Raw genomic sequence first — 72089 nt, forward strand, 5'->3', positions numbered from 1 at the left:
TCCATGGTTAACAGAGGACGGAATTAAAATTAGACTTGAGAAACTTAACATTAATAAATCACCGGGACCAGATGGCTTGCATCCGAGGGTACTTAGGGAACTCAGTCAAGTGATTTCCAGACCGTTGTTCCTAATTTTTACAGATAGTCTACTGACTGGAATGGTACCAGCTGATTGGAGAAAAGCCAATGTAACACCAATATTTAAAAAGGGCCCAAAATACATCCCTGGGAATTACAGACCAGTTAGCCTAACATCAATAGTATGTAAACTCTTGGAGGGGATGATAAGGGACTATATACAAGATTTTAGTAATAAGAACGGTATCATTAGCAGTAATCAGCATGGATTCATGAAGAATCGTTCTTGCCAAACCAATCTATTAACCTTCTATGAGGAGGTGAGTTGCCATCTAGATAAAGGAAGGCCCGTAGACGTGGTGTATCTGGATTTTACAAAAGCATTTGACACAGTTCCCAATAAACGTTTACTGTACAAGATAAGGTCCGTTGGCATGGACCATAGGGTGAGTACATGGATTGAAAACTGGCTACAAGGGCGAGTTCAGAGGGTGGTGATAAATGGGGAGTACTCGGAATGGTCAGGGGTGGGTAGTGGGGTTCCCCAGGGTTCTGTGCTGGGACCAATCCTATTTAATTTGTTCATAAACGATCTGGAGGATGGGATAAACAGTTCAATCTCTGTATTTGCAAACGATACTAAGCTAAGCAGGGCAATAACTTCTCCGCAGGACGTGGATTCCTTGCAGAAAGACCCGAACAAATTAATGGGGTGGGCGACTACATGGCAAATGAGGTTCAATGTAGAAAAATGTAAAATAGTGCATTTGGGTGGCAAAAATATGAATGCAATCTATACACTGGGGGGAGAACCTCTGGGGGAATCTAGGATGGAAGAGGACCTGGGGGTCCTAGTAGATGATCGGCTCAGCAATGGCATGCAATGCCAAGCTGCTGCTAACAAAGCAAACAGAATATTGGCATGCATTAAAAGGGGGATCAACTCCAGAGATAAAACGATAATTCTCCCGCTCTACAAGACTCTGGTCCGGCCGCACCTAGAGTATGCGGTCCAGTTCTGGGCAACAGTCCTCAGGAAGAATGTACTGGAAATGGAGCGAGTACAAAGAAGGGCAACAAAGCTAATAAAGGGTCTGTAGGATCTTAGTTATGAGGAAAGGTTGCGAGCACTGAACTTATTCTCTCTGGAGAAGAGACGCTTGAGAGGGGATATGATTTCAATTTACAAATACCGGACTGGTGACCCCACAATAGGGATAAAACTTTTTCGCAGAGTCTTTTTTAACAAGACTCGTGGCCACTCATTAAAATTAGAAGAAAAGAGGTTTAACTTTAAACTACGTAGAGGGTTCTTTACTGTAAGAGCGGCAAGGATGTGGAATTCCCTTCCACAGGCGGTGGTCTCAGCGGGGAGCATTGATAGCTTCAAGAAACTATTAGATAAGCACCTGAATGACCACAACATACAGGGATATACAATGCAATCCTGACACATAATCACACACATAGGTTGGACTTGATGGACTTGTGTCTTTTTTCAACCTCACCTACTATGTAACTATGTAACTATGTAAGATATCCATCTTCAAATTGCCGACGTATATCTACATGAGCCAGGCAGTGCCACTAAGCGCACTGCACAGTTATATGTAATTAAATGAAAAGGATCTAAAGGATAGTCCAATTTTATGTTACTGTTGCAAAAAAAAAAAAAAATATATATATATATATATATATATATATATATATATATATATATATATATATATATATATATATATACACAGTATATATGGATAATTTATATGAACTCCAAAGAGCAAAGTTAGGTTTGTATGTTAGTACTTGTCTAATGAGAAAAAGGTTATCTGAAGCTGTTTCCATGGGTCTTATTTAAATATTTTTTGTCTATATTGTGGCAGCAGTTAGATTTTATTTGTGTTTTGGTCAATTTCTATTGGATCCACCCCATCTACTTTGTTACACATGGCTCTGCCCTAGTTATATCATACCCCAGTCCATAATTCTGCCCATTTAGGTTAGTTTTAGTCACCACTGGATGATAGCGCTATAAAGATGTTTGATGTTTTGACCTTTTGTATGTCTGAAACCTTCAATAACCTGATCTCCAGAAAAGGTTTACCCCCCTTTTTGACCAGGCCATTTTTTGCGATACAGCACGTAATTATTTTACCTGACAAGTTCGCGGTTGTGTGCCCAAATGAAATTTATGTCATTTTTTTTTCCACAAATAGAGCTTTCTTTTGGTAGTATTTGATCACCTCTGCGGTTTTTATTTTTTGTGCTGACAATAAATAAATATATATATATATATATATATATATATATATTTTTTTTTTTTTTTTTTTTTTTCTTTACTTTCTGCTATAAAACACATCCAATTAAAAAATGTAAAAAATCAAATTTCTTCATAAATTTAGGCCAATATATATTCTGCTACATATCTTTTGGTAAGAAAAATCTCAAAAAGCGTATATTGATTGGTTTGTGCAAAAGTTACAGTGTCTACAAACTATGGGATATATACTGGAATTTTTATTTATTTATTTTACATATACAGAGCTCCGCCTAGCCTCTATCCGCAAAGATCAATGGGTGTGAGCGGACATCCATTGGCCGGCACCCGCTGACCGGCTTCTACTGTGACTAATCACAGCAAAAGTGGCGCGCGCGTCCCCTACCTGGAAGTGTAGAAATACAAATATATTATACATATATGTAGCGCTGGTAGATTTGCGATCTACCATATGTTAGGTAAATTTAGTAACTTGTTCGTTAAATAGGTTAAGTTTGCCTCTGTTCCAGTTTGGCTGACGTTGTGTGTGTTTCCAGACTGACCGGAGGGTGTCGCTGTTTTCACTGGTCAGTGTTGGAAGGGCAACGTGTTGAAGCGTATGGATGCTCTTGGTGTGTGTATCGTCCAGAGGTAAACTCAACGGAACCCTAGACCTGGTGCCGGTAAAACAGAGGGAAGGAGAGTGAAGGTAACAAGCCCGCTTAAACCAGCAGCTCCACCGAGAGTTAGTGCTACATGTGGGGCGTCGTCCGGGATTTGTTGACTGTCAGTTCTCGCAACCCAGAGAGGTGTTTTACCGGGAGTTTACGGAGAGAGCTGGACTTTAAAAAAATCCTTCAGGAAGAGAAAAGGTTAAACTGCAGGACTTTAATTCTAAATGCGTAGACGGCGGGCACCAGTGAAGGCCCGGGAGCTACGTGACCAGAAGAACAAGTGGGAGGAGCCTACCCTACTTGTTACCGCGTGGGACGCGTGTATGTGTTTGGCGACAGAGGAGAGGAAAGGCCTTGTGATCGTGCTGAGAAGATCAGAGTGTGGCCATGTCTTTTCCGGCAATGCAGCCAATTATGGGACCGAGAATGTTCCCTACAAGCACCGTGATGAATGCTGTGCTATCTGGAACTCTGCTTACCGATACTGGAGTTCGTTTGAAGCCGCAGGGGAGGTTTGTCCTGTACACCTCAGGAGATATTGAGGGACTGGGTATGATCTGCCACCGATGTGAAGGATTGGCCGTACATCTCCGTCCGTTTGGCCGATGTCCGCAATGTGGAGAGTACTTGTTGTGGTGGAGCAACCTACCATGTCGCCCCGTGCTTATCGGATAGATTGGGCAACAGGTATCGCCACAGTAGAAGCTGCTACCGCTACGGAGAGAGAACGACAGGCCACCACTTTGCCTGTTGTTGCTGATAATGTTCCGGAAAGAGACACTGCTGCTGTCGTCTCGTCAGGGGACATTACTTTGATTTCTGTGTCCACTACACCTACTCCTGTTGTACCCACTCAAAGGAAGGTGGGATATGTGAAGGCTTCCCGCGGCCGTGGTCGAGGCCTACCACAGAGGTTACCTGAACCGGAGCTACCAGAGTCCACGTCAGGAACGGGTAAGCCACTGATGGGGAATGTATCTGGGACTGTGAGTAAATATCTACCAGCAGAAGAGTTTGAAAACTCGGTATTAGAATCCATGTCGGATCTTTCCGGGGATGATGACTTATTTGAGACTATGTCACAAGAGCTGTTGTGGTCACAAGGTGAAGATGTTGCTTCTGCTATGACTTTCCCTGAATGGACAGCTCTGAGTTCTGGGAAGATGTCACCCTGTGTGGAGCCACACAGTACTGTTACCGGGACTTTGCCAAAAGTTGCTAGTTCACTACAGACACCGGCTGGGTCTATGGTGAGCAAATCATTGAATTCCTGTGTACCGTCTGGTATGGGGAGAGACAGATCTTTGCCCAAACTTGCACGTTTGCAGAGGATGTTAAACAAGCGTGTTGCTGCAGAGTATGGTTTGTAGTTCCCCTATGTGCCCCAGGATGTAATGCAAGTGATTGAAACTAATCGGGAACTTTGGTACGGTGAAGCTGTTTGGGACTATTTGTCTGTGCCTAAGCCTTTCCGAAAGACTGGATGTTCTGTTAAGATGGATGAACGTTTTAGTGGATGTTTTATGCACTGGAACTTCGGTCGGCACATCTATGCTGACAAAGTGCTTATCTGCAGGCCTGGAAAAGATGATGTTGTTTATTTCATTACCACTGTGGATAAATCGGGAAAAACACTGACATTGCCAGATCCCCGGTTTTATTGGTGACTCTGGACAAAAGAACTCTGGGTTAGTTAGTATCAGTGTATAGAGATCTTCGTGATCAAAATATAATGTTCATCTTGACATCTTCAAATTCAAAGACTCTTCGCTAGCTGGACTTTTCCATTTAAAGAGATCATAGTACAGGGATGGACTCCTTAAGTTTACTCCGATATGGATAAAAGGAAGAGAGGCTCATTTTCTCTAAAAATGAGGCTTTGCTCCTAATATTGTACAGTATATGTGTGTGTTTAATAAGTTTTCCTTTTCAGGAATTATTGGATCTCCTATCAATCTGGGAGGCTTTTCAGCTAAGATAGATAGTGAGGTTATGCAAATCGTAGGATGGTTTTGTTTGCGGATGTGAACATAATGTTTTATAGATGTAAGACTTATAGTATCTTTCCACTGTCTTTCCCTCTCTCTTTGCCTATCCAAGTTATAAGAAACTCAAATACTTACTCCCAGGCTTGGGAGTTACTGTTAATGTTTTTGGACAGACGTTGGGGACAACGTCTACTGTAGTGGGGGGAGTATGTAGCGCTGGTAGATTTGCGATCTACCCTATGTTAGGTAAATTTAGTAACTTGTTCATTAAATAGGTTAAGTTTGCCTCTGTTCCAGCTTGGCTGACGTTGTGTGTATTTCCAGACTGACCAGAGGGTGTCGCTGTTATCACTGGTCAGTGTTGGAAGGGCAACGCGTTGAAGCGTATGGATGCTCTTCTGTCCCGGAGACAACTCGGTGGAGGTGGTCCTCCGAGTTGCATTCTGGGCGAGGGTATTTATGGGACAGACGTCATATTGTGGGGTCGTTTTACAGCCACCTGCTGGCCCTCCTGGCCGACAGGTATGCGTTAGAGAGCAATCTCGTGGTCCTCCGTTCCAGAGGCCCACGCCGCTACGGCACAGGGGTGGGCCCAGAAGCTTTCTGGGGCCTACCACAGCAGCCAAGGAATGGTCCTGAGCTGTCTATCCAGAAGGGAAGAAGCTGGAAAACCGAGGAGATCCCAGGGGAGGACCCGTCGTGGAGGGATCGCGCGGCGTGCTGGTCTGGAGAGGGGCCTGGTGACTCGGTTGGAGGATGTATCCTAAAAGTAACTATACAGCATAGTGTTGCCGGGTTGGCTTAAAGGTTCAAGCACTGTGACTGACCAGGACATTTGTTAAAAACCTTACAAGAGGATATTTGGGTTTCTTCTGCAGTTTCCCTTCTGCCTCTTTCCTGCTACTTCCTTAGTAAATCGTTTAATAAAGCATTGAAAACATATTCAAGTGTTGGTGCGTGTATCGTCCAGAGGTAAACTCAATGGAACCCTAGACCCGGTGCCGGTAAAACAGAGGGAAGGAGAGTGAAGGTAACAAGCCCGCTTAAACCAGCAGCTCCACCGAGAGTTAGTGCTATATATATATATATATATATATATATATATATATATATATATATATATATAAAGAGAGAGAAATCTGATCATCATACATATGCATTGTCATGGGCAATACTGGATAGTGGACCCTCTGTGCTATCTGCCCTACAAAGGACCTGAGGTGCAGAATCGTACCACCAGATCTTCACCAGAGCACCCTGCGAGGGATGATGGACTGTAATGGAGGATGAACCAGGTTGCAGGCCTCAGGCACACCTGTGCAGATGAAGCTTACCTGAGTGTAGAACTAGAGCATGGTACAAAGTAAACAGACAGATAAACATACAGAGGTGAGCCAAGTGTCAGAGTGGCCAGCAAAAAAGTGTAGTCAATAAAAGCCGAAGCTTGTAACCAGAGAAATAGAAAAGCTGGAGTTAACACAGACTTAAGCCTTGGGCTACACTGTGAACCTATTGCTAAGGCAATGGGTGCTGGCCTTAGCAGGGAAGTGCAGTCAGAGGAGACAGGTGAGGCAGAGCCTAACCTGCCATGAACATAAAAAAATAGAATACCAAAAAAACAAAAACAAAAAACAATCAAGCTTTGAGGGTCGTAGCTTGGCGACCTGGGGTCACAGAGTGTGTGTGTGTGGTTTAGGTAGCTGAAGTCCTGATAAAAAAATATGGGGCTCCTACAACCTATAGTTCTGGAGATATGGGGCTTCTTGTGCAGCCTGTCAGAAGCTACATACAGAGCAGCTAGTTTAAATACAAGCTGGCACACTATTTTTGCAGCAGACTGAGAGGATGAGCTCACAGTGCCTCTCATTTCTTGTCAGAAGCACTGAACTTAATGGACAGCTTGGAGCCTTGGACCAATAGTAAAGCACCATTGGAACAAGCTGTCCAATAGAAACGCTGCAGTGGAGGCTGTCCTCTCACTGCAGTGTCATAGAAGGGGGCATGTGTCTAAAAGACAAATACTTCCTTCCAGCCCAGCCCTCTTACCTAGAAGGAAAAAGCATGGGTTTATGGGTGTAAGATTTACCCATAATCCCATGTTTTTCCCACACAGTTAAGAGGGAGAACGAGAATCTACTGCCTGCTGTAAAGGTACTGTCAAGCTAAATCATATATTATTATGCTATATGTTATAACATAATAATTTATTCTTTATCTATTTACTGTGAAATTACTTGTTTGAAGTTATAACTTCAAACTTCAGTAATTTGTCTGTTAAGCCACCTGCTTGAGTACAGTTTTTGAAAATATATTGAATTACCTTAAAAACAATATATAAGAATTATTTGTATATTACTTACTTATGGCAATTAACCACTTGCCACCAAGGCCAATTCTGACACTTCTCTCCTACATGTAATAATCATCATTTTTTTTGCTAGAAAATTACTTAGAACCAGCAAACATTATATATAATATAATAGTATTTGCGCAGCAATTTTTCAAGCACTTTTTTTTTTCGTAAAAAACTTTTATGAATATATAAAAAAAACCCCACTAAAGTTAACCCGATTTTTTTTTATAATGTGAAAGATGATTTTACGCCAAGTAAATAGATACTTAACATGTCACGCTTTAGAATTGCGCACACTCGTGGAATGGTACCAAACTTCGGTACTTAAAAATCTCCACAGGCAACGTTTTAAAATTTTTTACAGGTTACAAGTTTAGAGTTACAGAGGAGGTCTAGTGCTAGAATTATTGCTCTCGCTCTAACGTTCGCAGTGTATGTAACCTGTGTGTGTGTGTGTATCTGGCTCTGATACTAGCCGGTGCCTCACCAGTCACTGACCTCACCGCACATCCCTGGGCCTTAGCACATATAAATAGTGAAGTTGATTGCCAGACTGGGCAAAAACTGATTGTGTAGCTGCTATATCAATCAGCAGGTGGGTCCATCCATAACTATATCTCCCAATCCTATGGCTCTAAGTATACACAGTAAACACTGCATAACATTCTACATTCATTCATTGCTATTATGTATTCTGTTGTCTGGACATAGGTGTTTTTTTAGAGTCATATAGCAAGTTTTGTTACCATTCATTTAAGACTTTTTGAGCAAGGATGTGTCAGCCCCAGATGCCTTCAGATGCCTTTTATCTTCTATGTGTCTCATTTTTATCAACTACAAATTATAGACTCTAATGGGGCGTACACACGGACGGACTTTTCGACCGGACTGGTCTGACGGACGCCGACGGACCAAATCCGGCGGACAATCCGATCGTGTGTGGGCTTCACCGGACCTTCAGCTGACTTTTTCAGTCGCAAATCTGACGGACTTTAGATTTGGAACAGGCTTCAAATCTTTACGTCGTAACTCTGTCGGACCCAGAAATCCACTCGTCTGTATGCTAGTCCGACGGACAAAAACCGACGCTAGGGCAGCTATTGGCTACTGGTTATCAACTTCCTTATTTTAGTCCGGGGTACGTCATCACGTACTAATCCGTCGGACTTTGGTGTGATCGTGTGTAGGCAAGTCCGCTCATTAGAAAGTCCGTCGGAAGTCTGTCAAAAGTCAGTTGAAAGTCCGCTGGAAAGTCTGTCGGACCAGTCCGGTCGAAGAGTCCGCCCGGGTATACGCGGCATTAGACCGACTGTTTGCTGATATTTTTGTCACAGCAGGATGTGGTTTGGAACATCCTACTGTGTTAGGTAAGACCGATACATTGTGGTTGAAATAAATATACAATATCAGCTGTGTTGCTGGCCAAAGGTATGTAAACACCTATCCAAATTATTGAGTTCAGGTGTTTCTAGTGACAGCTACTGTTAAAACTACAGCATTAAAATTAATTTTATACAATTGTTTGCTTTCAACCTTGTGGCAACAGTTTGAGGGAGGATCCTTTCTGTTTCAGTATGCTTGAGCCACTGTGCACAAAGCCAGGTTCATCAGGACATGGTTTTACAAGTATAGTTTTGAGGAATTTGAATGGCCTGCACAGTGCCCTGATCTCAACCCTACTAAACACCTTTGTACACGGATCGTGAGCCAAGTCTTCTTGGCTGAATGGACACCTTTCAAAATCTTTAGGAAAGTCTTCATATAAGAAACAAGGCTGTTAAAGCCACTAAGTGGGGGCCAACTTCATATTAATGTGCATAATTTTGGAATAAGCTGTCCAACAAACTCATATGTGTGTGATGGCCATTGGTCATGTATTCCGAAACCTTTAGCTAAATAGTGTAATTCTGAGTCCTCTTGGTAAGGTCAGGGATCTGTGGATCTTGTCAATTCAGTAAGCTACCATGTTCTCCTTACATAGAGATGGGAGGTGTCACCCCAGTATGAGTTATAGGTTAGCAGTGGACCCACATCCCTAACATAATACGAAACAGAAACACACTCACAAGGAGTGTAGCAAGTAGTAGTAAATTTGTATAATATTTATTAGAAAGAAAGTTTAAAAAAGGATCATCATGACCTAACAGTAATGTATAATTAAAAATGGATGCATACAAATGAGAGGAAATTAATAAACATAGGACAATGAACAATTGTAATGATAAGGTTGATTGAACAACAATAAACATATGACCCGACGTTTCGAGGTAAAAAGGGGATTGACCTCTTCTTCAGGGGTAACGACAATTGGTCACGATGAATTTTTACATCTAAAAAGTTATAGAACAAAAGTGGAATGAGTAAACAAAAATGGGGCATCTTCATAAATATAAACAGTAGGTATAGAATTTACATCACATGCATCACCCAAAGTGATATAAATACAGCATTTATTAGGTAGGCATATATATTCAAATAAACAAGAATAGGTTCTGGACAGCCGCACTCTTGAAAAAATAACCTTGTTTATTCGGAAAAGTTCACATCAAAATCAAAGGTAACAGCAGACAAAGGAGAGCTGACGTTTCTCTCTTATGTTAGTGCTTACTCATGACCACTTATGTTCACAGAAAGATTTCCAGGGAATTCTCAGCATCCAGTGAGAGAAATTCGACCCGTCACAGCTCCACAGAGGCCCAAGACCAGAAAGCAGGAGGAAATGCAAAAGAAGGAGGAAGATGCTAGCGTAGGGCACAGAGGCTGAATCCCAGAATGTTCAGAAGACACCAGAGGCTGCAGTAGCTCCACAAAAGGCATCCCCGAAGAGGAACACAACCACCCCTCAAGGATGGGACATGCCAGAACCCATTGAAGGGAACTAAATAGTCATAGGCCCAAAGTCACTGAAATATAAATAATATGACATTTAGTGATTGATTTCTAAAATAGGAGCCTGATATTGCTGGGTCACTTTAAAAGGCTCTATAGCAAGTTATAGCAAACATAATTGAGTGTAAGCTCCAAAAAACATACCTAAAAGCTTAGCTTTGTGGTATGTGGGATCACAGACTCCAAGACCATAAAGCCAAGGAAGAGAGGACAAACCAATGATGTCAGTCCCAAAATTACTTGTAAGAAACGTAATATTCCCACAAACTGTATCACCAGAGGGTCATCTGGAGGTATGGAGCACAAAAAGAAAAAGGCAAGCTATATAAAAATGTGAGCAAAAAGTGCACCTTGTGACTTAATTAATGCGGCATCCTAACAGCCAAAATAAAGAGATTTACCTTACAGTCTGTCATTCCTCAGCATGAGTCTGTGGAGCGTCATAGACAGCTGTGAGTATTAGGGGTCAGATGGTTAAATACAGCTGGTAGTAATAAAGGCGAATATGTGATTGGTTCGCCTAAACAGTGGGTGGTAGAAGGAGGGGAGGACGTTCAGCATCCGGATGGATGCCCCCTGAGTGCAGCTGCGCCACCTCCCAGGCACGCCCCTTGGTGGAAAGGCGTCCAATCGGGATGTTCATGGACGTGTCTCAGTCATGCAGCTCCGTACTAGACGGAGTTGTCGTGACGTAGGCAATGCTGTCCCGCGCCGGAGTCTCGCGGCACAGAACTGGCGTGTCCGTCGGCATGACAACCATGCCAACAGACTGCCAGAGGAAAGGGGGGCCGAATGCATCCAATAGGGTGCAAAGCGCCCCCCGCGCACCGAGTGGAGGATAATACAGCACTGGAGAGAGATAGGGGGAGGAGAGAAAGGAAAAAAGAAATAAGGAAAAGGAAGAAAAAAGATAAGAAAGGAAAAAAGAAAAGATAGGAAAGAGGAAAAGGAAAGAAAGAAGAGGAACAGGAGAAGGGTTGGAAGGAAAGGACGAGCACACAAACCCAAGGACAAGAGGCCTGAGCAGCTGGGAGGATCTCCTTACATAGTAACATTACAGTAGTTACATAGTTGGTAAAGTTGAACAAAGACACCAGTCCATCCAGTTTAACGTGTGTGTATCTATGTCTCTACCATTTCCCATATCCATGTTTTTGTTAGGATGCCCTAAATTGTTAACACTCCCTACTGATACCACTGATTGTGGAAGGGAGGTCCACATCCTTACTGCTCTAATAGTAAAGAACCCTTTATGCGGTTTAAGGTTAAACTACCCCTCGTCCAACTTCATTGAGTGTCAACGTATCTTGTTAAGTGACCCGAAACTGAATAAATTACTCCCTATTAGGGATGAGCTGAACACCCCCCGGTTCGGTTCGCACCAGAACCTGCGAACGGACCGAAAATTTGCACGAACGTTAGAACCCCATTGACATCTATGGGACTCGAATGTTCAAAATCAAAAGTGCTAATTTTAAAGGCTAATTTGCATGGTATTGTCCTAAAAAGGGTTTGGGGACCCGGGTCCTGCCCCAGGGGACATATATCAATGCAAAAAAAAGTTTTAAAAATGGCCATTTTTTCGGGAGCAGTGATTTTAATGATGCTTAAAGTAAAAAAAAAAAAAAGTGAAATATTCCTTTAAATATCGTACCTGGGGGGGATGTCTATAGTATGCCTGTAAAGTGGCGTGTGTTTCCCGTGCTTAGAACAGTCCCTGCACAAAATGACATTTTTAAAGGAATAAAAGTCATTTAAAACCGCTTGCGGCTTTAATGTAATGTCGGGTCCTGGCAATATGAATGAAAATCAGTGAGACAAACGGCATGGGTACCCCCCATTCCATTACCAGGCCCTTTGGGTCTTGTATGGATGTATGAACCCCGCACCTAAATTAAAAAAAGGAAAGGCGTGGGGCCACCAGGCCCTATATACTCTGAACAGTAGTATACAGGCGGTGCAAACAAGACAGGGACTGTAGGTTTGTTGTTAAGTAGAATCTGTTTGTAATTTTGAACTGGTACATTTTTAACGTGTTTAGCACCAGGCAAAAAAATCAATTTTAAGCTTTTTGGAAAACATAGGGAAGGGTTATCACCCCTGTGACATTTGTTTTGCTGTCTGTGCTCCTCTTCAGAAGATTTCACCTCACTTTCTGTCCCAATGACAAATGTTTTTTGAAAATTTGGGGTTTTTAGTGAAACAAGGATTGGTGATAAAGCATCAGTGGAAAGGAGACACGTTTTTTCCCATATTAACTCTTACAGGAGAGAATTTCCCTTCCTAGGGGTAGATTTCTTTTTCATATTTAATATTTTTATTACTGATTTAAGAGGAAGAAAGGCATACACTTTACCAACATCAAATATAGCATATTATGCATGTCTATATGCTAATCTAATATACAAATAAATTAATTTTCTTCTAAAGCCAAGACCATGCTCTCTAATTACAACAAAGTCAAAACCTCATTACAATCCTCCAAACGCATTAAGGCAGAGATCCTCTCCCGTCCCTAATCAAAATATATCTCCAACTCCGTCCTGGGGGGTTCTATCTATATTTTCCTTAAGCGTCTAACTCTCTCTTACCTCTATATTTATAACTAAAAAAAACAACAAAGACATAAAATAAAAAAGACAACAACAAAGACATAAACAAAAAATTAAAAAAAATTAAAAAACAAATAAATAAAACCCTAAGGGGAGGGAGGGACAGAGCCCATCTCCCGCCTCCCCATCCCCTCCTCCTCCCCCTCTCCCCCACATCCCCCTCCCCTGCCAAGAATCCAATGGCCATATCTTCTGTTTTCAGTCATTAGAACTTACATCTATAAGGTTTTTTTCCCTCTTCTGTATTAATGAAAAGATTCCATGGAGACCATGTTTTCAGATATAGCCCTCTTTTGCCGGGATGTCCAAACCAAATCTTCCATAAGGTTCAATTGTTCTACCCTTTTAAGCCACAATCCTACCGTTGGTGGTTGTGCCTGCTTCCAAGTGAGTGGAATACATGCTCTAGCTGCATTCATAGAATAGATTTCTTATATGATTTAACTGGGATTTTAGTATCTTGTAATAGGAAGAAAGATGGATCCTCCGGAATCTCCTGATCACTAAATTTTTGAGCAATTCTCCGGACTTCTGTTTAGGAATGCTGGGGTGCGGTACCACCGGGACAGAATCTTAAAATTTGTCTCCTGCATTCTTATGCAGATTTACGACTCAAATATATTGTGTATCATATTAGTACACTGCTCTTCCGTAAAGGTTCGACCCAGATCTCTCTCCCACCCCCTAAAAAAGGGCAACCTAAAGTCCTCCGAGGGTGCTACAAGCAGCACATACGTTTTAGAAAGGGTTTGGTGGAATACACCACTTCCGTTACAATATTCCTCAAAGATTGTTAGAGTGTGCCCATAACTACTTGGCAGGATTAAAGTGTTCAAAAAATGTCTCAGCTGTACCGCATGCCAAAAATCCAAACAGTGTGGTAAAGATCCTGTTGTCAATGAAAATATTGTGGGCCATGCTTCCCCTGTTAAAAAATGAGAGGCCCGGAAGATCCCCTGTTCCATCAATGCCGTAAAATTTCCGTTCCTCAGACCTGGCTCAAACTGGGGATTCCCCAGTATTGGAAACAACGGTGAGATTATTGCCGAAAGTTTACCCTTAGAAAAAAGCTCAAAGCCTATCTTTAGGGTGGGTCCTATCACAGGGTGTGCCCTCGTAATAGTCGGAAGGTCTTTATAACACCAAGCGGCTCGTTGCAGTAAAGCACTGCTCTGAGCCTGCTCCAGGCCCGGCCATAACTTCCCATCTCCATGTCTACTCCAATCAATCAAGCGGCTTAATAAAGCCGCCTGATAGTATTTGTACATGTCTGGTACAGCTAGTCCACCCTTTTGTTTGGGTATAGTCAACAGGGATCTGCTAATCCTTGGGTGTTTATTTGCCCAGATAAATCTGACAAGAAGGGAATGTATCTGTTTGAAATAATATTTAGGTATAGCGATAGGTAATGCTTGGAATAAATACAAAAACTTCGGCAGGATATTCATTGTAATAATATTACACCTCCCAAACCAGGAGTGGAGCCCTCTCTGCCACCTTTCCAAGAGGACTCGCACTCTATGTAATATTGGTGGGAAATTAAGATTGTATGTATGGCAAAGATTTGCTGGGATAAAAGTTCCCAGGTATTTCAAGGCTTGATCTGACCATTTAAATTTGTAACTTGCCTTCAGTGTTCCTAATATGTTGCTAGATATCCCAACTCCAATTGCCTCGGATTTTGATACGTTGATCTTAATGTCTGATAAGGAGCTATATATCTCTATTTCTTGAAGAAGGTTAGGTAATGATACAATCGGATTAGTCAATGAAAACAACATATCATCTGCATATGCCGAAGCTTTATACTGCATACCTCCTATTGATATACCCCCTATATCTGGATTTGACCGGATCCTACACATTAAGGGCTCCAACGACAAAACAAATAATATTGGGGACAGTGGGCATCCCTGCCTCGTTCGATTCGTGACACTAAAAGGCTGAGATAGCACCCCGTTCACCTTAACCTGAGCTGATGGTTGTGTATAGATACTCGAAATCCATCTAATCATATTGTTACCCATCCCTACTTGTCTTAACACCGCAAACATAAACTGCCAATTAATGCGATCGAAAGCTTTCTCTGCATCTGTTCCCAGAAATAAGGATGGGATTTTGGAAGTATTAGCTATATGAATTAAATTCAAAGTCCTAATCGTATTATCTCGTGCTTCCCGTGTCTGGACAAACCCTACCTGGTCCAAATGGACCAGGGAGGGTAGATACTGTTGGAGCCGCATCGCCAAGATCTTAGAGAAAAGCTTCAGATCCGCATTTAAAAGGGATATCGGTCTATAACTCCCGCATTGTGATGGGTCTTTACCTTCCTTAGGTAAGATCGTGATTAACGCTTTCAGGGATTCCATCTGGAACGAACCTGAATCTCCCAATCCATTATTCATTTTAACCAAATAAGGTCCTAAAATAGGAAAGAGCAGCTTATAATATTGGGCGGTAAAACCGCCTGGGCCCGGGGCCTTCCCCATCTTTGCCAAATTCACCGCTTCATGAACTTCCTCCAATGTGATTGGTTTTTCCAATTCCTGCCGTGCAATAGATACCAGGCTAGGCAAACCAGAAGTTGACACATATTCCTCTACCGCAGTCTGATTTTGGGGGTTTTAGTGTAAATTGTACAAAGCTGAATAAAAGTCCCCGAACCTCTACCACATTTATTCCCATACTCATAGCTCTGCTTTTTTCCTACTTGTATTGCTCGTTTAGCTTTATACCGAAATAAATCTATGATCTGTCTGCATGTCGTCAAAAGATCCCGTACCACGGTTAACGTAGGGGTTCATTTATGCAGCATCTCCAGACGATGTATATCTGCCATTAGCGATGTTATCTTGGCTTCTCTCTCTTTTTTAATCCTAGCCCCATGCTTGATCAAAACTCCCGGCATCACAGCTTTGTGGGCTTCCCAAATCACTCCCGAATTACATTCGGGAGTGTCGTTAGTCTGAAAATACCACCTTGCCTCTTTACGTACCTCCTCTATCACAGAGGGGTCTTGTAGGAGGCTTTCATTCAGTTTCCACATCGCATGACCGGGTAGTTGAATATCTGAGAGATTATACTTCAAAAAAATTGGTGCATGGTCTGACCAGGTTATCTTCCCAATATTTACTTCCTCTATTGCATGCAATTGACTGTGCGGAGTAAAAAAATAATCTATACGAGAGTATGTCTTGTGTGGGGCTGAGAAAAAAGAGTAATCTCTTTCTCCAGAATGGAAGAGGCGCCATGTATCCACTAATCTTGCTCCGTAGAGTGACCTAACAATTCGCTTCCGAACACCCAAGGATACAGCTGAGACCCCTGAAGAAGTATCCTCACCTGGAACTAGAGCTGCATTCAAATCTCCCCCCATAATCAATTGACCCTCCGTAAATCTCATAGTTTTATCCAAAAATTTCTTAAAAAATTTGTCTTGTTGTATATTAGGGGCATAAAAAGCAGCCAAGGTTACTCTTGTCCCCCCAATCTTACCCTTCAGGAGCAGGTATTGACCCCCGGCATCCAACAAGGTTTCTGTACATGACCATGGAATCTTGTTGGAAATCAATATAGACACCCCCCTTGTCTTAGCAAAAGGATTAGTAGCGTGGTAACCTATTGGAAAAGATCTGTTCCTAAGAAAAGGGAGGCTGTTCTCTTTAAAATGCGTTTCCTGGACAAATGCTATGTCAATCCTTGATCTTTTCAAATCCTGAAGAAGTATACATTGCTTTTCGGGGATGTTTAGTCCCTTAGCATTAATTTACATTATTGAAATGGTACCCATTTCTTTTACCTCTCACCCCAACTAGGGGGAAAATCTCTAAACTCAGGAGGAACCCAGGCAAAAGAGAGGGGGAGAGAGGAGATGGGGAGAGAGAGGAGGAAAAAAAAAAACCCACAGAGGGCCTAACACAAAAAGAAAAAATACCACCCCTACAGAGGGCCCAACACGGAGAAAAGAAAAAAAAACCCTCAGAGGGCCTAACACGGAAAAAACCCACAGAGGGCCTAACACACAAAACATTTTTTTTAAAAATTAAAAAAAAAAATGTACCACCCCTACAGTGGGCCTAACACGGAAAAAAAAAAAACCCTTAGAGGGCCTAACACGAAAAAAAAAACAAAAAAAACAAAACACCACAAAAATCCCCAAAGAGATCTAAACAGGAGGTAAAAAAGCCCCCTGTCAACTAAGTCCTCCTAGAGAGGGCACCTCTCCCCAGGGGGATCTAAAGCAAATCAGCTTTATGCACTCGACCTAAATTCCTTATACTTTGAGTGCTAACCTACTGGGGGGATGTGGTTGAGCATGTCCTAGAGGAGGGAGTCCCCGGCTTACCTCCGCCAGCTCCTCTAGTCTACCTACGATTCTTATGATGTTATATAGCTACTATATATCTAATGCCTTCTAAGTAGCCATACTTCATATACATTTGTATACCTACATATACATATACATTTTTATTACTTTAACCTGAAAAAACCCAATCTGTGAATCATAAAAATCTTAACACCACAAACCAAAACAGAAAAAAGAAAACCAACCGTTAAAGGCAAAAGGGGAAGAAAAAAAAGAAAAAACAAAAGGATTTCTTTCCTTCCCTTCCCCTCCCTCCCCCTTTCCCCTCTTTTTACATCTCCGGAGAGTATAACTTAGGGAGGAGGAGAGAAACAAAACAAAAAATGCCCCACCGGGGGAATCTCCCCCCTTCTCCTCCCACCCTCCACCCGCCCCCCCCCCCCAAACCTCCCCAGTGCTTCAACTCCCAGCCCTCCATTGATTCTTCTATTTACATTTTCCTGCCCCTCTTATCTCCCCCCTCCTACTTCCCCAACAGTCTCACCTTATATTATATATTAGTGTATTAGTGTATTAATTTGTACTACTATCTTAGTGTAATTTATCGTACTTTGTGTATGTGTTATATCCTATACTCATCCTTTTACTTATATCATAGTGTCCCCTTCCAATCCCACATCTCATGAGTAACCACTTCCCACTCCCCACATTCACCCCCCACCCATCCCCTGTATTAAAACCAACCCAGTTGTGCCTATGTCCATCCGTGAATCTGTACATACCACAAGACCTCCACCTTGTTCAAAAAATCGAATAACCCAAATAACAAAAAAAAAAAAAAAAAGATAATAATTTAGTGCATCTATTGCTATCCAAAAAGGAGAGGGGATACGGGGGCATCCCACTACATATCTTTATATTTAGGGCTATCTACTGTGTATAAAAAAAAAAACAAAAAAAAAACACTCGCAAGAGGGCCTAACATGAGAAAAAAAAAAATCCTAAAAGTGCCAAAAAAAATAAAATAAATAAAAGCGGGAAAAGTTATATATATTTGCCCTCCCCCCATCTCCCTAGAGACAAAGTTATTGTCCTTCTATTACCCATAATTTCTCCTCCGGAGTTTAATTATCTTGTCAGAATGCATATAGGCTCTTTATAGCTTTATCTTATCTCCGTGTAAATAACTGTAACCAGTCAGGAACCGGAAATGGTTCAATACCTAGAAACAAAAAAAAGTCTGGTAGGTCTGTTTTAGATCGCAGCCAAAATGAAGAACCCCCCCTTCCGTATAAGAACTGAGATTGGGAATCTCCAACAGTATGTACCGCCGCATTCTCGTATCCGCTCCAACACCGGACGAAGCAATGCTCTGCGTTGTTCAGGGGTGTAGCATCTTCAAGCTATTGTTTTAAAATAGACTTTACCGTGTCCTGAAGATTTTCCTGATCCGTAGTTTCTGGGATCCCCCTGAGCCGAATATTGTTTCGAGGTCCTCCAACTGTAGCTGTAACTGTAGTGTCACTGCATTATCTGCCTGGGTGAGCTTTTCTTTCTCCAGACCAGCCACTCTTTGCTCCAGGGTCTGCAATCCCGCCTCACCATCTGTTACATCTGTTACAGGCTCTGCTAGTAGCTCTGTATGCACCTGTTGAAGTTCTTTACGATGTGTTTCCTCTGCCTTTAAAATTATAGCTTCTATATCCGCTCTAGTAGGGAGAGCCAGTATGAGCATTCTCAAATCCTCCATTGCCAGATTACCTGGCTCCATATCCCCACACTGCAAAGGTAATCTTCCAGCTACCACAGCATGCATCTGAGGGCTCTGTGGGATAGTCTGAAGGGCTTCCAGACTCATCCTCACCTCCCTCTGTGTTTGTGTAATTAGCGTGGCAGGTCTCTCACTGGTACCACACAGCCCGTCTATCCATTCACTTCCAGGATCAGGTCTCTGCTCCACCCGGAAGAACTGCTGTATCTCCGGCTGCTGCCCCCCTTCCTTGGCTATGTTCACCCCTTTAGCTGCGCCGGCCGCCTTGCGGGAGGTTTTAGTCTCCTGCTGTCTCCCCGCTTGCATACCGCTGAGCCTCTGGGGTACTGCTTCGGCCGATTCCAGGCTCTGGGCTCTCTCTCAATCTGCCTCGTCTGGAGCTAGCATGGACTGGGAGCTCTCACAGCATGAGTCCCCACTCAGACATGCTCAGACCACACCCGCCCCTCCCTGATTCCCCAGGGGTAGATTTCATCTCACTTCGTGTTGTCTCCTTCTGTTGCAAGTAGGAGCCGTTTGTAAGTTGGATGTTTGAAAGTAGAGTCCTGCCCTCAGCAGAAATTTGGGCCTTAGGTGTTGGTGTTGCCACAACACTGTAAGCCCTCACAGGGTCCTGCTGTCAAATATTAGATCAAGAATTGTAATTACATGCCCTTGTTGATCAGGGGCAGAAAAATTGGGCCTTTGGTGATGGTGGTGGTGCTGGTGCCACAACACTGTAAGTCTTCTCAGTTACCCTTGGTGAGCACTGGAACAGGCCCTGCTGTGAAATATTAGATCAAGAATTGTAATTACATGTCCCTGTTGAACAGGGGCTGAAAAATTGGGCCTTAGGCACTGGTGCCACAACACTGCAACCCCTCACAGATACTCTAGTTGGAGCGCAGGAACGAGCCCTGCTGCAAAGTATTGCATAAAAAATTGTAATTACACGCCCCTGTTAAACAGGGGCTGAAAAATTGGGCCTTAGGCACTGGTGCTGGTGCCACAACACTGCAACCCCTCACAGATACTCTAATTGGAGCGCAGGAACGAGCCCTGCTGCAAAGTATTGCATCAAAAATTGTAATTACACGCCCCTGTTAAACAGGGGCTAAAAAATTGGCCTTAGCCACTGGTGGCGGCGCCTAGAACCAAAAATGTTCTTACAAGCTATCAGCATGATCATTGAGGAGAAAGAGGATAATCACTCAGCATAACAGGATAGTCACTCAGCATCAGCATAGGTAGTCTTGAAGGGATCTGACATTAATGACAAAAATTATTTGGTTAAATCAGCATTAGGTGCTTGGTAGCTGGTGGTGATCCAAGACCGATTCATTTTTATGAAGGTTAGTCGATCGACCGAGTCAGTGGACAAACACACCCTGTGATCGGTTACAAAGCCTCCAGCAGCACTGAATGTGCGTTCCGAAAGAACGATGGATGCAGGACAGGCCAGTAGCTCAGTTGCATACTGTGCAAGCTCTGGCCAGTGATCCATCCTCAAGACCCAGTAACCCAGAAGATTTTCGGTGGGAAAGGTGTCCAAGTCAGATCTTGCCCCTAGGTATTCCTGCACCATGTAAAACAGACGCTGGCGATGGTTGCTGGAAACGATCATACCTTGGGGCTGCGGACTAAAAAATTGTCTGAACGCAGCGGTCAGTCGGCCACCTTCTCCACTGCTCCTTCTTTGACTGACCGAAGCCTCAGCAACATGTTGTCCAGGAACAGGTCCCAGTCTCTGGGAACGCGTTGCACAGACCTTTCTGCAAGGCCTCCCGAAGATGTTTCATCCTCTGCTCCCTCTGCAACGGCAAGATAAGGTCCGCAACCTTACCCTTGTATCGTGGATCAAGGAGGGTTGCCAGCCAGTATTGATCCCTCTCCTTGATACCACGAATACGAGGATCCTTCCGCAGGCTTTGCAGGATCAGGGAGGCCATGCAGCGTAGGCTTGCTGAGGCATTCGGTCTGGAGTCCTCTGGGTCACTAAGGACGACATGATCCACAGCCACCTCCTCCCAGCCACGTACAAGTCCATGGGTTTCTTGGGACTGTAAATGATCCCTCTGCTGCTGATGATGAGTGCCAGGCTCCACCTCCATGCTGACACAATCCTCCTCTTCCTGTGTGATCGGCGGGCACGCAGGAACATTGTCTGGATAAAGGGGGCCTTGAGAGCTAAGGAAGTCCTCCTCTTCCTGCCTCTGTTCTGCCTCAAGTGCCCTGTCCATTATTCCACGCAACATTTGCTCCAACAGGTGGACAAGGGGGACAGTGTCACTGATGCATGCACTGTCACTGCTCACCATCCTCATGGCCTCCTCAAATGGTGACAGGACAGTACATGCATCCCTGATCATGGCCCACAGGCATGGGGAAAAAAAACAAACTCCCCTGACCCTGTCCTGGTGCCATAGTCGCACAGGTACTCAGCCACTGCAGCATGGCCAACGTTGAGTTCCACCTGGTGGGCATGTCACAGATTAGGTGGTTCTTGGGCAGGTTAAATTCCTTTTGTAGGTCATATAATGCCAGCCGAGCACTGGCATTATATGACCGGCGGAAATGCACACAGACTTTCCTGGCCTGCCTCAGGACATCCTGTAAGCCCGGGTACCTGCCCAAGAACCGCTGCACCACCAAGTTAAGGATGTGAGCCAAACAGGGCACATGGGTCAGTTGTCCCTGTCTGATGGCAGAGAGGAGGTTGGTGCCATTGTCGCAAACCACCATTCCTGCCTTAAGTTGGCATGGCGTCAACCACCTCTGAACCTGCCCCTGCAGAGCTGACAGAATCTCTGCCCCAGTTTGGACGCCTATGGAGCACTGCTGGTTCCGAGGACAAAGCACAGGAAGAGGCCATGGAGGAAGAAGAAGGGGAGGGGGTGGAGGAGAGAGGTGTGTCAGAATCACAAGTAGTGGCATTTTGGAGGCGTGGTGGCGGAACAACTTCCAACACTACTGCACCTTGTCCTGCATCCTTCCCAGCTGCCAGCAGAGTCACCCAATGCGCAGTGAAACTTAGGTAACGTCCCTGTCCATGCCTGCTGGACCATGAGTCAGCAGTAATATGCACCTTACCGCTGACCGCCCTGTCCAACGAGGCCCAGAACCTGCCACTGAGGAACCGCACATTCCACAAACTCACAGAAGGTGGCAGAGTCTACCAACTGAAAAGGTAGCAGTTGAAGTGCTAGCAATTTTGCTAAGCTAGCATTCAACAGGTGCATTCAACAGGTGCAACTGTGTGGGGTACACAGTACAGTAACTGGAAATACTTCAAAGAGCCTACACAAGCACCTGGCTGCAGGTAGCTATACTGTAGGTGAGACTGTGTGGGGTACAAAGTACAGTAACTGGAAATACTTCAAAGAGTCTACACAAGCACCTGGCTGCAGGTAGCTATACTGTAGGTGAGACTGCAGGGTACACAGTACAGTAACTGGAAATACTTCAAAGAGCCTACACAAGCACTGGGCTGCAGGTAGCTATACTGTAGGTGAGACTGTGCAGGGTACACAGTACAGTAACTGGAAATACTTCAAGAGCCTACACAAGCACCTGGCTGCAGGTAGCTATACTGTAGGTGCAACTGTACGGGGTACACAGTAGAGTAACTGGAATTACTTCAAAGAGCCTACACAAGCACCTGGCTGCAGGTAGCTGTACTGTAGGTGCAACTGTGCAGGGTACACAGTACAGTAACTGGAAATATGTCAAGAGTCTACACAAGCACCTGGCTGCAGGTAGCTATACTGTAGTTGAGACTGTGCAGGGTACACAGTACAGTAACTGGAAATACTTCAAAGAGCCTAAACAAGCACCTGGCTGCAGGTAGCTATACTGTAGGCGAGACTGTGCAGGGTACACAGTACAGTAACTGAAAATACTTCAAGAGCCTACACAAGCACCTGGCTGCAGGTAGCTATACTGTAGGTGAGACTGTGCAGGGTACACAGTACAGTAACTGGAAATACTTCAAGAGCCTACACAAGCACCTGGCTGCAGGTAGCTATACTGTAGGTGAGACTGTGCGGGGTACACAGTACAGTAACTGGAAATACTTCAAAGAGCCTACACAAGCACCTGGCTGCAGGTAGCTATACTGTAGGTGCAACTGTGCGGGGTACACAGTACAGTAACTGTAAATACTTCAAAGAGCCTACACAACCACCTGGCTGCAGGTAGCTATACTGTAGGTGAGACTGTGCGGGGTACACAGTACAGTAACTGGAAATACTTCAAGAGCCTACACAAGCACCTGGCTGCAGGTAGCTATACTGTAGGTGCAACTGTGCGGGGTACACAGTACAGTAACTGGAAATATGTCAAGAGCCTACACAAGCCCCTGGCTGCAGATAGCTATACTGTAGGTGCAACTGTGTGGGGTACACAGTAGAGTAACTGGAAATACTTCAAAGAGCCTACACAAGCACCTGGCTGCAGGTAGCTATACTGTAGGTGCAACTGTGTGGGGTACACAGTAGAGTAACTGGAAATACTTCAAAGAGCCTACACAAGCACCTGGCTGCAGGTAGCTATACTGTAGGTGAGACTGTGCAGGGTACACAGTACAATAACTGGAAATACTTCAAGAGCCTACACAAGCACCTGGCTGCAGGTAGCTATACTGTAGGTGAGGCTGTGCGGGTTACACAGTACAGTAACTGGAAATACTTCAAAGAGCCTACACAAGCATCTGACTGCAGGTAGCTATACTGTAGGTGCAACTGTGCGGGGTACACAGTAGAGTAACTGGAAATACTTCAAAGAGCCTACACAAGCACCTAGCTACAGGTAGCTATACTGTAAGTGAGACTGTGCGGGGTACACAGTACAGTAACTGGAAATACTTCAAAGAGCCTACACAAGCACCTGGCTGCAGGTAGCTATATTGTAGGTGAGACTGTGCGGGGTACACAGTACAGTAACTGGAAATACTTCAAAGAGCCTACACAAGCACCTGGCTGCAGGTAGCTATACTGTAGGTGCAACTGTGCAGGGTACACAGTACAGTAACTGAAAATATGTCAAGAGTCTACACAAGCACCTGGCTGCAGGTAGCTATACTGTAGTTGAGACTGTGCAGGGTACACAGTACAGTAACTGGAAATACTTCAAAGAGCCTAAACAAGCACCTGGCTGCAGGTAGCTATACTGTAGGCGAGACTGTGCAGGGTACACAGTACAGTAACTGAAAATACTTCAAGAGCCTACACAAGCACCTGGCTGCAGGTAGCTATACTGTAGGTGAGACTGTGCAGGGTACACAGTACAGTAACTGGAAATACTTCAAGAGCCTACAAAAGCACCTGGCTGCAGGTAGCTATACTGTAGGTGAGACTGTGTGGGGTACACAGTAGAGTAACTGGAAATACTTCAAAGAGCCTACACAAGCACCTAGCTGCAGGTAGCTATACTGTAGGTGAGACTGTGCGGGGTACACAGTACAGTAACTGGAAATACTTCAAAGAGCCTACACAAGCACCTGGCTGCAGGTAGCTATACTGTAGGTGCAACTGTGCGGGGTACACAGTACAGTAACTGGAAATACTTCAAAGAGCCTACACAACCACCTGGCTGCAGGTAGCTATACTGTAGGTGAGACTGTGCGGGGTACACAGTACAGTAACTGGAAATACTTCAAGAGCCTACACAAGCACCTGGCTGCAGGTAGCTATACTGTAGGTGCAACTGTGCGGGGTACACAGTACAGTAACTGGAAATATGTCAAGAGCCTACACAAGCCCCTGGCTGCAGATAGCTATACTGTAGGTGCAACTGTGTGGGGTACACAGTACAGTAACTGGAAATACTTCAAAGAGCCTACACAAGCACCTGGCTGCAGGTAGCTATACTGTAGGTGCAACTGTGTGGGGTACACAGTAGAGTAACTGGAAATACTTCAAAGAGCCTACACAAGCACCTGGCTGCAGGTAGCTATACTGTAGGTGAGACTGTGCAGGGTACACAGTACAATAACTGGAAATACTTCAAGAGCCTACACAAGCACCTGGCTGCAGGTAGCTATACTGTAGGTGAGGCTGTGCGGGATACACAGTACAGTAACTGGAAATACTTCAAAGAGCCTACACAAGCACCTGACTGCAGGTAGCTATACTGCAGGTGCAACTGTGCGGGGTACACAGTAGAGTAACTGGAAATACTTCAAAGAGCCTACACAAGCACCTAGCTACAGGTAGCTATACTGTAAGTGAGACTGTGCGGGGTACACAGTACAGTAACTGGAAATACTTCAAAGAGCCTACACAAGCACCTGGCTGCAGGTAGCTATATTGTAGGTGAGACTGTGCGGGGTACACAGTACAGTAACTGGAAATACTTCAAAGAGCCTACCCAAGCACCTGGCTGCAGGTAGCTATACTGTAGGTGAGACTGTGCGGGGTACACAGTACAGTAACTGGAAATACTTCAAAGAGCCTACACAAGCACCTGGCTGCAGGTAGCTATACTGTAGGTGAGACTGTGCAGGGTACACAGTACAGTAACTGGAAATACTGTAAAAATACCTGCATGCCTGTCAGTATATTAGGAAGAGAAGAACAGGATCTAGCTAAACACCTGGGATGCATATATATATACATAATACACTGTAACTGCAGCTAACTGACTCGACCTGCCTACTCTATCTAAGTTAAATCAAATGACACTGTCTCTCTCTCGCTATCTCTGTCTCAACGCCGGAAAACACTACACAGGGCCGACGTGCAGGCAGCCTTATATAGTGTGGGGCGTGTACTAAACCCCCTAAACCATAATTAGCCAAAGCCTCCTTGGCTTTGGCCAATTACGGCTCTCTGTACACACAGCGCTGTGATTGGCCAAGCATGCGGGTCATAGTGCATGCTTGGCCAATCATCGGCCAGCAATGCACTGCGATACCGCAGTGAATTATGGGCCGTGAAGCGCCACTCAAATTTGGTGCGAACGGCACATATCGTTCGTAATTCGGCGAACGACCGAACACACGATGTTCGAGTCGAACATGGGTTCGACTCGAACATGAAGCTTATCCCTACTCCCTATGTTAGAATCACAATTAAGATATTTGTAGATTGTGATCATATCCCCTCTTAAGCATTCCTTCTCCAGGGAGAATAAGTTTAATGTTTGTAGTCAATCCTCATATATGAGGTCCTCCAGTCTCCTTATTGGCTTTATTACCCTTCTCTGGACTCTCCCCAGTTGCAGCACATCCTTCTTGAGGATTCCTGGCAGAACTGGACAGCATACTTTTGTAATGTGGTAGAATTATAGAGGTTGATTTACTAAAAACAAATTAACTGTGCACTTTGCAATGAGAAGTTGCACTCTGCAAGAGCAGTTGTGCCAGCACTTAGTAAATGAGGGGAAGCTCTGCTGACTTACATTATCCAATCACGTGCAAACAAAAATGCTGTTTTTTTTAATTTTCTTGCATGTGATTGGGTATTCCTTGCAAAGTGAAGCTTTTCCTCATTTACTAAGCTTTGGAGCAACTGCACTTGCAAAGTGCACAGCCTATTTGCCTTTAGTAAATCAACCCCCTCGTTTAATCCCTTGAGTAGATACCCTTTTAAATCTATGCTAATAGTCTGCTATTGTTGAGCCTGTGATCTAATAGGATCCCCCAGATCATTTTCCATCCTTGATTCCCCTAGAGCAGGGATATTCAATTAGCGGACCTCCAGCTGTTGCAAAACTACAAATCCCATCATGCCGCTGCCTCTGGGTGTCATGCTTGTGGCTGTCAGAGTCTTGCTATGCCTCATGGGACTTGTAGTTCTGCAACAGCTGGAGGTCTGCTAATTGCATATCCCTGTCCTAGAGGTTCTGCCCCTTGCAAGTAACTTGCATTCATATCTTTAGACCGCAAGTGCATTACTTTACATTTATCAATAAACCTCCTTTGCTAGTAGTAGTTGCCCACCCCTCTAATTTATCGAGGTCTTAATAAAAACTTGCTATATCGTGAGGTTATAACACTGGGATTGAACTATTTATACCCATCTCTATATCATTTATGAACAGGTTAAAAAGAAGTTGGGTCTCAAGAGATATGTTCATTGAAGAGAGCCAAAATTGAAAAAGATTAGTTCTGCTGTTTAGAAAAAGAATAAGTCTACAGGAATTGTCTGGATGTGATTGTGAAACACCCAGGGGCCAATGGGAAAGTTTTGTGCCCAAGACATCCCCAGTATTGCGATAGATGTGGTTTTCAGCTAATCTTCTTCATCCTACCTGTTGAAAAGAATTAGAGTTTTCCCTCACCGTATTGTGGTTGTTTTGTTGGATACATAGCACAAACGTGTTCCTCAGCACTACATAGAATACAAATTTAGAGTAAATGTAATTCTAGCATTACAACATAGACAAATGCAATATTTTGATTGGAATAGGAATCCCGACCAAAGGACATTTTTATCTCCTGGAATGCACAGAATGTTCCAGTTTAAACAATCAAAAGGTTCATAAGAAAAACAATTTATAGTTTCAAAGGATTTTATTAAAAGAATTTCCAAAAAGAGATAAGCCTGTAACTGTTCAATTTGTCACGCTGTGGATGTGATAGGATGTATATTTGAGTGCTGGTAATACAGTATATGCGGAAGAGGGGAAATAGGAATAACATAAAGGATTAATTGTAGTGCAACCACATTACTGCAATACTGTATTGGACTGTGCTGTAATAAGGATTGCACAACTTGGATCTCCGACGTATAAAGCAGCTGAACATTGTAGACTAGATAGGTGTGAAAACAAAGCCTTGAAATGCATAGAGGTAGCAAAGCCTACCTGTTCAGGGATTTTGTTTTTTCGTTCAACTATTATCTTTATACCCCAATCCAGTTCATGGCATAAATTGATTAATGGTAATATGGTGTTGAGAATAAAATTGCTTCTGCAAGTTAATTGTTTATACCCTGTTTCCCCTAAAATAAGACCTAGCGTGATTGTCGGTGATGGCTGCAATATAAGCCCTACCCTCCAAATAAGCCCTACCCTGTTTCCCCTAAAATAAGCCCTACCCTGAATATAAGACCTACAAAGACTTTAACTAGGGCTTATTTGGGGGGGTAGGGCTTATATTGAAGCCATCGCCGACAGTCACGCTAGGTCTTATTTTAGGGGAAACAGGGTAGCAGGGTATGCCTTACTCTGACCACATAGACAAGTATAGTGCCCTTTCATGAGTTCCTGGCTTCTTCCTGCAGCACCACTACTTGAGCCTAAAGCAGAGGCGTAACTACAACCTTCAGGGCCCCGGTGCAAGAAACAATGATGGGCCCCCCCGCCCCTTCCATCCGAGCTCCAGGCTTCCAATTTTGGGAGGGCATCCATGGACATCCTCCCAAAACCGTGCTTCCCGCATGCCCCCTGGGACGTGCATCCAGCGCAATCACAGTGGCCCTTTACCATGTGATGTCAGCTGATCACATGTAAACAGACTTGCCGGTTATCCGCAGCCCTTCCCTCCCACTAGGGGTGTGGAATTTAATCGCTGCATCGATGCATCGCGATTCGGGGGTCCCCGATGCGGCATCGATGCAAGCACCCCTAAACATCGATGTCGGGTGTGACGTCATCCCGACTTGCCCCGCCCCTCCCGGAAGTGTACTCCAAGCGTTTTTTGTCAAAATGGCTTTTGCTATTAAATTCAATAGTAATCCATTCAGTGGTGATCGCTGTATGTGTTTTTTTTTTAAATATATGTAGCTTCATACCTCGTTTTTAGTTGTGTATATAACTGTATATCCGGCGTACATGTGACTGCTCGGTCCGGCCCGCCCCTCTCCTCTCTGTCCCTCCTGACCGCAGCCCCGCCTGCCTCTCTTCTGATCTGATAGCTACAGTTGGTGGGCGGGGCTGAGAACTCCCACTGACATCAGGAGAATCACAGAGACATGAGACAGAGGAGAGAGATGCGGACCGGACTGAGCAGTCACATGACCGGCTTATACAGTTTTACACACAGACTAAAAAAACGAGGTATGATGCATATATTTAAAAAAAAAAACACACACAGCGATCACCACTTAATGGATTACAATTGTATTTATTAACAAAAGCCATTATGACAAAGACACAGTTATTTATATTTACACAGACAAAAATAAGATATGCAGCTGCATAAATTTTAAAATGCAGATACAGCATGGATTTTAACTGCATTTTTTTTACCACACAGGTATTTTATCAGCTGTATGTAGAGTACAAGTGTGTTTGTATTCTACTTACACTGTCTCCTACATGTGCTGTGTGACATTATTTCTCTGCCCCCCTCCCAGTTTGCACATTCCACTGTGTTAACTCCTAGTGTGCTGGAAGGTGCAAACAGGGGAGCCCAGAGAAATGTCACAGAGACAGTAGAGGAACTTCACGGGGCTGTTTGTCAGTTGTGGATTGTAATCCCTCCTGACCTTCCAGCAGCCGTGTGTGAATTCCTGTACCTTGTTGTGCACCAGATTAGTGCACTACGTAAAGTGGAGTTCCACCCGTTTTTTTAGTTTATTAAAAGTCAGCAGCTACAAAAAGTGTAGCTGCTGACTTTTAATAATCAGACATTCACCTGTCCCACGGTCCATCGATGCGGCCGCACGGAGCCTCGCTCCTCTCCCTCTCCTCGGCGCCGTCATATCTACTGTGGGCAGTGACACCCGCCTGTGACAGCTTATGGCTTCACAGCCGGGCGCAGACTGCACAAGCCGCACTGCGCTCTGCCATTGGCCAGCCCATCTTCTGGGACCCAGAAGATCGCTGGCAGGGAGGGGCCGCCTAGTAAATTTATTGTTTATTAAAAGTCAGCAGCTACAAAAAAAGTGTATCTTCTGACTTTTAATAAAAAGACACTCACCTGTCCCACAATCCAGCGACGTGGCCACCCAAACCCTCCATTCTCTCCCCTGCCTGTCCACGGCGCTGGCAATACTACTGTGGGCATCCGGCTGTGACAGCTTGCAGCTTCACAGCCGGGTGCGCATGTCGCACTGCACTGTCCTGCACAGCCGGGCAATCTTCTGGGAACTGTGATGTGTCCCAGAAGATTGCAGGGAAGAAGGGCCGCCTAGGCAGCCCAAGCGGAAGTGGGAGCTCGTCGGTAATCGTGATGCATCGTGATGCATCGCGGAATCGAATCGAATCGAATCGTTGACCAGATAATCGTAATCGAATCGAATCGTGAGACCAGTGAAGATGCGCAGCCCTACCTCCCACGCTGTGTCTGTGTGAGGAAAGGACTGCCATTAACTGTCAAGAATGTCAGTAAATTGTTTACACTGATAATCAGTACCACAATCATCAGTGACATGTATCAGTGCCCATCAATGCCACCTATCAGTGCCCATCAATGCCGCCTACAAGTGTTACCTATCAGTGCTCATTAATGCTGCCTTTTAGTGCTCATCAAATCCGCCTATCAGCACCACCTATCAGTGCTCATTATTGCAGCGTCCATCCATGCCACCTATCGGTACTCTTAAATACTGCCCATCAGTGAACATCAATACTGCCTTAGTTCTGCCTATCAGTGTTCCTCAGTGCCCATCTGTGCAGCCTATGAGTTCTGCCTATCAGTGCTTATCAATGCCCATCAATGCCTCCTATCAGTGCCCCCTTTCAGTGCCCCCTTTCAGTGCCTCCTATCAGTGCCCCTATCAGTGCCTTCTTAGTGCCCCCTATTAGTGCCTCCCTTCAGTGCTCATCAGTAAATCCCATTGGTGCCTCCCATCGGTGCCCCCATCAATGCTCATCAGTAAATCCTATCAGTGCCTCCCATCGGTGCCCCCTATCAGTGCCCCCTAGTGCCTTCTCAGTGCCCCCCATCATTGCCCAACAGTGCCTCCCATCAGTGCCCCCTATCAGTGCCTCCCTTCAGTGCCCATCAGTGTCCCCTATCAGTGCCTCCCATTGGTGTTCCCTATCAGTGCCTCCCATCGTTGTCCCCTATCAGTGCTTCCCCTTCAGTGCTCATCAGTAAATCTTATCAGTGCCCCCTATCAGTGCCCATCAGAGTCCTCTATCAGAGTCCTCTGTCTCCTCAGGACAGCATGGCTCTGAGCGTCTCTCCAGTGGCATCACTAGGGTTGGTGTCACCCGGTGAGGAAAAAATTGGTGTCACCCCCCTCCACCAACTATAGCCCCCCTCAGTACAGACCCCCCTCCACTAACTGCAGACCTCCCTCTCAGTATAGACCCCCCACTAAGTACAGACCCCCGTCTTGCAGTATAGATCCTCCTTACTAAGTACAGACCCCATCCATCAGTATAGCCCCCCTCATTGCAGACCCCCCATCTATCAGTATAGCCCCCCTCTATCAGCATAGACTCCCATCTATCAGTGTAGACCCCCTTAGTGCAGACCCCCATCCATCATTGCAGACCCCCCTCCATAAGTGCAGACCTCCCCTCCATCAGTGCAGACCCCCCCTCCATCAGTTCACATCCCCCCTCAGTACAGACCCCCCCTCCATCATTGCAGACCCCCCTCCATCAGTTTACCCCCCCGTCAGTACACACCCCCCTCCTTCAGTGCAGGCCCCCCACAATGCAGACCACTCCCCTCCATCAGCACACCCCCCCTCATTACAGACCCCCTCCATCAGTGCAGGCCCCCCACAATGCAGACCACCCCCCTCCATCAGCACACACCCCCCCCTCAGTGCAGACCCCCCATCAATGCAGACCCCACTCAGTGCAGACCCCCCTCCCTCCATCAATGCAGACCCCCCTCAGTGCAGACCCCCACCTCATCAATGCAGACCCCCCTCAGTGCAGACCCCTACCTCATCAATGCAGACCCCCCTCAGTGCACACCCCTACCTCATCAATGCAGACCCCCCTCAGTGCAGACCCCCACCTCATCAATGCAGAACCCCCTCAGTGCAGGCCCCCACCTCATCAATGCAGACCCCCCCTCAGTGCAGGCCCCCACCTCATCAATGCAGACCCCCCCTCAGTGCAGACCCCCACCTCATCAATGCAGACCCCCCTCAGTGCAGACCCCCACCTCATCAATGCAGACCCCCCTCAGTGCAGGCCCCCACCTCATCAATGCAGACCCCCCCTCAGTGCAGACCCCCACCTCATCAATGCAGACCCCCCTCAGTGCAGGCCCCAACCTCATCAATGCAGACCCCCCTCAGTGCAGACCCCCACCTCATCAATGCAGACCCCCCTCAGTGCAGACCCCCACCTCATCAATGCAGACCCCTCCTCAGTGCAGACCCCCACCCCATAGTGTTCCCCCAGCACATGTCTATTTGAATACAAACTTTACAGACCTCAGAACAACGTTCTCCCTCTGACTCCTCCTCCTCCCCCTCCGTAACCAGAGAGGAGGGGGAGGCGGCTTCGATCCGCTCCACTGTACGCCTGTGTGTCTCTCATCTAACAGCAGAGAGACACCGGCATTGTTTGTTTTATTTCCCTGCTCTCCATGTGTCCTCTCTCTCACACGGCATGACAGGACACACAGCTGATCTCCCCCCTCCCCTCTCTGTGTGCTCCGCGGGAAATGTGATCTCCTTAGCTTCACACTTGACTGCCCGCGGAGCACACAGAGAGGGGAGGGGGGAGATCAGCTGTGTGTCCTGTCATGCCGTGTGAGAGGACACACGGAGAGCAGGGAAATAAAACAAACTAACAATGCCGGTGTCTCTGTGCTGTTAAATGAGAGACACGCTCAGCCTCAGCGATGTGAAGAGCAACCCCGCTGGGCCCCCCCCCCCCACAGTGGTGGAATGCCAGCCCCGTCGCAACTGCAACTGTTGCGACCCCGGTAATTCCGCCACTGGCCTAAAGCCTAGGCCATTGGTCTCACTGCTCCTGCACCTCCGTGCTTCTGTGCAAACTCTGTAGCATTATCTCAACTCTTGTAGCTGTCGCAGATCACCGCTGCACTGGCCCATGCCCTGACCTCAGTGGGGAACCTCCTGTCTCCTCGGTGGAGTCCACACAGAGCTTGCTGGTGTCTGGTAAAACCTGGACACAGAGGTAGAGGCTTCTTCCCTCCCAAAGCGCTTTAAGAGCTCTGGACTCCAGACCCTAACCCAGGCTATACAAAACCCGGAGAAAACTAAAAAGGCAATTTTCTCAATGCAAAACAGACATTCTGGAGCCCCTTAATTAGCATTTGTGAGAACTCTGTGTTCCATTTACCTCTTCTAACACAGTGGCAAGGCCTAGCACCGTTGCAACGTCTAATCACAAAGATGTTTGGAGGCCACATCATCATGCTTAGTTTGTCACCCCCAGCACCCTTCTCTTAGCTCCTCATTCTTTTAGCTATCACACTTTTTTCCCTGCCCTGCTCTAGTCCTGGTCTATTCAGCAAATCTCCAGTAAAATGAAACTGCTTCATTTGCTCGTTTGTCTTGCTTGACCGTTAGATTTATTGTGGAATTGTACAGACATGCACAGATGAGCAGACATCAAAGAAACCTTGACGCGTTTCACACAGAGTACTTTATCATAATCCTTTAATGTCTGTTCATTGGTGCATGTTTGTATAGCTTTGCAATAAATCTTACGGTCAAGCAAGACAAGCAAGCACATGAATCGGTTTGATCTTACTGGATGTTTTGTTTCATACCCCCTCCTACAATGTTAACCAGACCACCACACACTATCATGCAACTCTCTCCTGCACTCCTACATTGTCAGCCAGCCCCCCACCCCTACCACACTCTTCCTGCACAGTTAACCAGACCCTTAAACTATTAACAGAGCCCTCTCCTCCAACATCAGCCAGCCCCCTGACTATCACTTAATTCACTGCCTGTTAGCAAGCCATCTTCCCATTATACACCAACCCTTCTCCTACAATGTAAGCTACCATCCCATTCCACTATCACCAAAAACCTTTGTGCACTCATGAACATCCATCCTCCCACTGCACTCAATCAAACTACTTTTCTGCACCATGCATGCAGCCCCTATTCTTTCGGGACTGACAGTGCCTCGAGACACCTTTCTCTTCCATCCCTCCTTCCTGCACTGTTGTTGAGAAGATAGAGAGTGAGGTTGAGAGGAGAGGTAGTGAAGAAGGGAGAGAGGGATAGTGTAATAGAGAAAAGATGAGAGAGGAGAGGAGAGAGAAGAGAGGAGATAGAGGAAAAGGAGGTGAGAATAGAGGAGGGGAGAGAGGAGAGGAGAGAAAGAGGACAGGAGAGAGAGGTAAAAAGAGGTGAAAAGAAAGGAGAGGAGCAGAGGAGAGATAGAGGAAAATGGAGGTGAGAATAGAGGAGAGAGAAAAGGAAAAGAGAGATAAAATTAGAGGAGAGAAAATGAGAGGAGAGAGAAAAGATGAGAAGAGAAAAGGAGAGGAGTGGAAAAAGGAGGTGAGAATAGAGGAGAGCAGAGTAGGAAGAGGAGAGGAGAAAAGTAGGAGATAATAGAGGAAAGAAGAGAAGAGAGTGGAGAGGAGAGATAGAGGAAATAGGAGGTGAGAATAGAGGAGAGAGGAGAGAGAGAAAAAAGAAGGAGAGAAGAGGAGCAGAGGAGAGATAGAGAAAATGAAAGGAGAGGAAAAGGAGGTGGGAATAGAGGAGAGGAGAGTAAGAAGAGGAGAGGAGAAAAGTAGGAGATAATAGAGGAGAGGAGAGAAGAGAGGGGAGATTGGAGAGGAGAGATAGAGGAAAAAGGAGGTGAGAATAAAGGAGAAAGGAAAGAGGAGAGGAGAGAAAAGAACAGAGGAGAGGAGAGAGAAAATTAAAAGAGAGAGAAAAAGAGAAGAGAGAAAAGGAAAGGAATGGAAAAAGTAGGTGAGAGAAGAGGAGAGGAGAGAGAGGAAAATAGAGGAGAGGAGAAGAAGGAAAGAGGAGAGAATAGAGGAGAGGAGATAGCAGAGGAGAGAAAATAGCAGAAGAGAGGAGAGATATAGGAAAAAGGTGGTGAGAGGAGAGGAGAGGTGAGAGAAAAGCAAGAGAAAATGAGAGGTGAGAGAAAAGGACAGGAGAGAGAAAAGGAGAAGAGAAAAGGAGAGGAAAGGAAAAAGAAGGTGAGAATAGAGGAGAGGAAAGGTAGAGAGAGAGGAAAAAGGAGGAGATAATAGAGGATAGAAGAGAGAAGAGAGGAGAGATAGAGGAAAATGGAGGTGAGAATAGAGGAGAGATAGAGGAAAACGGAGGTGAGAATAGAGGAGAGGAGAGTGGAAAGGGGAGAAAGAGGAGAGGAAAGAGAGGAAAAAGAAGGTGAGAAGAGAGGAGAGGAGAGACAGAGGAAAACAGAGGAGAGAATAGAGAAGAGGAGAGAGAAAAGGAAAAGAGAGAGAAAAAGAGAACAGAGAAAAGGAGAGGAGAGGAATAGAAAAAGGAGATGAGAGAGAGAGGAAAAAGGAGGAGAGAATAGAGAAGAGGAGATAGGAGAGGATAGATATAGGAAAAAGGAGGTGTGAATAGAGGAGAGGTGAGAGAAAAGAAAAAGAGAGAGAAAAAGAGAGGTGAGAAAAAAGGACAGGAGAGAGAAAAAGAGGAGAAAACAGGAAAGGAAAAAGGAGGTGAGAATAGAGAGGGAAGATAGAAGAGGGGAGGAAAGAGAAGGGTAGAGGAAAGAAGAGCTGAGGAGAGATAGAGAGAGAAAAGGAAAAGAGCAAGAAAAGGAGAGGAGAGAGAAAAGGAGAGGAAAGGAAAAGGGAGGTGAGAATAGAGGAGAGGAGATTGTGAAGAGGAGAGGAAAGAGACAAGTAGAGGAGAGAGGAGCAGAGGAGAGATAAAAGGGGTAAGAATTGAGGAGAGGAGAGAGAAAAGGAAACGAGAGAGGAAAGGAGGGGAGATTGAATGGAAAAAGGAGGTGAGAATAGAGGAAAGAGAGAAGGGGAGAGTAGAGGGAAGAGGAGAGGGAAGAGAGTTGTAATGAAAAGGTGAGAAGAGATGGTATAAGGAGGGAGAAGGAGACGAGGGTGTAACACTTGACTTATTTTTCCTGTTGCCTTCCATCTCCCTTTATAATACAACAAATTCCACAACTTTGTCAGTATGGTCTGTAGAATCCTTACCAAGTGTATCCAAGTTAAATAGAAAATTTGCTCTAAATGGTTTCAACCTCATGAAACAAGCAGTACATCCCCTGAATTTACAAATTGCTGGATTAAAAAAAAGATGAAATAATTAAAAACGGTTGTGTAAATGGTATCGTTAGGCAGATAGTGGGGAGTGGAGTATGTCAGTTAATAGTTCTGACCTTCCATAGTTGGTGATTTTATAACGGTTGTATTTCTAATGTTGCATTTTATCGTCTCAGAACAGCCTGGGAATGCGCTGCTCACTTATATGTGGACCATTATTCATCCCAGAAAGAGATACTGCCGTACAAGTGGCTGCCATTCACTATCTAAAAAAGACTTAAGTGAAATGTAGTTTCCACTGTGAAAATAAAGTGGAACTCCAATTATTATAGTTTTAAAATACTGATTTGGCAAAGTTAAAAAAAAGCAGTTTTTTGTACAATGCTCACCTATCCCCGGCGCTGCTCCCCGAAGACATAATGCACCAAGGTGCAGTGCTGCTCATCTTCCAAATTAAACATAACCAGAGTCATCCAATTCATTTCCTGTGAGCCCATGCTTCATGGACTTGCTCTCTGCACAGCCTGGGCAAAGAGCACTCCTTTGTCACTATGTCATTACATAACCAACACACCACATTACAGAAATAGGGAACACCAACAAGAAAAAAAAGGAAGGACCAGTCCTGACTTCATCAGCGCCACTGATGAAGTCCTGCCCCTTAAGGACGTAACACGTACTGAAACCACGTGACCTTGATCGTGATGTCACACGCATCCTACAAGCTGATCTTCGTGGATACACACTGCTATTTTATGCCATCCATCCTTAGCACTGGGGTACAGTGCGAGATTTGTAAGTGTAATTTACCCCCTTTTTATAAATACATTTTTATCATTCAGAGAGCACTAGATATTGTTGCTTTTATTCCATGTACCGATCCTGGAGTTGATGAGGAATTCCATGTGTAATTATCAATACCGGCACCTTATTCGGCATTAATGTGGGAGCTTGCTGACCTAATACCCTTAAAGGGAACTGCTGGTTTGACTTGACTGATTGACTCAGGGGTCCACCGCATGAGGTGAGCAGCCATTTCTCTTGATGGTGGAGGTTGTCACAAAATATTATATGATTGACTTATCACTCATCTCACTGGATATTCGCTGGTGTTCTTTCGATCAACATATTTTTTATGAATAAGATTATGGACTGTTTTTGTGTCAATTTTATCTATTTGTTTTTATCATAGTTTTGTTTCTATGTGTTTGTGCTGTACTGCCTTTTCTATTGACAATTTGGGGATTTGATAATTTGTCCCTCAGTATTTCAGCTGCTGTTTTAGATTTTTATGTTGCGCTGGTTGATTTCTCTTTATTTAGTTTTCAGGGATCGCCTGAAGGTAGCAAGAGTAGGAGATAGCCAGACTAGTGGAGGTAGCGAGTTCCAGAGGATGGGAGAGGCTCTGGAGAAATCCTGGAGATGAGCATGGGAGGAGGAGACGAGAGAGCTTGAGAGTAGGAGGTCTTGAGAAGAGCGGAGGGGATGATTTGGGTGATATTTGGAGACAAGATTGGTGATGTAACTCGGGGAAGAGTTGTGAATGGCTTTGTATGTTGTGGTTAGTATTTTGAATTTAATTCGCTGGGTGATTGGGATCCAGTGTAGGGATTGGAGAGGGTTGGCAGACACTGAGCAGTTGGTAAGGTGGATAAGTCTGGCAGCAGCATTCATGATAGACTGAAGAGGGGATAGCCTATGGAGAGGTAGGCCAATGAGAAGGGAGTTGCAATAGTCAAGGCGAGAGATAACAAGGGAGTGAATGAGGAGCTTGGTGGTTTCATTTATTAAAAAGGGGTGAATTTTAGAGATGTTACAGAGGTGAATTCTACAAACTTTTGACAACGATTGGACTTGGGGCTGAAATGACAAGTCAGAGTCTAGAATTAGACCTAGTAGCCTGGTGTGAGAGGAGGGCCTGATGGTTGCATTGTTGATTTTGATGGAAAAGTCATGGAGGGGGGCATGTGCAGGGGGGGGGGGGATAATAATAGCTCAGTTTTAGAGAGATTTAGTTTAAGGAAGTGGTGCAACATCCATGCTGATATGTCAGTAAGTTAGTAATGTGAGAGGAGACTGAAGGAGTGAGGTGAGGAGTAGACAGATAGATTTGGGTGTCATTGGCGTATAAGTGGTACTGGAAGCCGTGGGTGGTTATGAAGTGACCAAGGGAGGAGGGGTAGATAGAGAAGAGAGGGGGTCCAAGAACAGAGGCTTGGGGGAACCCCACAGAAAGGGGCAATGGAGAGGAGGAGACAGAGTTGTAGGTGACACTGAAGGAGCGCTGTGATAGATAGGCAGAAAACCAGGGTAGAGCAGAATCTCAGAGGCCAAGGGAATGTAGTTTATTGAGAAGGAACAGGTGGTCAACAGTATCAAAGGCTGCAGAGAGGTCAAGTAGTAGGAGTATGGAGTATTGGCTGTTGGTTTTAGCAGTTAATAATTCGTTAGTGAGTTTTAGTAAGGCAGTTTCCGTGGAGTGCTGCGAGCGAAAGTCAGACTGTAATGGGTCAAGAAGGTTATTTTCACTGAGGTAGGAGCTAAGACGGTTGTAGACTAAGCTTGTTTATATTGGTGGGGTCCGGTGAGGGCTTTTTAAGTATTGGAGTGATCTGCGCATGTTTTAGAGGGGAGGCGAAGGTGCCACTAGAGAGGGAGAGATTGAAGATGTGGGTGAGGGAGCATAGGATAGAATAAGAGGGTGACCTTAGTATCCAAGGGACAATTGGTTAGGTGGGCATCTGAGAAAAGTTTTGTAACCTCTTCAGTAGTAGCCAATTCAAAATAGGAGAGTGTTGAATGTGCCGTTAGGCCAAGTATGTTGGGTAGGGAAGATGTACGCACAGTGGAGGTGTCCTCACGAATTGCATCAATCTTGTCTTTGAAGTGATTGGCAATCTCTTGGGCAGTGAGTGAGTTAGTGGGTAGAGGGGGTGGGGGACGAAGCAGAGAGTTAAAGGTTGAGAAGAGCCGACGGGGACTGGATGACAAAGTATTAATAAGAGAAACAAAGTAGGCTTGTTTGGCAGCATGGAGGCAGGAATTGTATTTTAGAAGGGCAGATTTATATGGGGTGAAGTCTTGCAGGCAATTGGTTTCACGCCACAGTCGTTAAAGACAATGTCTCTAGAGATTTCTAGTGTTGTCAGTTTGCCAGGGTTGTAACGGTCGGGGCCTGATTCTGCGTGTGGTTAGAGGAGCAAGTGCATCTAGCGATGATGAGAGCGAACTGTTGTAGACAGAGGTGGCCAGGTCAGGACAGGACAGGGGAGAGATTATGTCAGACAGGTGGTCAGTAGCAGAATAGAGAAGAGAAGGGTTAAGGTGGCGAAGGTTCCTACAAGTAATTGTTTGCTGCTTGGAGGGATGGGTGGTTGGAGGCAAGGATACAGTGAAACTAATGAGGTTGTGATCAGAGAGAGAAAAGGGGGTGTTTGTGAGGTTTCCAGGGTTGCAGAGATGGGAGAATACAAGGTCAAGGGTATTACCAATGGAGTGAGTGGAAGTATGTGTCCATTGTGTTAGGTCAAAAGATGAGGTTAAGTCGAGAAGTTTAGCTGTAGTTTGGCTGTTAACATTGACAGGAATGTTGAAGTCACCAAGAATGATCGTGGGTATTTCAGAGGAGAGAAAGTAGGGTAGCCAGGCAGTAAAGTCATCCAGAAAGCGCAACACCGATAAATTGCTGCAATCCTCAGAGAAATAGGAGAAAACAGACGAATACAGTGCATCTCAAAAGAAGAGAGGGAAATAGAGGGGGGGATAGGAAGAACTTGGAAGGTGCTTTATGGGCATAGAAGGAATCCAACTCCACCTCCTTTCTGTCCGTTGGGTCTGGGGGAGTGAGTCCAATGGAGGCCACCATAGGAGAGAGCAGCAGGAGAAGCTGAGTCCAAATTTTGAAGACAGGTTTCGGTTATGGCGAGTATGTTAAAGCCATGAGAGATGAAGAGGTCATGTACAGATGTTAGCTTGTTACAGATGGAGCGGGTATTCCAAAGGGCGCATGAGATAGGTGGGCTATTTTGAGGAAGCAGGGGGATAGAAACTAAATTAAGTGGATTGCGGTGGTTGCCAGAGAGGGAGGGTTATTGGAGATGTGGCTTGCAGTTTGAAAATCGCAGACCAGGATTAGGAGAAATGTCACCTGAGACTAGTAGAAGGAGGAGGATGAGGAAGGCAAGATGGGAGTGGGATGTGCATGAGCACACATGTCTAGTGGCCCTGGTGTTTATGCCAGCATGTGGGTGCAGCAAATGCAGATGATGGGTGCAGTAGTAGGGAGAGGGTAGGAGTGAGGGTGATATGTGCATGCTGCAGGGTAGAGAGGAGGGATAGAATAAGGATAATTTGAGGATAGAAGACACTGATGTGAGAAAGAAGAGAATGAGGAGCATGTTAGTGGCAATAGAGTGTGAATCTGACTTGATATAAAATAAATGTCAAATGCTGGTTTGCTTGCCATCTTGCAGAGTGGAGCAGAGTTCTTGTTGTATCTTCATCCAGCTTTAGTTATCCTGCTTTCGTTAAACTGCAGCGGTGAAACTGCACATCACTCGTGACAGAGCCACTCAGGAAAGAGCCATGAATGTCTGCGCCTTGCCCCTGTCTGCGCCACCCCATAGGCTGCTTTAAATTTATAGGGACACTGAGCAGGCATGCATTTGTCTATTGGTCATCATACAGTCTGATTTGAGACACCTGAATATGGGAGAGAAGATGGCCAATACCAGACCAGACACAGGCTAGGGTCGTAAAGCTAATTACCTCTCTTGATCACTCAAGCCAAATGAGGTTGAGAATCAATAACCAGTAATGTTGCTATTGTAGTGTGGTTGTTCTATAGCTAGCATTAAGTATAGAAGTTTAAAGATATGACAGCAGAAGACATTTACCAAATATGTTACAGTAATGTCAGTTCAGCAGAGTAGAGCGTACAGATGGATAGACATTTACCTGTAAAAAAGCAGAGGAGAAGACATGATCAGAATTGATAACTGCGGCGGTGACTCGTGACAGAGCCATTTAGGACAAAGCCATGATGTCTGTGCCTTGCCCCTGTCTGCTATACAGTGTCAGGTTCTGACACTGTATAACTGGATCTTGTTCTACATCTGAAAATGTGTTTGCAATATCGTTGGTTTGGCTTAAAGGACCGGTACTGTGAAGCTGTACTTTTTCTGGATCCAAAGAGTCTGTAGGTGATCTGTTGCTGGTATCTGGAACCCCTAATCCCCTCTCCTACTACCTTCTTCCAAGTTCTACATTAAAGCTTTCAAAATATGAAAAGTAACTGGCGCCAAACTTCTGTTCAAAACTCCCCATTATAGCCATGAACTCAGCCCTGGGATAAATGCTAGCTCGCTCCCTGCCTCCGGAGGTTACATCCTGCCTTCAGAAGACCCAGCGGGGGCAAAACAGGACTAAAATTACTTTCTCACTTAATTAAGTTATGACTAATTCATGAGGCAAAAGGGAGCACAAGGGTCACAGACTTTAGAGAACTTTGTACAAGAATGTGTTTGGAAGATGTCTTTGAGAACTGTTCATTTGTTATGTTTAACTAATTCAGTAAAAGAACTTTGTTGTTACTTAAATTGCCTGGTCTGAGTTCACTAAAGGGGTGCATGCATGGCATATCCAAAGAACAGGGCTTCACAAGGGAAGGAGAAGAGTTAGTGAAGATGCTGTTCAGAGGTCAAACAGGAGAGAAGCTATCCAGAGGAGGCTATATTGCCTTTGCTAATGACTACAGTACTAGTGTCGTGTGCATAAGCTGCTAGCCAGTTGGGAAGAGGGAGACATGTCAAAGGTGATGGAGGCCCTGGTAGTGAATTAGCTTGGTGCTTAGGTTCCTTCCCTAGTAACCCGTTCCCGTACTGGGACCAATCTTTCCTAGGAACCTAGCCTAGGAGTCACGGAAGAAAATGTAATAAGGCCTCGGGAGAATAATAAACACAGGATAAATACAAGCGAGCTCCCTAGTATCCAACTGAAATATACGAATCAATGTCACTGGGAGTGAGGTGACAGGTTACTGGGTTGGTGCAGTGCGGTACAACCACTGATTTAGAAATGCTGCACAACTTAAGTAAGAGGAGTGTTCTGCAGTGTGATGAGGAACTGTGTCCATAAGAACAATGTGAAGTGTTACAGAAGTTGGCCACGAAATACAAAGAGTTGACTGTGTTCTCATGAAGGAGCCTTACTTTTAAGTTGGGGTGCCACCTAAATTCTGTATCAGTGTGAAAGTCAGCCTCAGCCTGCCTCTGGGGGCACTACAGATGGCTCACTCTGGGGTCCCACCATCAGGAGCTTGGTTGAATACCTTCTGGCCCTTAGACTCCTTGGCCTCGGGGAATCCTGTTGTATTAGTTCCCACCTGAAACCATCTGCCTGCTTCTGGGAGTTCTAAACCAACACTTCGATCTGATCTGCCTGTGGTGGCTTATTTTACTGTCAACTAGTTGTCGGCTTAAACTCCTTGGGTAAGCTTACCATCTCTCTTTGGGGTATCCTTTACAGAGTAGCTAGAAGGTCCATGTTGGTGCTGCCTTGACACATGGCCAAGATGTAATCTTTGAGGATTCAGCTTCTAGGAGCTTCCCCTTTAGGGCGTGAAGCATGGGATGCAGGATTTTGCATGGGATGCAGTACTGTGGCAAAACCCTCTAAAAATGTACAGGCTTCTCCACTTAGATCTCTAATTGCTATTGCTGTATTCACCATGTTCAACTCAAAAAATGTACTGTCACCATTTGGATGACTGAAAAGATGTAAATATGTAAATCAACTAGTTCAGTAAATAGTTAAAAAGCTTTCTGCTGTCTGTGCTATTCCATATCTTAACCACTTGATGGGAATGTAATTTGGATACAAACATGTGCTGGATGAAGTTGTATTGGGGTCCATTGCTGTAAGGCCTACTACTGGTGGTGCTGGTTAGGCCAGGCTGGGGGACTTCTGAGGATGCACAATATATTATTGGTGGGGCCATCCACCAAATCACCCTTTAGGCACCATCCCTTGCCTATAAATTACTACCATACATTTACTCAATCACCTCAAAAGATAGAGAAATAAAAATAGATGGGTCTTTAATTGTGCCTTATCAGGGGTATATACAGTAAAACACTGTAATTAAAATGTTAGAAACTGTATTACATCCTTAAAAAGACATTAAAAACATTCACCAAAGTGCATTAATTGCCATATTGTTTTGACTGTAACAAATGCATATTTATGATTCCAAACTGGCACAATGCATCGACCTGTTTCGCAACGTTGTTGCCCCTTCAGGATCCACTCCTATATTTTAACAGATGATATGGCTGAAAAGATAATATATGGTAAAACAAATGATGGGGGTGAGTATCACAGTATTGAACAGATACGCACCCACATGCAAGATATATATCAGACTATGGGGCGGTTAGGAATATCCTTAATGTCTCATAATAATAAACCATAGAATCAGTCCAAAATGGGGACAACATTTTAATTTTCTGTATGAATGGGAAGGGCTATGGTCCTTAGGGGCAGTGCTTTATTTGTCAGAATATTGTATCTCATCTGGATGGAGATATACATTTTTTGGATTAATTCCATTAATTAGATTGATACAATGGTCAATAAGAGGTGCATTACTAACCTTCCCACAGTCGAAGATGTGCATTTATTCATCGTTTGTTTTACCATATATTATCATTTCAGCTATATCATCTGTTAAAATACAGGCGTGGATCCTGTTGAAGCAACAACATTACGAAATGCGTCAACCCACTGTGCCAGTTTGGAATCACAAATATGCTTTTGTTACAATCTAAACAATATGGCAATTAAAGTGTATGTAAACCCTATCATAAAATTTGACCTGGGCACATATACAGTATCTGACAAAAGTGAATACACCCCTCACATTTTTGTAGATATTTTATTATATCTTTTCATGTGACAACACTGAAGAAATGAAACTTTGCTACAATGTAGTGTAGTGAGCGTACAGCTTGTATAACAGTGTACATTTTCTGTCCCCTCAAAATAACACAACACAGAGCTGGTGAGTGTTAGAGACCTTGCACTCCTCCACCTTCCGTTTGAGGATGGCCCACAGATGCTCATTGGGGTTTAGGTCTGGAGACATGCTTGGCCAGTCCATCACCTTTACCCTCAGCTTCTTTAGCAAGGCAGTGATCGTCTTGGAGGTGTGTTTGGGGTCGTTATCATGTTGGAATTCTGCCCTGTGGCCCAGTCTCTGACGGGAGGGGATCATGCTCTGCTTCAGTATGTCACAGTACATGTTGGCATTCATGGTTCCCTCAATGAACTGTAGCTTCCCAGTGCCGGCAGCACTTATGCAGCCCCAGACCATGACACTCCCACCACCATGCTTGACTGTAGGCAAGACACACTTGTCTTTGTATTCCTCACCTGGTTGCCGCCACACACATTTGACACCATCTGAATCAAATAAGTTTATTTTGGGACGAAAGCCATGTAGACCAATTTGATGCAGTGTGCAGCATATGGTCTGAGCACTGACAGGCTGACCCCCTACCCCCTCAACCTCTGCAGTAATGCTGGCAGCACTCATACATCTATTTCCCAAAGACAACCTCTGGATATGACGCTGAGCATGTGCACTCAACTTCTTTGGTTGACCATGTTAAACTGTTCTGAGTGGAACCTGTCCTGTTAAACTGCTGTATGATCTTGGCCACCATGCTGCAGTTCAGTTTCAGGGTCTTGGCAATCATCTTATAGCTTAGGCCATCTTTATGTAGAGCAACAATTATTTTTTTTCAGATCCTCAGAGAGTTCTTTGCCATGAGGTGCCATGTTGAACTTCCAGTGACCAGTATGAGAGAGTGAGGGCGATAACACCAAATTTATCACAGCTGCTCCCCATTCACACCTGAGACCTTATACCACTAACAAGTCACATAACACCGGGGAGGGAAAATGGCTAATTGGGCCCAATTTGGACATTTTCACTTAGGGGTGTACTCACTTTTGTTGCCAGCAATTTAGACATTAATGGCTGTATGTAGAGTTATTTTGAGGGGACAGCAAATTTAAACTGTTTTACAAGCTGTACACTCACTACTTAACATTGTAGCAAAGTTTCATTTCTTCAGTGTTGTCACATGAAAAGATATAATAAAATATTTACAAAAATGTGAGGAGTGTACTCACTTTTGTGAGATACTGTATTTGCAGTGTTTACTTATCTCTCTCCAAGAGTCCTGTGTCTTTCTGCTGTTTCGTTCCACTGTTATCAGCATAACTTCTGACAAGTTCTCCGTGAACCAAGATAAAGCCAGCCTGAAATTTGTGTCAGGGAGGGGGCTATAAGCAGATTAGAAGAGAGCATGTCTTGTCACAGCATAGCTCTGCAAGTATCTTTTCGTTCTTCTGCCTATTTGGAAGGGGGGGAGTGTGTTTCCTCCAATCAGCTGTGACACAGTGTAAGCCAAGAATTCACTCCTACTGCTGAATGAGGAAGAAAAAATTCTAACACCACGTCAGAATTCTAAAGAATATAGAAAGGGAAAGTCAGCAGACATACATGTAAAACTTATGTAGGGAGATTTGTTTCATCCCTGTGTCTCATCTAAAGGCTGTTTACTTCACTGGGTATAGGAGAGGGTTTACATCCACTTTAATGTAATTTGGTGTATGTTTTAAAACATTTTTAAGGATGTAATAAAGTTTCTTATGTTTCAATTACAATGTTTTGTATGTCCCTAATAAGTCATATTTAACCACTTGCCGACCGGCTCGCACTGATATATGGGGGCAGAGTGACACCGCTGTGCGAATTGCCGTTCCCGTATGGAGGCTCCTTTAAGAGCAATAGCAGGCACGCGTGCCCGCTGCACAGCAGGAGACCCGATGCATGTGGCCGGTGGGCGCGATCACTAATGGCCACCCGCCACCTGCGAATACGGGCATGAGAGCCAGAATGGGGATTTCTGTGTGTAAACACAGAAATCCCTGTTCTGACAGGGGAGCAGAGACAGATCGTGTGTTCCTACTAAGTAGGAACAATGATCTGGCTCCTCCTCTAGTCAGTCCCATCCCCTCACAGTTAGAAACACACCTCGGGAACACACTTAACCCCTTGACCGCCCCCTAGTGTTAACGCTCTTCCCTGCCAGTGACATTTATACAGTAATCAGTGCATTTTTATAGCACTGATCGCTGTATAAATGTCAGTGGTCCGAAAAAAGTGTCAAAAGTGTCAAAAGTGTCCGATCTGTCCGCCGTCCTGATGCAGTCGCAGTCCTGATAAAAATCGGTGATCACCGCCATTACTAGTAAAAAAAATAATAATAATAAAAATGCCATAAAAATGCCATAAATCTATTCCCAATTTTGTAGATGCTATAACTTTTGCACAAACCAATCAATATACGCTTATTGTGATTTTTTTTACCAAAAATATGTAGAAGAATACATATTGGCCTAACTGATGAAGAGATTTTTTTTTTTGGATAATTATTATAGCAAAAAGTAAAAAATTTTTTTTTTTCAAAAGTGTCTATTTTTTTTGTTAATTAATTGTTTATAGAGCAAAAAAAAAAAAAAAAAAAGCAAAGGTAATCAAATACAACCAAAACAAAGCTCAGTTTGTGGGAAAAAAAGGACATCAATTTTGTTTGGGTACAGGGTCACACGACTGCGCAATTGTCAGTTAAAATAACGCAGTGCCGTCTCACAAAAAATGGCCTGGTCATTAAGGGGGCAAATCCTTTCCGGGGCTGAAGTAGTGGAAGCCCCATCTATTTGTATTCCTTCATCCCTTGAGATGGTCATGCAAATGTATGGTAGTTACTTCTACAGGGTGAATTCCATGCCCATACTGCCTCAGGGAGTCTAGGGGCTGGGCATGAATGGTTTAAAAAGTGCACATGCTCCCCCAACAAATGGCTGTACACATAGAAGACATGCAACTAAGCATGTGGCTAGGCCCACGGCACAAAAAATGTATATCTTCTATATTTTTACCAAAATTTCTCCCTTATAACTTTACAAGTCTATAGGAATGCAAAATACCCTTGAAGTAGGTCACATGCAGGTCATAAGTAGGTCAACTGTGGGTCAAATGCACCTATCAAAGAATTCTGAATGATCTCAGAAGCATCCAAAACTGTCATATTGATGGCATCGATCCAAGCCCAAAGCTCGTCAGCAGAGGCCTGTACATTGTTGCCATTATTACAGCTTGAATTTTTTTTTTTCTTTTTACATTTCTTATTTAATGACTTGTTTTCCTTGTTTATTTCCTAAGATTGCAATGTGGCGTCTGGTTATTTATTTACTCCAATTTTCAATTATTGTCACTTCATTATTTCTGCTTCTGCTGCTGCGACCTTGTGAATTGCAATGCAAAACACAGGTGCCCCATAAATAACAGACCTGGGAGCGCAGTTTACTCCTAATTATCACAGCATGTCAGGATCCTAATATACGGAAATGCTTCACACCGCTCGCTGTCCTTGGGTGGTGTGAATGACATTATGTAGTTCAATAGGCGATATTGATACCCTATCGGAAAACAACTAGCATGGAGTAGCAGTGGAATGAATCATATGGATAGCCGCCCCATGACCTAATTAATCTTCAACACTCTGAGCACTTGCCAAGTCCTCACAGAGAAGAAGGTGTGGGATTCGTAAATATAAGAAGAAACAGACAGCTCAGCTTATGATTCTGAAGAACCACAGTCAAACCCCAAGATTTGGGGAGTGCATACGTGGATTTTGCTGAATGAAAATCTTGTTTCTTTTCTATATTACAATCAGGAACTTATTTAACGCTTTGGGGGCAGTAAAAACAGGCAGTTGAGCTGTGTTTGGAAGGCTTGCTACATGTGGCAGTCTCTCCCCTTGTGAATCCCTGGGTGTATACTCACTAATACACTCACTCTGTTCTAGCTCCCTGCTGCTCTTTGGCAAGATTCCTTCTCAAACTGGATGCTGAAAGGAATATTCCAAGCCAGCCCAAGCCCCAACCTGGAGGCTGAGCCCCCCCAGTCCTTGGGGTCCCCTCCTAGGCCACCAACAGCCTCCTCAGCACTCCATCTTCCACCGACTCCCCTGCTGGCCAGGCTCCACCATATTTAAGGACTGATCTTGCCACCCTGCCAAGCCCTCTGCCTGGGGATTGGCTAGATTCTCTCAAATATGCAGATCAGTCGGGAGGCCCACTAACTTCAAGAGGCTTCTCCAAGCCTCTAGACCGAGGGGGAGGTACCAGAGACCTGCATTGGGAGCCATCCAGCCTGACTTGCAGTAACCCAACCTAATTACAGATTTACAAAGTTACTATGAGTCATACAAATAAATTTGCCTACACTAACACTAGCAGTACACTAGAGGGTGCTACATATATCAATTCCTGACCACCTCTTAAATGCCCTCTGAAAAGCAGATGAGCCCTTACTGTGATTTTAAAGCTGAACTCTGGTATCAGAAATTTTTGCCAATATACAAGAGTTATGTGCATTCTTCCTTCCAGATCTGTGCAGTAATCCAGGGTAAAACTTTGCATCTGTGCAGAAGCTTCCTATAATGAAGACCGGCCACTGCTGCACTCTTTCCTTATGCAGGGTGACTGGTCTTGGCTCCGCCCTCTCCAGTAGTTTTCTACAGGCAGCCTGTATTGGGTGGACTTACTAGGCCCCTCCCACAACTCTGCTCTCTGCACAGGCTGTGTGCAGCACTCTGATGATGTCACCACTACATTTCAAAGGTAACATTTGGATTTTCAAAGGCTCCTGGTGTGAGTTTATATCCTTTAGGGCTATTAAGGAATCTATTTAAAGAGATACTTCACTCTTGCTCTCAAAAATTACAAATACTGTAGCTGCTGACTTTTGGGAATTAACTGCTTGCCGACCAGCCAATGTCATTATAATGTGGCAGGTTGGCTCTCCTGGGCGAATCGCTGTAGATGTACGTCGGCCCCTTTAAGAGCTCTAGGGGGCACGGGCACGCTTGTGGCATGACGCCCCCGGAATTGTCGATGCTTGCAATGTCCGCCAGTCACCTGCGATTGCTCCTCACAGAGACAGAACAGGGATCTGTCAATGTAAACAGACAGATGCCCATTCTGAAAGGGAAGTAGAGAGAGATCTGCTGTTCCTAGTAATCAGGAACAGCAATCTCCCTTTACTCCCAGTCAGTCCCATCCCCCCACAGTTGGAAATACCTCTCTAGGACACACTTAACCCCTTCCCTGCCAGTGACATTTATACAGTAATCAGTGGCTATTTTTAGCTCTGATCGTTGTATAAATGTCAATGGTCCCAAAAAAGTGTCAAAAGTTTCCGATCTGCCTGCCGTAATATCGCAGTTCCGCTAAAAATCGCAGATCACCGCCATTAGTAGTAAAAAAAAAAAAAATAATAATAATAAAAAATGCCATAAATATATCCCCTATTTTGAAGACGCTATAACTTTTGCACAAACCAATCAATATAAGCTTATTGGGATTTTTTTTACCAAAAATATTTAAATTAATACATATTGGCCTAAACTGATGAATACATTTTTTTTTTTAATGTGGGGATGTTTATTATAGCAAAAAGTTAAAAATATTGTGTTTTTTTTCAAAATTGTCGGTCTTTTTTTGTTTATAGTGCATAACTAAAAAACGCAGAGGTGATCAATTACCCCCAAAAGAAAGCTCTATTTGTGGCAAACAAAGGACATCAATTTTGTTTGAGTACAACATCGCACGACCGCGCAACTGCCAGTTAAAGCAACGCAGTCCCGTATCGCAAAAAATGGCGTGGTCAGGAAGGGGGCAAATCCTTCCGGGGCTGAAGTGGTTAAACACTTATCAGCCCATGGAGTCCAGCGCTGTCCTACCCACAGTCACTTTTTCACCAAAATAGAGCACCACAGTCTTGGATGTGGAAGCCGACTGTTATTTCCTGATGCCTCACAGCCAGCAAACCACTGTGCATGTGCGAAGCACAGCCATGCTAAAGGACTAGTCCTACAGCCTTCTGTGACACGTGACATGTCCCAGGAGGCTGTGTCTGGGGTTGGGAGTGTCCCAAGTGGACAGCATATTTGCCCAGGTTAGAATTGAGGAAGTGGGAGTAGATACCTGGTAAAAAAAGTTGCAGTTGCTGCAATGGCCTGCATGGCCATGAGTGAGAGACACTACAGTCAGTTCCAATGAAAAAACCTCAATCCCACTCTCTCTTAAGATGTCACACAAAAGAGGAAGAAATTATCTGTGTTAACTTCATTTTTTTAATTTAGTAGTTTTTTTTATTCTTTTCATAGCAGTACAAGTTATACATTTATACATACATTTTATTCCAGATACATAATCTTTCTTCTAGCATTCACCCACCCCAAAAAAACAAAACAAAAAAAAAAAAACAACAAAGAAGATTTCCTCCCCCTACTGTATCTCTCCCCCCCTCGACCCCAAAAGCCCTCCCCCGTCCTCCCATCCTCTCCAAATATTGTCCCTCTCCCATATTGATTCATCTTTTATTTTCATTGTCCCAGGCCTCTACCCAGCTTTTCCAAATAGCATCAAATTTATCTTGGCTCCCTCTATGTGTATAAATAAATTCCTCCTTTATTATGGTTTCTTTTATTTGTGTTCTCCATTCTTCGACCGTTGGGGGGTATATAGATATCCACTTCTGAGCTATTAGCTTTCGTGCCTGAAACAAGCCTCTCGTCATTGCGGTATGGGTATATTTTGAAATATTTGGTTCCTTCGCTATATTTAATAAACATAAATTTGGGTCTAGTGAAATTTCTATCCCTAATACGCTATTTATGTTTTTAATTATATCCTGCCAATATCGATGAAGTTTGGGGCATTTCCACAACATGTGTATTAGATTAGCCGGTGCACCACTACACCGGGGGCATAAGGGGGATTCCCTGCGTTTCCACTTAAATAGTTTTTCGGGGGTATAGTATGATCTATGTGTAATAAAAAGTTGTGTTCATTTTTGAGTAGCTGAAAGAGATACCTTTGGGATCGCCGACAAGACCTCCGACCACTGAGCGTCAGTCAGTGCTCCCAGGTCTCGTTCCCACTGCGCCCTGGCCGGCACCGCGACCGCTTCTTAAATTTACACTGCAATAACTCATATATTTTAGAGATAAGTCCCTTCTTTTGATCCCTTTTCTTCAACAATATTGTTATTTTAGAGACATTAAACTTAAATACAGATGTACGGGCCTGGACATGAAAGGCATGTCTAAGCTGGAGATACTGAAAGAACCTCTGTCTTGGAATCCAGAATTCCTCAGATATTTGCGCAAATGATTTTATGTTATCGTTCCAAAACAGTTGTTCCACATATCTCAGCCCCGGAATTTGCCAAAGCCCAAATCCCTCCAATCTCTGTACTTCCTCATAGTTTGCGTTATTCCATATTGGTGTATAGGAAGTATAACCTGTAATGCTATTAATCTTTTTTATTGCTAGCCATACCTTATTGAATAGCTCGCCTGTCATAAATTTCTTGTCTTTTTGAAAGGTTTTTGTCTCTAGTAGGGACATCAGTGAATATCCCTTACCCAGTGGAAGTAATAACCCCTGTATGGGGTCGTTCTCATCTACCTCTGTCCAGCCAAAAAATTGCTGGGTTTGTGAAGCCAAAAAATGATTTTTTGGATGTGGGATAGAGAGACCCCCCTCATCTTTAGCCAGCATTAAGGTTGTTAATTTAATACGTGCATATTTTTTCTTCCAAATTAGTTTGCGAAAAAGCGATTCTGTCCTTTTAAACCAAAATGTGGCTATCCACATGGGGCAGTTATGAAAAATATACCATAATTGTGGGGCCCAAATCATCTTAATAAGATTGGTTTTCTCTCAGAGAGAAGACCTGAAGGGTGGAAGAATTAAGCTTTACGACACCCCAAGCAAATCAGTCATTTCATTGACATTTGACCTTCCACCCCCACTGACCTACCAGACCAGCAGTCCGGTCACCCCAGAGCCCATAGTGGATGCCCAGTGTGACTTCTCAGAGATGATGGGCAGACCAAGACGCTGCCGCTCTCTTCCATCCTTGCCTGAGGTAACGCGGAGAGGAAGTCTGTGCCCCGTCACCACCCAGGTACAGTGAGGTCTTCACTTTAAAGGGGAAAGTTGTGACATTGATGTAAGTTCTGTACAAACAGATGGAAGCAGTAGGACAGTCAATGGGTTCTTACAGAATGATTTTCAGAATTCTGTGGCCACCAATAATCTGCTACAAAGTCTAAATTCTCCAATAAATCTGGAATCTGGTGCGGCGACAGAATCTCTGCTTGATAAAGACTGGACATTAAACACGAGCGCTGGTGCGTGTGGCCAGGAAGTGAGACAGTTTGGTGGGGCTCTCATAGACTACATGAAAGAGGCATCCACAGAAAAGAAACCCCTACATCCAAACGGTGAACAGTTACCAAAACACACTAGTCCCCCAAGTACTGAAGACCCGAGGGAAAAAGACTCTGCAGAGAACTCAATTGGTGTTTCAGATTGGGAGGTCAAAGTTTTATCCCCAGATCTTCACCCTCATGGAAAAAAGAGTCAACCTGGGGGTCCAGAGATCCCAAAGCCTCGCGAGAGTTCAAAGGACTGGAATCAACGGTGGAAACCTAATGGGACAATGTCAGGAGACAATGCGGAACTTGTGCGGCCGGAGATTGGAGAGCCCATGGATTATTCAAGCAGTCCGGAGAGCCACCAGGTGTCCCCAACAGCATAAGTCTTTCAGACAATAACAACGTAGTCCGCAGCAAACCCATCGGATGGGTTGGCTTGCTGCATCCTCACCCTCTGGGTTCAATGGAGGGCAACCTATGGGGGGGGTAGCTTGCCAGGCCTGGGGTGTGAAGGAACCGAGAGCGGAAGTATGGCTCCTCTGCATGCTTCCTCCAGTTCAGTCCTCGACCATGAAGAGACAGTGCCCTGTCCTGTCTGCTGCCTAGGGAGCTTCAGCTTCATATCAGTGTGTCGCCGTTCACCTCCAGACACCTTTCGATATCAAAACCTGAACTGTGAGTCGAGCTGCGGCCTCATCCACACAGCCCCGCGGCTTGGCACTCTCAGGCCGGGTCCAAGCAGGAAGCTGCCAGAAGCGCAGACTTAGCGATTTCCATGTTCTGTAGCTTTTCAGAAAGTCTTCTGATGCACGGGACACTTTTGTGGGGGCTTTGTTTACAAACGTGGAGCCGCTGTGATGGTTATGTCCAAGTCCATGCGTCCTTTTTGCTCCGAGTTTGCACTTAGCTTTGGCTGACTACTGGTGCGAGCTACGTAATACTAATTAATGTTTTTCTTGAAAGAAAAAATTCTTATGCATTGATGCACAAGCATGGCTGTCAGGGAAGTCATCCACAGAATACAGCTGATGCTCGCAGGCGCACACCTGTGCGCAGGCACCAGCAAGGGATTCACAGAACAACCACGGGCACATCAGTAAATGCGCATGCCCATGCGCCTGTCATCAGAACTGGCGCCAGATGGCCTATTTAAACACAGACTCAGTACTGGTTGGTTGCTGCTTGGTCTACAGCGTGTACCTGAATTCTTGCTACCTGTGTTGATTCCTGATTATCGTTCCGGCCTGCTACCTGACTTCTCCCCTGCCTGCTGTTAATACCTGATCTGCCTACCTGCTGCCGAACCTGCCTGTGACCTGACTTCTCTCCTGCCTGCTGTTATACCTGATCTGCCTACCTGCTGCCGAACCTGCCTGTGACCTGACCTCTCTCCTGCCTGCTGTGGTACCTGATCTGCCTTAGGCATGTGCATTTCGTTTCGTTCCGAATCGAAATTCGGACGAATTTTTCATTATTCGGAAATTCGGATGCATCCGAATTTCCGAATGACAAAAGTAAAGAATTTAAACGAATCCGAAAAAAAACGAACGAATTCGAATCGAATTCGAAAACATATTCGAATCGAATTCGAAAACATATTCGAATCGAATTTCGAAAACATATTCGAATCGAATTCGAAAACATATTCGAAAACATATTCGAATCGAATTCGAAAACATAATCAAATTAAAAAAAAATAGAAAACGTTTTTCTAAAAAAAACAATAAGGTAGAATATAAAATAATAAAGCAATAGAATATGTATATATATATATATATATTTTTTTATGCTTTTCTTTTCTATTATTTTATATTCTATAATAGTATTTTCAATTCAAATTCAAATTCATTCTATACGAAATTCGAATTTCGGAACATGGCTTCTGAAGTTTGAATTTCGTATAGAATGAATTCGAATTTGAATAGAAAAGATTAGAAAAGAAAATAATAGAAAAGTATAGACTAGAAAAACAATAGAACAGAATAGAAGAAAATATAATATATATATTATATTTTCTTCTATTCTGTTCTATTGTTTTTCTAGTCTATTCTTTTCTATTATTTTCTATTCTATTCTAATCTTTTACATTCAAATTTGATTTCGGTCTATATGAAATTCGAATTTTGGAAGATGTTATATATATATATATATATATATATATATATATATATATATATATATATATAATTTTCTATTCTGTTTCATTGTTTTTCTATGCTATTCTTTTCTATTCTATTCTAAACTTTTCTATTCGAATTTGAATTCATTCTATACGAAATTCGAATTTCGGAAGATGGCTTCTGAAAGTGGAATTTCGTATAGAATGAATTCGAATTTGAATAGAAAAGATTAGAATAGAAAATAATAGACTAGACAAACAATAGAACAGAACAGAATAAAATATAATATATATAATTTATTCTATTCTGTTCTATTGTTTTTCTAGTCTTTTCTCTTCTACTCTATTCTAATCTTTTCTATTCAAATTCGAATTCTTATTATAAGAAATTCAAATTTCGGAAGATGGTTTTATATATTTATATATATATATATATATATATATATATATATATATATATATATATATATATATATATATATATATATATATATATATGTGTGTGTGTGTGTATATGTATAATATATATATATATGTATATGTATAATAAATATATATATATATATATATATATATATAAAACCATCTTCCGAAATTTGAATTTCTTATTAAATGAATTCGAATTTGAATAGAAAAGATTAGAACAGAGTAGAAGAGAAAAGACTAGAAAAACAATAGAACAGAATACAAAAAATTATATATATTATATTTTATTCTGTTCTATTGTTTGTCTAGTCTATTATTTTCTATTCTAATCTTTTCTATTCAAATTCGAATTCATTCTATACGAAATTCTACTTTCAGAAGCCATCTTTCGAAATTCGAATTTCGTATAGAATGAATTCAAATTCGAATAGAAAAGTTTAGAATAGAATAGAAAAGAATAGCATAGAAAAACAATGAAACAGAATAGAAAATTTTATATATATATATATATATATATATATATATATATATAAAACATCTTCCAAAATTGGAATTTCATATAGACCGAAATCAAATTTGAATATAAAAGATTAGAATAGAATAGAAAATAATAGAAAAGAATAGACTAAAAAAACAATAGAACAGAATAGAAGAAAATATAATATAAAATATATATATATATTTATTATATTTTCTTCTATTCTGTTCTATTGTTTTTCTAGTCTATTCTTTTCTATTATTTTCTGTTCTAATTCCTTGTCAGTGCAGCCTTCCCAGTGTCCATTGCAGCCTTATCCCAGTGCAGCCTTGCCCCAGTGCAGCCTTGCCCCAGTGCAGCCTTGCAGCTCGCAGTTTGAAAATCCTGTGATCCCCTGCGATCCTGAGCTTCAAAATCGCCGACCGCGATTTGAAAATGGTGCCGCCGGCGCCAAAATACACAGAGCCGGTCCTCGGCTCTTCTCGGCGGCTCTCGTTCACTTTCGGCTCCACTCGTAGTCCCGCCTGGGATGGGCGTGACTGTGAGCGGAGCTATCCGAACCTAGCCGAGTACACTCGGCTAGGTTCGGGCGGCACTCGAGTGAAGCCGAGGACCGGCTCTGTGTATTTCGGCGCCATTTTCAAATCGCGGTCGGCGATTTTGAAGATCTGTCAGCTCAGGATCGCAAGGGATCGGCGTATAACACGCACCCATGATTTTCCCCTGATTTTAAGGGGAAAAAAGTGCGTGTTATATGCCGATAAATACGGTATATATATTTATATATATTTTTTTTATTTTTATTTTTTTTCTATGCTGGTCTATTGTTTTTCTATTCTTTTCTATTTTATTCTAATCTTTTCTATTTGAATGCGAAATCATTCTATACGAAATTTGAATTTCCAAAAATGGTTATACAGAAACAGAATGAAATAGAATGAAATCGAATTCTAATAGAAAAGACTAGAACAGAAAAACAATAGAACAGAATAGAAAAAAAAAAAAAAAAATATATATATATATATATATATATATATATATATATATATATATATATATATACACACACACATCTTCCGAAATTGGAATTTGGTACAGAATGAATTCAAATAGAAAAGATTAGAATAGAACAGAAAATAATATAAAAGAATAGCATAGAAAAACAATAGAACAGAATAGAAAAAAATATAAAATATTCTATTCTAATCTTTTCTATTCGAATTCATTCTGTACCAAATTCCAATTTCGGAAGATGGTTTTATTTATTTTTATATTTATATAAAATATTTCTTTCTATTATTTTCTATTTTATTCTGATCTTTTCTATTTGAATTCAAATTCATTCTATACAAAATTCGAATTTCAGAAAATAGTTATATAGAAATAGAATGAAATCAAATTCTAATAGAAAAGAATAGAATAGAAAAACAATAGAACAGAATAGAAAAAATATTTTATATATATATATATATATATATATATATATATATATAAAAACATCTTCCAAAATTCGAATTTCGTATAAAATTAATTTGAATAGAAAAGATTAAAATAGAGTAGAAAGAATAGACTAGAAAAACAATAGAACAGAATAGAATAAGATATAATATATATATTATATTATATTCTGTTCTGTTCTATTGTTTTTCTAGTCTATTCTTTTCTATTCAAATTCAAATTCATTCTATACGAAATTCGAATTTCGTATAGAATGAATTCAAATTCGAATAGAAATGTTTAGAATAGAATAAAAAAGAATAGCATAGAAAAACAATGAAACAGAATAGAAAAAAATATATATATTATATTTTATTCTCTTCTGTTCTATTGTTTTTCTAGTCTATTCTATTTCTATTCTAATCTTTTCTATTCAAATTCGAATTCATTCTATACGAAATTCTAATTTTAGAAGCCATCTTCCGAAATTCGAATTTCACATAGAATTAATTCAAATTCGAATAGAAAAGTTTAGAATAGAATAGAAAAGAATAGCATAGAAAAACAATGGAACAGAATAGAAAAAAAATATAATATATATATTTAACCATCTTCCAAAATTGGAATTTGGTACAGAATGAATTCGAATTCAAATAGAAAAGCTTAGAATACAATATATTATATTTTTTTCTATTCTGATCTATTGTTTTTCTATGCTATTCTTTTATACTTTCTATTCTATCCTAATCTTTTCTATTGGAATTCGATTTCATTCTATACGAATTTCAAATTTCGCAAAATGGTTATATATAGTTTACTTTTTCAAATTCAGTTATTGTTTTTTTTGAATTTTATAGTTTTTTTCGAATGTGGTAGAAATTTTTCGAATTTGACAGTTTTTTTCGAATGTGGTAGAATTTTTTGAATTTAATATTTTTTTCAAATGTAGTAACATTTTTTTTGAATTTGATAGTTTTTTTCGAATGTGGTAGAATTTTTTCGAATTTGACAGTTTTTTTCGAATGTGGTAGAATTTTTTCGAATTTGACAGTTTTTTTCGAATGTGATAGAATTTTTTCGAATTTGATAGTTTTTTTCGAATGTGGTAGAATTTTTTCGAATTTGATAGTTTTTTTCGAATGTGGTAGAATTTTTTCGAATTTGACAGTTTTTTTCGAATGTGTTAGAATTTTTTCGAATTTGATAGTTTTTTTCGAATACGGTCAAATTTTTTCGAATGCGGTCGAATTTTTTCGAATGCGGTCGAATTTTTTCGAATTCGAATACGAAACGAAACTAATTCCGAAAACGAATGTAATGAATGCAACGAATTTAACTAAACGAATTAAGTTAAATAACGAATCGAAACGAAACTAAACTAAACAAATTTTTTCATCCTGCACATGTCTAATCTGCCTAGCCGTTGCCTAATATGCCTGTAACCTGACTACGTTTCTGCCAGCTGCGTCATCTGATCTGTCTCTCTGCTGCCGAGACCTGCCAGTGATCCAGCTACGATCCTGTCTGTTTCCAGTCAAGTCCAGCCGTCCACCTGTGTGTTTCCGGCAACTTCCTGCACAGACTTCGGGACTCCCATAGGCACTCTTACTCCACCGTGCTCCAGCGCCAGCTGTTCCACTACCAGCGGCCCTTGAGCCAGAGTTGTACAGGAGGCCTTCCTCTACACATCAGGCTCGACATCAGGTACATGACAATGGCTACAATTTAGGGGCCTGTTATTTATTTATGAATGAGATAAAAGAAGACTCGGTTGATGACTTTAACTACCAGCAAGGCACAAGCAGCTCTGCTTTCCTTCCTTCTGTATAATGTGTCATGTCTTTCCAGCCATGGGAGACTCAAAGTTCTGATTGAGGAACCCTTTCAATGGACGTATCCAACGCTGCCCTTCCATGTAATGCTATTAACCCAAAATTGTCCCAAACAGGGGGGGACCAAAAGAAAAGTGGGGCTCAAAGGAAAGGCAATCTAAATGAATGTGTTTGATTAAGCAAATATTTATTGTGGTACAAAATTGAAAAACATGGGGATATATACGAGCATCACCAATAAATTACATAGCCCTGATAAAATTGATTGATACCATGAATTGATCAAAACAAATACACAGACATGGGGGACATACAACGTGTAAAGACTAACAAAACAAACGTCCGGACGTCTAGGCTTTTGATGTCTGCACAACCTGTAACAATGAGAAGTGTACAGCTATGCTTAATAAGGTTCCAGCGCAGACATCAATCCCCCCGGGGGGGGGGGGGGGCGGCTCAAAACAGGGTGTGTGGGGGGGGGAGGAAAAAGAGGGGAAAAGGAAAAAGTGGGGTGAGGAAGGAGTGGGGGAAGGAAGGGAAGGGACCAGGAAGAGGGTGGAAAGCCGTGGAGTGGGATGCTAGTATGAGTCCTGTAATCAGACATCAATCATCCTATGGATGGAGGTGTATAGGCCATACATGTATTGACGTTAGATTGCGGTTGCAAGAGTCCAAGATGGTATACAGCGGAATACTCAAATATCCGGAGTAGTATATGGGATATGACCAAGAGCGTGCTGTTATGAAATCAAGCAGTAACTAGCATGGGCAGAAATACATTAAACAGGTGACCAAGTACGTTACCACTCCCGGGTCCTGTCTGGGGATCCACAGGTACCGCCGAGATGCAATGTCACCTGTATTGTAGACTGCGCCACTTGCCGCTGTAAACGATACCAGACACTGCCTAAAAAGTTCTCCGCAATCCAGAGGATGCTCCTTGTGTGGATAGATGGCCGGCCCATAGGTGCACCTGTTACCCTCCACACGGCTGTTCCGAACCGTAGAGCGGAACGCTCCCTCAGTGGGTGAGCCGGCTAGCCCCAACGGGGGATGACAGCAGGCGTGACGTCCGGGCGGAGTGACGTCAACGCGTTTCACAAGACAAAAGTGTGTATCTTCATCTGGACCCTTTCAATGGACGTATCCAACGCTGCCCTTCCATGTAATGCTATTGTATGACTCCTGCTTGGTGAGCAGTAAATGATCACTCTTAGAGGTGTTGTTGTCACACCTGAGCTACATCGTGTCCCACCTATCCGTACCACTTCACATGTCTTGTCAGGACAGAATTGTTCAAATTCAATGTCCATCACTCCCTTACACCTGCCACGGCTTCCTGGCCATCGATTGACTTTATGGATTATTAAAGTGTTTGCCAAATGGAAATTTTTTTAGAAAGTTTTGAGTGAGGAGGGGTTGGAATCCCTGTCCCGGTTTGTGTTGCTATCCAGGGCTTTATTAGAGGGATTTCCCCTCGGTTCCTGTCCTACTGAAAGCCAGTAAAGGAAAATCTGAAACGAGGAAAAATTGACAAGTACAAAGCCTGAGATCACCAAACAAGGTCTAATAGTCCAAGGTCTTCTAATATTAATATAACAAGGAGCGCCAACGTGTTTCGGCACTCATAGCTCCCCCTTCTAAAAAATAGACCTATGTTGGCTTAATTCATAATGGCGTATTGTTTGTGTGTGCCAAACGAAAGTTTTAAGAGTCCAAATGTATCTAATATTGATATTGGTTCACAACAAGATAACAATGAAGGCCAACGTGTTTCGGTACTGATAACTCCACCGTTCTATACAATAGACATGTGAATACTCATGTTGGCTTAATTCGTATTGGTGTATAGTCTGAGAGTGCCAAAACGAAAGGTCTAAGAGTCCAAGGTCTTCTAATATTGATATTGGTTCACAAGATAACAAGGAAGACCAACGTGTTTCGGCACTCCATAGCACCTCCCTTTTATGGAATAGACATATGAATATCTATGTTAGTTTAATTCATATTGGTGTATAAGTTTAGAACACCAGACGGAAGGTCTAAGTGTCCAAAGTCTTCTAATATTGATATTGGTTCAGAACAAGATAAATAACACCAACGCGTTTCGGCACTCAGCTATCTCCCTCCTTCTATAAAATACATTTGAATACCTATGTTGGCTTAAAAAAAAAAAATTACAATGCACTACCACATTATTATTATACAGGATTTATATAGCACCAACAGTTTGCGCAGTGCTTTACAACATGAGTGCAGACAGTACAATTACAATACAATTCAGTACAGGAGGAATCAGAGGGCCTGTGGGGGATGATCAGATGGAGAAAATGAAAATACAGTTGTTAGGTGTGGGTAGGATAGGCTTCTTTGAAGAGAAGGGTTTTCAGGGATCGTCTAGAAGCTAATAAAGTAGGAGATAAGCAGACAGATTGGGGTAAGGAGTTCCATAGGATTGGAGAGGCTCTGGAAAAGTCCTGGAGGCGAGCATGGGAGGAGGTGAGAAGGGAGCTAGAGAGCAGGAGGTCTTGAGGAGAACGAAGAGAACGATTAGGTTGGTGTTTTGAGACTAGGTCAGTGATGTAGCTGGGGGCAGAGTTGTGGATGGCTTTGTAAGTAGTTGTTAGTATTTTGAATTTCATTTGTTGGGTGAGCGGAAGCCAGTATTGACAAAGAGAAGTAGCAGACACAGAGCGATTGGTAAAGTGGATGAGTCTGGCAGCAGCATTCATGATGGATTGAAGGGGGGTATAAGGGGGACATAAGAATAAGTAGGTACATCTACTAAGCTACTGAAAGAAAAAAAAAGAAAAAAAAGGCTTTTCTTGTTTTTTATTTTTAATATTTAATGTTGATAATATATTCAGGTAATATGTGCAATGGCATTACAGCCAACAGAGTTTACAGTTTTTTATATTTTTTTTTTATTTTAACCACTTCAATACAGGGCACTTTCCCCCCTTCCTGCCCAGACCAATTTTCAGCTTTCAGCGCTGTCACATTTTAAATGACAATTGCGAGATCATGAAACGCTGTACCCAGACAACATTTTTATCATTTTGTTCATACAAATAGAGCTTTCTTTTGGTCACCACTGGGTTTTTTTTTTGCTAAGCAAACAAAAAAAGGCAGACTTTTTTTTTTTTTTAAGTTTTTCTTTGTTTCTGTTATAAAATTTTGTAAATAAGTACGTTTTCTCCTTCACTGATGGGCACTAATGAGCCTGCACTGACGGGCACTGATAAGGCGGCACTGATGAGGTAGCACTAAAGAGGTGGCACTGATGAGGCACTAATATGCAGCACTTATGGGCACTGATAGGCGGCACTGATGGGCACTGACAGGCGGCACTGATGGGCACTGATAGGTGGCACTGATGGGCACTTATAGGCAGCACTAATGGCACTGATAGATGGCTCTGATAGGCAGCACTGATGAGGAGGCACTGGCAGGCATTTCTGATGGGCACTGATTGGCACCTCTAATGGGCACTGATTGGCAACCCTGGTGGTCATGGGTGGGCATACCTGGTTGGCATCCTGGTGGGCATGGGTGGGCATCCTGGCGGGGGGGGAGGCTGCGCTTATAATCAGAGCAGACCCCCCTGTCAGGAGAGCAGCAGCTGATCAGCTCTCCTCTACTCCCACCTGTCAGAGTGAGTGAAGGAAATGACGATACACGGCTCTTCCTATTTACTTTGTCATCAGCTGTGATTGGACACAGCTGATCACGTGGTAAAGAACCTACGTCATAGGCTCTTTACCGAGATTGGTTATGCGGTGTGTCAGGCTGGCACACCACACCAACGATCACCGTGCTGCACACCCCCGCGGGCGCGCGTTTGCGGCTTATCCTGCTAGACATCATATGACATTCAGTCAGGATAACTTAACCACTTTGAGCACGTTATTCTGTTATATGGCGGGCGGGAAGTGGTTAAAGTTGAACATCTGTTTGTTAAAAAGCAACTTTTTTTTTAATGAAACTTGGATCTACAGTATTTATAAAGACATTATATACTGTATCAAAATGGCTAAATCTGTGTCTGTAGTGCATGTTCAACCTTCATACCAGAAATAATAACATCTTATTAGATTTTTTTACTCCAGGAGTATATACTGAGTTTGGCAAATCTAGAGAAATGCTTGAAGCGGAGTTCCACCCAAAAGTGGAAGTTCCGCTCATCGGATTCCTCACCCCCTCCGGTGCCACAATTGGGGGGAGGGGGGTGCAGATACCTGTCTACTACAGGTATTTGCACCCACTTCCTGGAATAAACTCCTGCGGGAGTCATGCCCCTTCCCGATCCCCCTGCTGTCTCCTGGGAAACACACAGGTCCCAGGAGATAGCGGGGACCACTTAGGACGCGCAGCGCGACTCGCGCATGCGCAGTAGGGAACCGGGAAGTGAAGCCGCAACGCTTCACTCCCTGATTCCCTCACAGAGAATGGCGGCGTCAGCAGCCGAGAGCCGAGCGATTGATCGGCTTCGGCTGCCGACATCGCTGGACTCCAGGACAGGTAAGTGTCCATTTATTAAAAGTCAGCAGCTGCAGTATTTGTAGCTGCTGGCTTTTAATATTTTTTTTTTAGGTGGATTCCCTCTTTAAATAATGTATTACAATTCAACTAAACACATTTGATTTTAGTATACTAAAATACAACTAAAACTAAAACAATTCAGATGTAGGGTTGAGCCGAACACACCCCGGTTCGGTTCGCACCAGAACTTGCGAACAGACAAAAGATTCATGTGAACAGCATTAAAGTCTATGGGACACGAACGTGAAAAATCAAAAGTGCGCATTTCAAAGGCTTATATGCAAATTAAAAAGTGTTTGGGGACCCGGGTCCTGCTACAGAGGGCATGTATCAATACAAAAAAAGGTTTTTAAAACCATAGTTTTTTTCAGGAGCAGTGATTTTAAGAATGCAAAATTGAAAAAATAAAAATGAAATATTCCTTTAAATATCGTGCCTGGGAGGTCCCCTTAGTCTGCCTGTAAAGTAGCGCATTTTTCCCATGTTTAGAACAATACCACGGCAAAATGATATTTCTAAAGGAAAAAAATGTCATTCAAAATTGCTCACGGCTGTAATGTATTGTTGGATCCCAACAATATACATAAAAAATCATTGAAAAAAACAGTGTGGGTCTCCCCCCCCCGTCCATACCAGGCACCTTTGGGTATGGTATGGATATTAAAGTGGTTGTAAACCCACTAAAAAAAAAAAATGGCGTGGGGGTCCCCCCAAAATCCATACCAGACCCAAAGACCTGTGAATTGTAGATCAATCAATTGTGAATTGTAGATCAATCAATTGTGAATTGTAGATCAATCAGTTTTGAATTGTAGAATAATCAATTGGGACTACTATGTACACTCCCTGTACATACATCTCAATTTTCTCTCCAGCACTTCCTTGCTGCAGACTGTTCCTCCACCAGCACTTCCCTTGCTGCAGACTGTCACTCCTCCAGACTAGCTAGCACCACGTGGGTAGGCCTTACACTGCTCCAGCCAAGCTTTAGTGAAATGCCTTTTGCGGGCAGGGACCTCAGGCACCTGTGGTGTAGAATAGTTCAGGTGCTAGCTGTCCACTGCTTAGCTACCACTCCCAGATAGCTCTCTTCAGGACCTGCCAGCCAGCCTTGCTGCAAAGACCCCTTTCCACTGCCCTTCTCCACAGTCCTCTCTCCACTGGTTCTGCACCCATCTCTCAAACTGCAATCTCCCAGTTCTCTCAGGCACGCTGCTCCAGTCTTTCCGACTGTGCTCACTCACCAGCCCTCGCGGCTGCGACCAGTAATCCTCCTGGAGACTCTTAGAGTGTTCTCTCCCACTGTCCTCTCTCCTGCTCTCTCATGTGCCTCTGATTCCAGGATCCAGGATCTCTTCACTCCTCCCAGATGCACCCGAGCCCCAGCCCAGGGTCACCCCCTCCCCAGACTGCGGAACTCCCTGTGGGCCCAACAGCCTCCACACTCTCTCACTCCAGCTCCTCCACCCAACAACTCCTCCCCAGCTAGGCTGACCACAGATATTTAAAGAGGCCTGCCCCCTGCCAATCCAAGTTGGGGATTGGTCGAGGCTCCCCAGACACCTCAAGCAGCTCCACCTCTTCTCCCCTCCTCTCCTTCCAGGACCTTCTAGAAGGAAGAGGGAGATGATGGTGATGCCACCTGTCAGTCACCCAACTCTCCCTGAGCCTTTCTTAACCCAGAATGAAAACCAACAGGCCTAACCACCAGCTAGGCCTGCCCAAATGTTCCTACCTTGTCAAAAATTCTCACTTCTAGCACTCATTAACTAGGGGGTGCTACTCACCCTTTCAGCCAAAGAAGCATTTGTGAGGCCAGGTACTGTTGGTGGATAAGAAGACTTGGCTCACAAGCGGCAGAGTTTCAGCTTCAGAGCCCACATGTTCGCTTGCTGCCTAATATATCCCACCCATTTTCAGATGCTGTTGTAAAAATATAATCAATACTATTTAACTATCAATGGTCATAATGTTATGGCTGATCAGTGTATATGACCTGTTGTCAGTTTAGGTGGCTGAATATTTACATTTGATACTATCTAAATATTTGGTATCAAGTTTTAATTTAATCATGAGAGATGTGTGGGGTTGCCAGCCGCATTGCCTGTCTTTAATCTGCAGCTGTGCTGTCTTTTGTTTGCAGGTTGTTTGGGGCTTCTTCAGATCACATTACTCTATGACTAAGTGCAATTACAGCTTCCTGTGATTAGTGTATGCACCTGTGCTTTGAAGAGTGAAGTTCTGGATGTGGCTGCCGGGAGTGTGCTATTAGGCTTTAAAATGTGCTGAAGCTGCAAACTGGCTTATAACAGCACCTGCTCAGCGGATGACGACGAGACTGAACCTGGAGCACTATACTTTATGTGAGCAGCATACGCAGTCCTTTCCTTAACCAATTGCCTACCAGGCACTTTCACCCCCTTCCTGCCCAGGCCAATTTTCAGCTTTCAGCACTGTGACACTTTGAATGACAATTGCGCAGTCATGCAATGCCGTACACAAATTTTTTTTAAACAGATAGAGCTTTCTTTTGGTGGTATTTAATCACCACTGGGTTTTTTATTTTTTTGCTAAAACAAACAAAAAAGACCAAACATTTTTGCGAAAGAAAAGATTTTTTCTTAGTTTCTGTTATAATATTTTATAAAGAAGTAATTTTTCTCCTTCACTGATGGGCACTGATGAGGTGGCACTGATGGGCACTGATGAAGCCGCACTGATGAGGAGGCACTGATGAGGCTGTGCTGATATGTGGCACTGATAGGTGGCATTTATGGGCACTGATAGGTGGCGCTTATAGTTGGCACTGATGGCCACTGACAGGCATCACTGAGGGCCACTGACAGGTAGCACTGATTGGCAAATTTTGGCAGCAATGATAGGGAGAGAGTGGCAGCACTTGTGGGTACTCTTGGGACTGCACTGATGATCAGGAGTAAGTTTGACTTGAACATTGGGTGTTCGCCTGTTCACCGAATAGCGAACAATTTGGGGTGTTCGCCACAAATTTGAAAGTCACGGAACACCCTTTAAAAGTCTATGGGAGAAATCAAAAGTGCTAATTTTAAAGGCTTATATGCATGGTATTGTCATAAAAAGTGTTTGGGGACCCGGGTCCTGCCCCAGGGGACATGTATCAATGCAAAAAAAAAGTTTTGAAAACGGCTGTTTTTTCGGGAGCAGTGATTGTAATAATGCTTAAAGTGAAACAATAAAAGTAAATATTCCTTTAAATTTGGGGGGTGTCTATAGTATGCCTGTAAAGGGACACATTTTTTCCCGTGTTTAGAACAGTCCCTGCACAAAATGAATTCAGGGAGCCAGAGAGGAGCGTAGTAGAACAGCAAGCAGGATCTGGAGCCAGAAGGAATGTCAGCTAAGCAAGTCTTTAAAAGGAACACAGGAGAGCGTCTCTGGAGGTGTGACCAAGGTGAAGGCAGAGATCATCTGGACTGGACAGCTTAAGTAGGCAGGACTGACAAGCAGGATATCATCAACAGGTGAGTCACTGTGGAGAGATAGGAGCTGGCAATTAGCCAACAGCTGAGCGGCCAGCTTTGAGAAGGAAGGGCTGAGCCCAGCCCTGACAGGGGGGCTCCAGGATGGCAGGAAGGGGGCCACTGTGTGACTGTAATAAAGGGCCCCACGATGAGAGTAAAGGGCCCTGGGACTAGAAGTCAGGGGGGGCCCTTCATGGTTTCTTGGACCAGGGCCCTGACTATTGTAAGTACGCCTCTGTATAGAATATATACAAGAAAAGGAATACAGATCAACAAAGTAAGTTGGAGATACAGGCAGCAGAAGGGAAGGGGGATACCAGAACTGGGATCAGGAACAAGGGGAGCAGAAAAGGGGCAAAAGGGTACAGAATGCAGGGCAGGAGCTAGATCAGGATCAGAATGAATAGCACACAGTATCTGGAAGCAAAGCAAAACACTGGAGCGAGAGACACTAATATTGGAGGACCTAAATACTCTGCCATCAACCAGCATCAGCTGGAAATTGATTACTTGGATGTGCTGACTGCTGGGAGACACTGAAATTACAACCCTCTGCCCAGAGAACCACAGTGCCACCAGCAGGTGATCCAGATCCTGACGGGGGACTACCAAAGAGGAGGTAAGGGACTGCTCTGTGCAGTACCCTTGCACAGAGCAGGCAAGTATATCATCTTTTTTTTATAGTAAAAATGTTTTGCCTTTTATATCACAGTTCTAGCTTCTTTTTTTGGCAAAGTTGAAGTCACTTGTGCAAACTTGGGACAGCTAAGGAACTCAAAGGTTCTGAAGAAGCTTGCCAAAATGGTCAGCAGGCGAAACATGTCAGCCGAGGGATGCACCACCCACGGCCCTTGAAATGCTATTACCACAGGGGTGTCAGAAACCATGAATCAGACTGAGACAGAAGTACAGTTAAATCTCACTATTTAATAATAAAAAAGGTAAACAGAGTAAATGTAGTCAAAACATAGCCAGAGTTCAGGAACCAGAACGCATAGTCAGACAAGCCAAAACGTCAGGGAGCCAGAGATGAGCGTAGTAGAACAGCAAGCAGGATCTGGAGCCAGAAGGAATGTCAGCCAAGCAAGTCTTTAACAGGTATAATATTTGTTAGATTCTGCGCTTAGGTGTAAGTTAGGCTGCTGCCTCCCCCAAGGGGCTCCAACCGCAGTACCAGTGGTAAAAGTTTATAAAAATAGGGGTGGGTGGCGCTGCCCGTCAATTCAGGAGTGCTCCTCCAATGGGTCACTCTTCCCAGGTGAATGTGCAATAAGTGAAAAAAACATAAGTGAAAAAATACTGCCATCACCTGAAGATCCTTGGATATCCCATTATGTGTGGAGCTAAGAAGGAGGTGAATGCCCTGAGGAATGCCACTACACTCACTGCATGCAATGTACCTCTGCAGGGGTGCAGGGATCTGGTGAGTGGGGAACTGAAGGGGAGCACGGAAGTCACCTAAGCTGTTACATAGGCACGAGTCACTTTAGGACAAGCACAAGTCACTTCACATTTTGCCACTTTTTTGCACTACTGAAAGACTGAACCTATACCAACCACCATTTTTATATGTTGTCTTTTAGATGTTTTTTTTCAATGGAGAAATTCTTTATAATAGAATTTTGTTGCTAGTTGCTGAGAAAAATTGTTGAAAATCTGATCAAAATTGCTGATTGGGCAGGAACACCCAATATTACACTAAGTTATTCTGTAACTCTGATTATCTGTTACAACAATAAAGCACCATTGTTTTTGTTAAAAAAAAAAAAAATATTACACTAAATACACTCTCTTTACATTGCAGACTGACATGTCAGCTTGCAATCAATATCACTGGGGATTTTCGTATTTGTATTTTATTAACCACTTCAGCCCCGGAGGATTTCACCCCCTTCCTGACCAGAGCACTTTTTGAGATTCGGCACTGCGCCGCTATAACTGACAATTGCGCGGTCGTGCGACGTTGTACCCAAGCAAAATTGACGTCCTTTTTTCCCACAAATAGAGCTTTCTTTTGGTGGTATTTGATTGCCTCTGCGGTTTTTATTTTTTGCACTATAAACAAAAGAGCGTCAATTTTGAAAAAAAATGCAATATTTTTTACTTTTTTATAATAAATATCCCCCAAAAATATATAAAAAACTATTTTTTTCTTCAGTTTAGGCCGATATGTATTCTACATATTTTTGGTAAAAAAATCGCAATAAGGGTATATTGATTGGCGCAAAATGTATAGCGTCCACAAGATAGGGGATAGTTTTATGGCATTTTTATTTTGAATTTTTTTTTATTAGTAATGGCGGCGATCTGCGATTTTTATCAGGACTGCGACATTATGGCGGACACATCGGACATTTTTGACACTATTTTGGGACCATTGTCATTTATACAGCGATCGATGCTATAAAAATGCATTGATTACTGTATAAATGACACTGGCAGTGAAGGGGTTAACCAGTAGGGGGCAGTGAAGGGGTTAAGTGTGTCCTAGGGATTGATTCTAACTGTTAGGGGCTGGGCTTTAACACACAGGACAGCGATCACTGCTCTCGATGATAGAGAGCAGTGATCTCTGTCCTGTCAATAGGCAGAACAGCGAAATGCTTTGTTTACAAAAGCATCTCGCCGTTCTTCCTCTCCGTGACACGATCGCGAGCACCCGGCGGACATCGAGTCTGTGGGATCCGCGGTCAGGGTCACGGAGACCGCCGCGGGCGCACGCCCGCGCCCTGCCGGCACACACCCGCGCCGCCGGCAACACCGCTTCTTAAAGGGGACGTACCTGTGCGCCCTTTTGCCTACCAGCACCATTCTGCCGACGTACATCGGCGTGCGCTGGTCAGCAAGCTGTTAATTATTTTTTGTACAATATACCTGCTTTAAAACAATGTGGGAACACCGTCAAATGGTTCCCTTGTGTGGGAACAACCTCAGCACCCACCACTACTACTCAGCACCCACCACTTAAAAGAGTGATTCACTATGGAGGTTTACCTTCAGGTGACGGCAGTATTTTTTCACTTATGTTTTTTTCACTTACTTATTGCACATTCACCTGGAGTGACCCATTGGAGGAGCACTCCTCAGGTAACGGGTAGCCCCACCAACCCCTATTTTTATAAGTCTTTAACAGGAACACAGGAGAGCGTCTCTAGAGATGTGACCAAGGCGAAGGCAGAGATCATCTGGGTTGGACGGCTTAAGTAGGTAGGACTGACGAGCAGGATATCATCAACAGGTGAGTCACTGTGGAGACATAGGAGCTGGCAATTAGCTAGGGTTGCCACCTGTTCGTTTTTCACCTGGACAGTCCGGGTTTTGACACACATGTCCGGTTTTCAGTGTGCACGACACCCAGACACACTGCTGTCAGTTGGGGGGGGGGCGGTGTGGAAAGTGTCATTCTGCTGGATGATGAAGGGTGGGTGAGAAATGAGGGCTTTGTATGGGTGATGTTTTTTCTATACTGTGTAAGCGCTTCACCTTATTCGATACTTGCTTGGCAGCATATTCTCTCCACACTGCACCTCTCTGTGCAGAGCAGCTCCGCCTCCCATCTCCGCCCCTGACTTCGACTTCCACATCTTGCCTTCAGCCATGCTGTTTCTGTCTGCTAGACTGCTCCTCTCATCTTCTGCACCTCTGTGCAAAGAAAAAAAAGTCCTTTAAGTGCACTGTGTAGGGGCGCCGGACAAAGTGCAATATGGGTAGCATGACGTCTATGCAATCACGTGATTGCATGTAAAATGCTTCATTTGCTGGGTTTTGTGAGTCATTGCGGCGCAAAGCACTGAGCCGCAACACTTCCGTCCTGCAGGCATTCCCCTTGCTGTGGGGTTTTCTATTGGCAGATGGGCGGTGCTTTCCCCGGGCAGCAGCATCACTTCTGGGTTCTGTGCTAGTGGGCAATCGTAACCCTGACCCCTCATCTCTGTGGATGGAGAAGCCGCACTGCCAAAGGAACTATCCATCTGCCTGTAATATGTGATGATCTGACACCCTGTCTGTAGCAGCAGTATCCTGTAATCGGACTGAAGGTGGAGGGTGAGGTCGTCCTGCTTCACCTCTGTCCCCAGCTATTCACTCTCAATCAGACAGAGACATGTGCCTGGCAGGAGAGCAGAGGAGAGGAGAATGGGGGGGGGGGGGATGGGGGACTGTTGATCTGAGCAATTGCTTCTCCCATTCACCACTAAATCCCTCTCTCATCTGTCTGTCCATTCTATCTATCTATATATCTCCCCCTCCCACCCAGTGTCTATCTATCTATCTATCTATCTATCTATCTATCTATCTATCTATCTATCTATCTATCTATCTATCTATCTATCTATCTATCTATCTATCTATCTATCTATCTATCTATCTATCTATCTATCTATCTATCTATCTATCTCTCTATCTCTCTATCTCTCTATATATCTATCTATCTATGAAATGCAATTATATATCCTGGGGCCCTTTACTACGATCCCACAATGGCCCTTTCACATGTTCTGCAGTGAGCTCCCTTCCTACTGTATTGGGCCCCCCCTAGGGTGGCAGAAAACAAGAGATATATGTCACCAGCATACCAAGAAAATATAAGGGTCCAAAACAGTGGGAGAACTATCAGGGTTGCAAAGGTTGTCTTGCCACCGGGCCCTGGTGTTCTGCCACTGTGGGGTTCCCCAGCCTCCTCTTGCTGTCCTGCCCCTGCTATTGACAGCTCTGGCCTGGCATCTCTTGGACGCTAGTTCTCCTGTCCTAAGGATGGGAGAAATCAGTCTGTTTTTTCAGTAACTGAGAGTCCTGGTGGAGTCCTTCCTGCAACTCACTCTTCGCCCTGCCAATGGGGATGCAGGGGAAGGAGCAGATTGGGCGGCCGTGCAGTGTCATTATAATGCAGTGCATTATGCAGTGCCAGCAAGGGAGGGGGGAGGAATCACCTGCAGGAGCTGACTGGGGACACTCTTCCTCTTAGACATTGCCTTTTTGTAAAAAAAAAAAAAAAAAATTTTAATTGGGGGGGCACATGGTGGGGCACAGCATAATGTTGGGGGGTCAGGGCCCCCTCTGCCCCCCCCTAGGGACGCCATTGTATCTATCAGCTCTTGGGCTCCCGCCAATAGCCAGAACTATATACACTGACTCTTCTACACAGTGCCCAGTCAGTGTATAGTATAGTGCATCCTACAGTCACTCTGCCCCCTCCTGTTACACTGCGCCCTCCTGTCACATTCTGCCCCCTCCTGTCACACTCTGCCCCCTCCTGTCACACTCTGCCTCCTCCTGTCACATTCTGCCCCCTCCTGTCACACTCTGCCCCCTCCTGTCACACTCTGCCTTCTCCTGTCACATTCTGGCCCTCCTGTCACATTCTGCCCCTCCTGTCACACTCTGCCCCCTCCTGTCACACTGCGCCCCCTCCT

At 43.7% G+C, this 72089-nt stretch overlaps 1 pseudogene; it reads left to right on the forward strand.

Annotated features, from left to right (window-relative positions):
* The first annotated feature begins 34142 nt into the window (after positions 1-34142).
* LOC141106670 (uncharacterized) lies at positions 34143-53111 on the forward strand (annotated as a pseudogene).
* Positions 53112-72089: the final 18978 nt, after the last annotated feature.

The sequence above is a fragment of the Aquarana catesbeiana genome, linkage group LG08 (genome assembly GCF_042186555.1).
Source record: "Aquarana catesbeiana isolate 2022-GZ linkage group LG08, ASM4218655v1, whole genome shotgun sequence".
NCBI lineage: Eukaryota > Metazoa > Chordata > Amphibia > Anura > Ranidae > Aquarana > Aquarana catesbeiana.